General features: G+C 39.1%; 1 pseudogene; it reads left to right on the top strand.

Moving 5' to 3' along the window:
- The first annotated feature begins 33,145 nt into the window (after positions 1-33,145).
- Positions 33,146-71,406, top strand: LOC129401681 (ADP-ribosylation factor 1-like; annotated as a pseudogene).
- Positions 71,407-72,089: the final 683 nt, after the last annotated feature.

The following is a 72,089-nucleotide window of genomic DNA, read 5'->3' as shown; positions in this document are numbered from 1 at the left end:
AATATGGCCTTGTAAAACAGGCTCAGAGATCAATTTTAGAAAACAGAAAATTTATCTAGGCAAAGAATTATTCTGGTCTTAAATGCCCCCCCAAAGCACAAAGATCAGGCCTCAGTATAAAATAAGAATAAGGATAAGATCATTCTTCTTACCCTCCTCCCTTAGTATAACCCTTGCTTTGTTTAGGTTTCATAAAAGATGGAATGATCTCAGAGACCGTCCCAGAAGGAATTCAACTGTCCATTTTGCTACCCACTAGTTTGCACCTACCTTTCCTAAAGTCATACTTTGTTTCTTTTCCTATAAAAACTTTCTTATGATCCCGCAGGTTGATGGTTACTTTGAGAATATGTGTCCACCCTCTTCCAACCTACTGGCTTTTTGCCAATCAAGTTCTTTCTAGACCTGCCACCTTAACTAATTGAGTCTCCAGCAGCAGCTAACTTTTGTGGTTACCTTAGAAGTACTGAGTACAAGCACAGGGAATATCAGCAAGTATTAAATTTTTCCCTTTAATCTTAAATCACAGTTGAGCTAGCATTTGAAAAAACAATTTGAACCCAGAATGAGAAAAAAGTTCTACATAGATAAGTTAGCCCTTGAAAGCAACATTTGCCCTAGGAGCATCTCATTCTTCCTAGCCTGGAATCTAGATTTTAACTGCAACTTGAGCTAGAGAATGGAGACTGGAATAACACTTCAATAACAACACAGAAAGCTTCGGGCAGATAGGAGACTATTTTAAAGTTCAAATGCTAAAGGGGACAAGGCATTGAATTAATCAGAAAATCTAACCCATAGAGACTCACATGTCCCGGCTTGATTGTAGGCTTAGTGTCAAGAAAAGGAAAAATGATTCTCCTTTGAAAATATCTAACTACAACGCTATAATCACACTTCATATGTGCACCCCCAACCAAGAAAAACCAAACATTGCTTTAAAAAATGATCCTATATTGTAAAAATAGATGATTCTTTCAGCATCTGTAAGTAAGTTTTCTCAAGGATGATTCTACCTTCAATTGCAAATCTTTTTTTTTTGTTCCTTTATAAGTATTAGAGAGATGCAAATACAGAGTTTTTGTGGCAAAGACTCTGGGAAAAAAAAAGCAAACTATATCATCAGACCATGGTTGGTGCTGCAATGTTATTCTAATTCTTTTTTCTTTGGGGTTTTTGGACCACACTTGGCTGCCCAGGGCTTACTTCAGTTGGTTCTGTGCTTCAGGGATCACTCTTGGCAGAGTTCAGGGGACCAGATGTGGTACCCAACATAAACAGAGGTTGGCCCAGTGCAAGATTAAATGTCTTAACCCCTTACTGTCACTCTGGCTCAGAACTTTGGCTCAAAGTTTGATTCAGCATGAAGAAACAAGTCACTTGAGAAAACCAGGTCCAAGTACTCAAGAAAGAAACCAGGAGTGGAGACCCTCTGCCCCTTTCCCCCAGTCTCTGGCGACCCAGGGGTCACACCCATAAGCCACTTCCTGCCGGCGCCAGATAATCACATCATAAGCTGTAAAAAACTATGCACGCCGAGGGGCATGTGCACTCTCGGGCTCTCCAGGCAGCTCTGTTTCACCGCCCATGTTCGGTGCTCTGGAACCGCTGTGTATGGGCTGGATCGGGACGGCCGTTGGCCAAGGACAGGTGAAGGAAGAACGAGGACCAAGCTGGTTATTGATTAGTTACCATTTATTCAATCTTCCATCTTTCTCTGTCCCTCATCGGGACCCTGCTTTTGGGGGTGCTAGGAAGTAAGGGCAGCTGAGGCTTAGGTCCAGAGAACAAATGCCCACGAGGAAAATATCATCTAAAGTCAAATGACTCCCAGGTTACAAAAGTCAAACGACTCTCAGGTTACTGTAGCATTTGCTACAGTCTTCCTGTGTCCATACAGAAGAACATGGCTCTGAATAAACTATGCAAAGGACTCAAGGAGAAGAAAAAAACAAAATATTTACGAGTCAACAGAACACAAAGAAAGAAGTTACAAATAAACACAGAGGGATGGGGGCACTGTGATGGGAGTAACCCAATAAACCTAAACTACCTGAGACTACATTATCCTACAATCAGCCACCATCAAGTTCACACAGCTTTTTCTCCCAGAAGGGAGCATAACATAAGGCTCCCATAGCCAGGCCACCGGACTTCATGCCAGGCTGTTTAAGTCGGGGCGCCCCAGAGGGGGGCAGGTAAGACCTCTCCCCACCCCAAGTGACCCAGCCCTGGCAGCTGAAAATCTCCAGAACTGCTTCCATGCTCAAGGCCACTCCCCACACATGCTCAGGTTGAGCCTCATACGTGATTGAACATATTCCTGGATGACGCAACCACATTCACGGCCCATCATAAGACATTCCCGACCCATTCTCCATAAGTCACTGTCATCCCATTGCTCATCGATTTGTTCGAGCAGGCACCAGTAGTAACATCTCTCATTGAGAGACTTATTGTTACTGTTTTTGGCATATCCAATATGCACGGGTAGCTTGCCAGGCTCTGCCTCGCGGGCTTGATACTCCGAGAGGGGCGGAGGAATCGAACTAGGGTCAGCAGCGTGAAAGGCGAACGCTGTGTGGTTCAGAGAGTAGGCAACAACTCATAGAGGGAAATATATTCGCATACATACATATTTTCAGATATATATACAAAAGCTTACATTACTCAACCTTTAACAACATGTTAGTGATATCCTAAAGAATGTCTTAATGGCCCCTGCCAAAATAGAACAATCTTCACACTGTTTCCTATAAGAATATTTTTTGTAAGCATTTTCAGGGGTTCTTCATAACCGACAATACAAAATATATTATTTCAGTTGTGCTTTGGGATAGGGATTGGGACTTAGGATGGAAACCCAAATTTGGGGGTGGGAAGGTGTAATATTGGTGGCATTGTTGTTTGAATATTAAATGTAATCAAATATTGTGAACTATCTTATAAAATACAAAAATTTAAAAATAAAAACCCATTCTTTTGATAGAATTTTATTTCTTAATTCTTGCTTTTCCTTCTGACATGGACTGCATTTGCCATCAAAATAACAGTTTCGGGACTGGAGCAATAGCACAGCGGGTAGAGCGTTTGCCTTGCACGTGGCCAACCCGGGTTCAATTCCAGCATCCCATATGGTCCCCTGAGCACTGCCAGGAGTAATTCCTGAGTGCAGAGCCAGGAGTAACCCCTGTGCATTGCTGGGTGTGACCCAAAAAATTAAAAAAAAAAAGATAACAGTTTCTTGAGTTTTATTATACATTTCCTAATCCTCGAAGATAGTAGGAAATTACCATATGCCCAGGAAAACAATTTTTTTTACTTTTCTTATATAGCTTTAATATAATTTTTTCTATTAAAGTCATCCCTCCTATTATGTCACTATAATCTGGATCCTACCTCAAAGAGGAAAGGAAGCTATGTGACAGACCTCTCATTATGAGTCTGCTTTGTCTAGTTTAGCCCCCATTTCGACTCTGAAAACCTCTTTTTAATAACTTTCTTGTTTACTAAATTTGAAATCTATCTCACAGCAGTAATTATTTCAGTTTTTTTTAAAGCTTAAACATTTTAGAATCAAATACCAAAGATCAGAAAAAGATATTTAAAGTATTCACAAAGAGAAGAGAAATTTCCTACAGGGAACTGAGAATTCATTTCTTTGTCATCAAAAATGCAAACCAGACTTTTTGATCTAGGCCACTCTCCCTGGTGTGAGGTGTGATACCTCACTGTCATTTGTGTTTCCATGATACACAGTGCTGATGAACACTTTTTCATATTAAAAAAAATCATATATTGTGATTTTCTTTGAAGAAGTGTCTGTTCATTTCTTCTCCCCATACTTTGATGGGGTTATTTGTTGTTGTCATTGAGCTTTAGAATGCTTTATTTATCTTGGATATTAGCCCTTCTTCTGATGTATGATGTGAAAATATTTTCTCACAGTCAGTAAGACATCTTTTCATTTCATTCCTCATATTTTTCCATAGTGCAGAAGTTTTTTAGTTTAATGTATAAGTGCTGATGAGGATGCGGTAAAAAACAAAGTCTACTTCACAGCTGGTATGTATACTGCCTTGTTCGCCTTCTTTAAATATAGTTTGGAGATCAAAAATATTAAGAGTAGAGCTTTTATGTGACCCAGGATTTCTTCGCTGGCATCTATTCTCAAGAACACAAGAATCTAAAGAGACATGTGTACAACTCTATTCATCATAGCATTGTTTACAATAGACAAGATCTAGAAACAAGCCAAGTGCCCAATAATAGATGAGTGGATAAAGAAATTGTGGTATGTACACACAACCTAATACTTCTGAGCATTAAGAAAAGTTTGCTGTAACTTGAGAGTGTCATGCTAAGTGAACTGAGTCAAAGAATAAAAGACAAATACTGAAGGATCTAGCTCATAAGCAGATATCAAGAAACAGAGCAAAGGATTAGTGTCCCTGGTGAAAACAAATCCTGAGATATAGTCAATAGAACTGTGAATTGATTTGGTTAGGTGGGGGCTGGAAGCATGGGGTGGTCCTTAGGATAAATGTTGGTATCTTGACACTCTGGATGTGGGGATGGTGTAACAGCCCTGTAAGTATACAGCAATAGTATTAGTATTACTATAGACCATAAAAATTTAATTAAAAAAACAGATTTTGAAGGGAAAAAAATGCAAACTAGAAGCCAGGGAAATCGGTCAAAGAACTGGAGCACAGGCTTTTTATGCTAAAGCACTGGGTTTGATACCTGACACCTCAAGGTCCTCTGAAGCACCATCAGGAGTGACTGTTGAGCACCAAATCAGGAGTAAACCTTGAGCTTGTTCTAGGTGTGGCTCCAAAGCAAACCAAATATTCAAACTACTGGTAAAAAAAAATAGAGAAAGAAAGGACTATCCTCCAGAATTATATAGACAACAAAACTTATCTTTCAATATAGAGTGATCTAAGGAAGAAAAATGATTCTTGAGAAGAAAGAATGAATAAAGAAAATGTTAATTTGTTAGATAAATCCAAACAAGCTTCAACATATATCAATTTTCAAAAATTACTGTCTATTAGAGGGGCAAGATTGTCAAAGAAAAAATATTTATAATCCTGAAAGACAACAGTACATAAATTGAAATTATTGTGATGAGATTTAAACCAGCCAGAAAGAAATTAAGAGCTCTGCTCACAAAATCGGAAAACTCTGTTGAATTGGACTTGATAAGAATGCAAACAGCATTTTCCTTATCTTGCCCTTCCCCAAACAGCTTATAAGTAAGATAAAATGTAGGATAAGTCCTTAACCGGAAATCTGGTTATTTTAGATTGACAAATACTTTATAATATATCTCAGAAAAACAAGCCATAAGGAATTTACTTACTAGTCTGGTCCCCACCACCTGTAACCTGCCTGTTCTTTTCTCTGTTTTTTCCTATTTAAATTGCCTTTTATGAGCATATTGGTAAGATAGTTCTCTAGGCAATGAGTCTGCCATTGATAAACCTGCCTGTCTTTTGCATATTAAACTATTTCACTACCTATGACCTATCTCTTGATTAAAGTTCTCCACAAACAGCAAGCTTCATAGTTACAATATAAAACTGATCTGAGAATATCAAAGTCAAAAGTTATTGATTAACCTCCAAGCACATCAATAAAATAACTATTAAAATTTCTAGTATCACTATATCACTGTCATCGTTGTTCGTAGATTTACCCGAGCAGGCACCAGTAATGTCTCTATTACACTCAGCCCTGAGATTTTAGCAGCCTCTCCTTACTCGTCTTTCCCAGCGAGTTAGGAGATTTTCCCAAAATTTCTAGGGAAGTCACTAAACATAAAGATGTGAACTTAGTAATTCTAAGTAGTTACACATATAAGAGGAAGAAATCGAGAGGGAGAAATAAGAATGCCATTTAAAATGATAATTAGAATTATAAAGAGGGGGTGGAAAGATAGTATAGCAGGGAGGAGCACTTGTTTTGCACGCTGATCCAGGTTCAATACCCGTTATTCTACATGATCTCCTGAGCACTGCCAGGAGTAACCCCTGAGTATTGCCGGGTATGACCCAGAAACAAAACAAACAAAAAAAAAAAAGGTAATTAATTAAATTATAAAGAAATGAGATTTTAAAAATATGCAAAAAAATCTGGACATCAAGTAAAAAAAGATTTTTACAGAAATAAAAATATACTTCCACTAAATGAAAATAATTTAAAATCTCTCTAAATTATAAAAACTGCCATAATTTAAAAAAAAACCACAATCTAAATTATGCCACTTACACAAAAAAAAAAACACCTATCCATGAGAGCTTAGAATATTTTGGTAAGGGTAAGTGAAGAATTTTTGGTTTTTCTTTTTCTTTTTGCAGGGGCGGGGCACATCCAGTGCTCATGGAGCACTCCGGCTCTGTGCTCAAAGGCCATCCCTGGCAGTGCTGGGGGGACCATCTGCAGTGGCTGGATTTAAATTAGTGTCTCAGGTGAAGCCACATCTTAACCAAGAGCTTAAGCTTTGTACTACTTCATCCATCCAAGATTTCTTTTTTTAAATTTTAAAATAAAGTCAGTTGAACTATTTTGCACATGGGGACAGAAAACGGTCTCCTAGATGGAGAAGACTTGCTCTGTTTAAGAAAACAAATAGGAGACACACCAACGAATCTCGGACCCGAGCAGCCTGCAGCAGAGATGGCCCAGGACTTTGCAATAGGCCTTCTCCGCTGGGCTGCTCCAGCCGTTTTTTAAGGGCTTTAAGGGCTCCAGCAGTCGCCAGTTTCTAGAGCCAGCGAGAAGCACCGGGTACTGAGTCACAGTGAAGGCAAATCCCAAGTCTCTAAGGACAGGGGAGGAATGGGCCCTCCTGGTCCCCCCACCCCATGGGACACGGAGATGATGCTACATCTGCCCACTGGCCACTAAAGCTCCTATGTGGCCAGGATCCAGAGACACACAAACAAATCTCAGACCCAAGTAACTTGCTGCAGAGATTTCTTCAGACCCTAGTTATTAAAATCTTAGAATTCCGACATTATATTATAGCCATAACCAGCAATGCAAAACACATTGTCTAGCATTGCATTTTCAGCAGGAATGAGGGGTGGTAAGACTGCTCTTGAAATATCGAAGGTAACTAAAGTAGAGAAAGAATGTTTTGCAAATTGTCTGCCACACATGCAGGGGGAGTGTAGAACGGGGGGAGGGGGTTACGGGAATTTGGGTGGTGGAAACCGTGCACTGGTGAAGGGATAGGTGTTTGATGACTGTATGATCCAAGTTCAAACATGAAATTTCGGGTACTGTACCTCATGGTGAATTAATCCCTGTATCACTGTCATCCTTTTGCTCATCAATTTGCACAAGCAGGCACCAATAACATTTACATTGTGAGACTTGTTGTTACTGTTTTTGGCATATCGAATATGCCACAGGAAGCTTGCCAGGCTCTTCCATGTGCGCGGGATACTCTCGGTAGCTTGCCGGGCTCTCCGAGAGGGACGGAGAAATCGAACCTGGGTCAGCCACATGCAAGGCAAACGCTCTACTCACTGTGCTATCACTCCAGTCCACAGTGAATAAATTTTTTAATTATTTTTTAATTTTTTATTAATACAGTGAATTAATAAAAAATAAAAATTAAAAAAATAAAAAAATAAAACATTAACTCATTCATAGGAAACACAAAAGAACTTAGGTGGGGTGGGGTGGGGAGGACTCACAAAAGAACAAAATAGTTAAACCAAGTCAGAAGAATCATCAGTTCTAAAAAGGAAAAGAACAGAACCATGTCTTTCTACCCTAATTGAAGACAATGTCTTCTTTTTCATTTTGTTTTGGGCAGAGGGTGAGGGAGAGATTCTGCCCCAGCAGCAGTGCTCAGAAGCCTAAGGGCATGGCGGGAGAGTCTCAGCCAGCTGGCTCAGAGATTCGGGAATATGAGCACCTAGAATGAATACCATTCTGGCCCTGACATGCTGAGGATTCCTTGAGCCACTCTGTGGCCTCTCAGTCCATACCCAAAGCAGCTCTGGGTGACAGTGTGGTGCCAGGGATCGAAATGGGTTAAACTGCATGTAAGAAAAGTGGCCTAAAAAAAGAAAAAAAAAAGAAAAAAGAAAAGTGGCCTAAATTCTGTACTACCTCCGTGGTTCTCATTTTTGTCCAACATATTTGCATAATTTAATGTTCTTTATAAGAATCTTCCTCCCAACATCACCAAGTACAAACTTAAAAGTGAACCAATTTAAATAAAATTCACATGGAGATTTTAAAAAAGAAAAATAGCTTTTATGTTTCTTTCCATGAAGCAAACTAAACTCCACAAACAAAATAACACCCAGAAGGCTCAACCAGTAACAAACAGCTTAATATATCCTTAGAAAAGCGTTTAACAACCCCATGACCAGATATAAAAATTTTCACATAAAATATTGACTTTTTTTATCAATTGATTGTATTATTGGGACTTTGTTATCTAGTCAAGTTTAACTATAGAATGGTATCAACAGTCATGACTGTTGATACATTAAAATAAAATATTAAAAAGAAAAAAGTAAGATGAAATTGCTGGGGAAAATATAGCAAACTGGGGAATGAGAGATAGTACATTGAGTAGGAAGCTTGCCTTGTATGCAACTGGCTCGGGTTCAATCTCCTGAACCCAGTGTAGTCTATGAGCATCTCCAGGACTGATTCCTGAACTCAGAGGCAGGAGTAAGCCCTGAGCACCTCTGGGTATGGGCGCTGAACAAACAAACAAACAACAAGCAAAGACAAATAGCAAGTGTCTGGGCATAGAGGATTCCCAAGCTCTCTCCTACTTCAAGCAAAAACACAAACCCATAGAAAGGTTACTCACTTGGTCTTCTCTGAAACTGATATTCTAAACTCCCCTGTCCAAAATGTAGTTACTGAGTAATCTGACTGCTCTCTCCCCCTTATCTACAATCCAGGGGTTCTTGCCTAAGCCTCACTACTCTCAACAATACCAAGACGGGTCCAAACGGACTGGGAAAAGCGAAAAGCGTAGTAAGGGGGTGAAAGATGGTAAATTCCAAATCAAAGGGTTCAACTTTCCAGAAAAAGACCATCACCACTCCCTCCATTTGAATCTAACACTCTGACACTTATAAGAAGGGAATTAAGACTGCCCCCGCCTGGGGCTGGAGCAATAACACAGTGGGTAAGGCATTTGCTTTGCATGCAGCCAACCCGGGTTCGATTCCCAGCATCCTATATGGTCCCCTGAGCACTGCCAGGAGTAATTCTTGAGTGAAGAGCCAGGAGTAATCCCTGTGCATCGCCAGGTGTGACCCAAAAAGGAAAAAAAAAAAACAAGACTGCCCACACCCACCTGAGGCTGTCTATCCCGGACAGCCCCCTTCTCCCTGCTTTCCACGGTGTCTCTTCTCCCCTTTCCTTTCAGTAAATTCACTGGATAGCAGGAGAAAATGGAAGATTGTCTCAGAAGCTCTTTTCTTGCATTTTGCCTCAAGAGATTGTTCTTGCCCCAACATTGATTATTAAAATATTGAGTCAGATGAAGTCATGATCCCCAGCGCCACATACGGTTCCCAGAGCCAGTCAAGAGTGACCCATGAGTGGAGAGCCAGGAGCCAGCCCTGAGCACAGTTCCAAAAATAAACAAACAAAAATGTGAACGTGGCTCACTCTTGATAGAACAGACCATTCAGAAGGAAACTTGAGGAACTTCAGAGGGACTGGCACATTTAAAAAAAAAAATAAAGATGATCAATATCCATATATTTCTAAAATCACTACTGTCATTTGAACTATGGTTATATACTATATATGCTTTTATGTCTAATATACATTATATAATTATACTAAAAAACATATGCACATAGAGTCTAGTGGAGAAACTGCATTAATTACTTTCTAGGAGCTACAGATGAATCTATAGAATCTCACATACAAATAACCTCATTGAACATTATATCACACATTAAATTCACATAAACTTGGGTCATTTCAGAAAGTATTTTTCTAATAAAGTGTCAAGATCCAAAACTGCGATTGCAAAGGACACTAAATGATTTCTAAAATTTGAAACAGGATGTTTCATGAATTTTACACTGCTCTGAGAACAGATCAGATTTTGTTCTTGTATTACAGCATGCACCTGGACAGAAAGAATAGAAGTATTAGCCCCGATAGAAAACCACATTACCTAAATGTTAGTAATTTCAGAGATCTACACAAAACTTTAACAAAAGTATATTCAAAGTTTGAAGAACATTGCAACTGAAATTTATAACCAGTGAGAGTGGGGGTGGAGTAATTATGTTAACAGGAACTTGGTGGGGAAACATGGGAAAGGCAATAAATAGCAATCTGTGTAAGAAAGTTATAGTTTGAAACATTTTTATATTCACATCAGTAAAACATATTTAGTTTTATTTTACAGAAAAAAAATTATAAAAAATAAATGTAGTGAAAAAACTCAAATCTGTTTAATAAAGTGTTTAACAGTACTACTTTGAATAATCATTATACTAAGGATTGTAATGATTACTGTAAGGATAGGCCTCCAAGAACTAAATATTTAGTAGGAATTTTTGTGTATACATACTGTGCCCTAATTTCTTAGAATAGATGAAAATTTTTACTTTGATTCTTTAATTATCTCTGTTCTCCTGTCTGTTATTCTCAGTCCCACACTACTTTGTGGTGTGAAATTGATAATGAGGAAAAAGGCTGATTAAACATGTGGGAGCAGAAGCTGAAATCAAAATCAAGATTTTGGACTATTTTTTGCAAGTAACAGAGTGATGCAAATTGTTAGAGACTTAGGGCTTGTTCTTATTTTAAAGATTTTTAAAATAAATTTCTGTTCATGTTAGAGCCAAAATATAGAACGAAGTTAAAATTCTATGGGTGTCAATAAATAAGCTTTAATCTGGCATGGACTGTTCTATACAATGTGTTAATGGCTCCTGCCAAAATAGAACAATCTTCACACTATTTCCTATATGAACACTTTTTTGTAAGTATGTTCAGAAGTTCTTCATAACAGACAATATGAAATTTATCATTTTTGGTTGTGTTTTGGGACACAGATTGAGGTTTGGGACAGAAACACCCTGAATTTGGTGGTGGGAAGGTGTAATGGTGGTGGGATTGGTGTTTGAATATTAAATGTAATCAAATATTGTAAACTAACATAAAATTTTTAAAAATTTAAATAAGCAATTCCAAATATGTACATGGCAGGGTTATTTTTTAATACAGACATCATTTATGTGCAGTCCCCCTATTTAATCATTAACTATACCCCCAAGATTACATACTTTACAAGCATGCAAGTAGGCCCCTTCTGTAAGATTATTTTGATGATTTGAACTACTATAACAGAATAGCATTGACTGACAGATTATAAACCATAAAAATCTACTTAGCACAGCTTTCATAGCTGGCCAGACTGAGATCAAGCTAGTAGATTTGGTATCTGAGGGGACCCAGATACCTGACGCATCAATGACCATCTTCTCTGTGTCCCCATGTGATTGAAGAAGTAAGGGTGTCTCATCAAAATAGCAACACGGTAATCCATAAAGGATAAACGTTTAGGACTGAATCACCTTTCAAAGCCTCTACTTAATGCTAGAACTTGGTGGGGTAGGATTCAATCATGAATTTGAGGAAGAAGGGGGTGTAAGCATCAGTAACCATTGAAGGATTGTTTCAGAAGCACTATGACAGAAATCGTTTAATGGATTTTTGATTTCAACCTCAAGAGGGTAATGCAGAAAACTGAACATTTAGGCCAAACTTGTGGGGTGAAAATGAGAATGAGAGTTACTGAGACTTAACTGTGAGTCTGAGTGTTTGCTCAGGTTGAAAAGGGAACTAGAAGAAACAGAGGAAAGTTGAATGAAATGTTCATGGAGTTTGGGGAGCAGAGAGAGCACTTAAAGCAAAAACTACTTCGGAAGCTCTGCTGGAGGAAGCAGGAGTTGTGCAATCATGGCAGCTGTGCTTTGAGTAACAATGCAAGTGAGTGTGATCTCACACTCACTAGCACACTAACCTTCTTTTTATTTATTTATATGCTTTAATTGACCGGCAAGCAACCGAGAGTATCAAGCCCCCACGACAGAGCCTGGCAAGCTACCCGTGGCATACTGTATATGCCAAAATCAGTAACAATAAGTCTCACAATGAGAGACGTTACTGGTGCCCACTCAAACAAATCGATGAGCAACGGGATGACATTGACATTGACATTGAATTGAACCACCATGAGATACACAGTTGCAAAGTTGTTCATGATTGGGTTTTGCATTTCAGTCATAAAATGTTCCAATGCCCGTCCCTTCACCAGTGTGCATTTCCTACCACCAATATCCTCAGTTTCCTGCCTCTATGACAGATATTCTCTCTCTCTTTCTCTCTCACCCTTCTCTCTCTTTCTCTCTCTTACTCTCTTCTCTCCCTTCTATCTCTCTCATCTTTTCACACTAATTTTCTTTTTGATTTCTTGATGGGAATGTCTGATAAAAGCTAGTACTTCTTAAGAAGATCATCTGCAAAAGTAAACTTTCCCAATTCCCCTCAACTTTCATAGAAGTACACCTGAAGCTCTCAGAGGTTATTTTTCTCATGAGCATATAGGCAGTTAGAAAAGATTTTTTTTAATACCTCTTGCCATTTGTCTAGAATTTGTGCAAAGGTCCTTTTCCAGGCAGGGCAGGGTTTCCCCATGGGCAGCGCTGGAACAGCCTGATCAGGTGAGAAGATGGGAATGGAGGGGAAGGGGGAGAGGCGGAGGGCTGGGAAGCTGCAAAGAATTTCAAACTCTGTTTTCCCCCACTCCCTCACGTGGGCGTTTCAAATCCCCAGCAGCTCCCTTCCCCCATTTCCGCAATAAGAACAAGGCTCTAAACTGCAACTCATAGCACAGGGCCACATCCTGGACCTAGATATGAACCAGGATGCTAGAAAAAATCGTGGCCTTCCCCAGGCTTCGAACGTACATTCACTGGCCACTGGGTCCAGCTGCCTCCAATCAGTGCTAAAGTTAAGTTAGGGCGACAGCGACGATGCAAAGGGTAAAGTGGCCCTAGCATGGGCCAACCTGGATTTGATCACCAGCACCCCACATGGACCTCCTAGTCTCACCCCACATGGACCTCCTAGTCTCAGGAGTGATCCTTGCATGAAGAGCTAGGAGTACAACCCTGAGGACAACCAGGTGTTACCTTACCCTCCCACTCCCCAAACCCTGCAAAAGAAAGAAAAGCAAGGGAAAAAGGCAAGTGATTACTTTTAAATAGAGGTTCAATAAACATTTGGGGTTTGTTTCCTAGTTTGAAAACATTCCAGGAATATTTTAAGTCCTATGACATAAGCCCTTAGTTTATAAATAATGGATAAATAATAAAGATTGTTATGAAGAATAGAACTTTTTGTAATCTAATAATTCATGATTGGGGGAATAGGGTACATACAGTCATCTGTCCCTGATTCTTGTGATTCCCCCAAAAATATTTTGGCATAACTTAATCAAACATTTATTTAAGAAGGTCAAGGAAGAAATCACCCTGCTGGGACTGAGGTACCATGTTTATTTAAGGGAAAAAGAAAGTGGCCAAAAATCCCCTGAAATGCAGGGGATGGGTGGTCCACAGGGAACATCAATACTGTCTTTGCTTCATTTCTTTGAACAGCTTCAGACTTCCTGTCTTCCCAATGCTTCTCCCACTCTTCTCCCCAAACAGGTTGGAATACCTGGGGTCTGAGTTCCTGACCATATCTGGACATATTCATGAATTGCCATAACTAAATTGTCAAGGAGCCAGTGGGTGTGATTTTAGTGGGTTAAGTATTATAATGATTCTATAATGAGCTAAAGTTAGCTTAGTGGTCACCTGGGAATGATCCTCACTTGCTCTCCTTAATTATAGCAAAGAGAAAAATTCTGCAAGAGGACATAAATATGGGTGGAATTTCCTCTACATGGTGAATTTGACCTTGTAGTCACAACCAGACATTTGGTATAGATACTATGAACCCGCTTTGCTTCTGCCTATCTTTTCTTTTATTCCCATGACCTCTCCCATGCTATTAACCATCTACCTCTATAAAAATTCCAATGCTAAAACAAAATATCAGAAAATAAGTTTCAAACTCAACAAATAGGACATGCCCTGAAAATAATAAGTATTGGAAATCAGAACTCTAAAGAACAGTTTGTTTCCCTTAACTCTATGATGAGTAGTAGTAGGATGCTACAAATTGTTGCTGCTGAAATTACTGAATTGATCAGGTTCTCTAATTCGGTGGCATATAAGCCTGAAGAATAGCACATCCTGGGAATACGCTAAGACCTAGATTAATATTGAATGAACAGCAGAGGATAAACAGGACTTTCTGCACTGTTCTGGCTGAAGACAAACAGAAGCAGTGAGCCAAGAAACAAGCATGAATCAAGTCAATGAATGCATGCATTGTTTACTGCAATACCAACAGGGCTTTTAAAATGTCAAAAGAAAAGTATACTTTAATAAAAATGCATAAAAACTGCACTGAAAATTTAATGTAACACACTCGGTACAAATAATACCCTACATGAATAGAAACTTGAGATTAACTACATGCATCGATAAATTTCAGTGATGAATCACAAGTGACATTTCTCTCCCTTTTTCAAATACGATCAGAGGTCTTTAGGGACCAGATAGTGCATAATCAGGTCAAAATTTTTCACTCACACAATTTAGATATACATAGGATGTATTTTTATGTTTGTCGTTAAGGTTTTTTATAGAATTCTCCATTCTATAGTTAGAGAGAAACTTTTTTTAAATAAACCCCTGAAACTACTTTAAAGATAATGTGACTTTGGTAATCTAAACAATTCCTTCAGGTAACATTCAACCTTCCTCGGGATGAGGAGAGAAGCTCAGCCTCTCATATTTCCTTTGCTTCCCACGGGTATTTCTGAAAGAAGGCATATGTGTATAGATGAGAAGAGAAAAGGCTATGTGTGGAACAGTTAAGCACATTGACCTTGAAAAAATACTCTGTTTTCCCAGGTGATGTTGTCCTGTCCATCTAGCTGCTCGCTATCTTGGTCGGAATTTGTAGTTGGTTTCCTGCTCTTTGTTTGGTCAACAATCCAGTTCATTCATTGTTCAAATCAGTCTGACTTTGGTACTGGCTGGTTTCAAACTCTGAGGTTCCCTGCCAGTCTCTGCTGGAAGATGTTCCCATCACAAATCTCAAGGCTAGTTTAGAGACTCAGCACCCAAACCCTCAGGGAACTGTGGATAGTTATCCCTCTCAGCCTCTGGCTCTCTCCACAGTACTGCAACACCATAGAAATGAAAGTGCAGGAAAAGTTAGAGGTTTCTCTTCATCTCGACTAAGAGCTCCTCGGGAGTCAGAGCCTTGAGCCCTTCCAACCTCACCACGACTCTAGCTACCCTACATTTCAACAAGAAAATAAAGGCTCATCTCTGATAGATGCTGTGCCATTCTCTTCTCTGGTCCTTTCCAGGCCTCCTCCAGACTTGAAAAAGAGGTGAACTTTGATAAACTTTGCCTTTCTTTCCCCTGTACCAGGCACATTATTTTCTTAGAACCTCTCTTCTCTGCCGTGAGATCCTCCAGGATTAGTAAATGCTACAGGGCAAATGAAAGTGTCTGGGAAATTATCTTAAGGGACTACAGTCTCATTTATATAATCCAACTTTTTCTTTAACCTGCTCTTATGGTAGACGTTATGCAGTATTTTGGTTTGTCTTCTTTATCACTCATTACAAAGGATTTTTCATCTTTTCTCAGGCAGAAGACTCTCAGATTAAAATTAGGACAAAGGTCGTGAGCTCTAAAAAGTAAAGAGCACTGCAGCACTGACGACCCTTTGTTCATCGATTTGCTCGAGCAGGCACCAGTAACGTCTCCATTGTGAGACTTGTTGTTACTGTTTTTGGCATATCGAATATGCCACAGGTAGCTTGCCAGGCAATGCTGTGCGGGCGGGATACTCTTGGTAGCTTGCCGGGCTCTCCGAGAGGAACAGGGAAATCGAACCCGGATTGGCCGCGTGCAAGGCAAATGCCTTACTTAATAATTTCCAAAATTATTCTTCTTGGAAAATTAAAACTAAAAAAAATTTTTTTTAAGTCTGGGATGGATGACTTAACCCATGACTATTGCCAAACTTTCAAAGATAAATTTAAGTCTATTCTCAGACTCTTCAGAGAAAACAATTTCTAAGGAGATCCTTCTAAAGTAGGTACTAGAAATAACCAGGAGTCTTAGTTTAAAAAAAAAAGACCCAAAAGTCCTTTGAGCATAAAAAAATCCTAGAAAAAATGCACAAAAGTTTAGGTCCTTGAGTATATAGACTTATGAGTTTAATGTCAAGCCCCATGACATGTAAGAACATTTAAGATATTAGGGATCTTACTGAGGACACCAGAAGAATTTAAGACCAAAATATCCTTGAATATGCTATGGTTCAAAATAGTTCTAACAATTTATGAGTGAGGAGTTTTAAAGATTTACAGTACAGTAGCCAGTTTCGGACAGACTGTTGGGTTAAATCTCTTAAGAAGACTTATTTCCCCCTGACTTTGCATGCTCATAGCCTCTACATGAACTTCCACTGTGAGTGCTAGACTGATATGAGCAAAAACAGTGAAATACTTCTGTGCGTTGCTTCAGAGAACAGACCACGCAGGTATGTGACTTCTCACCTCCTAGCGACATTGATAACTGTGGAGGATCCTGGATAACATCCTAAAGGCAGGAAGAAGGTGAAATACGGATGATCCCACATCCTAGGGTCTGAGTGACATCTCATCTAATTCTTTAGTCAAGACCATGATCGAGGAGAATCTGGGAATGCCAAAATAGGAGAACTGTTCTCACTCCACCCTCATTGTAGATTTGTCATTAATACAAACAAATATATTTTTGAGGCCAACATTATCTGACACTAAAACCAGACAATGTCAATGTAAGAGAAAGCTATAAATCAAAATTTCCAATAAACAGAAACTGTCAATGAAATATTGACATGTCAATCAGCACACTGCATCAAAAACATCATGCATTATGATAATGGAGTGATACACCATTAGAGCTTACACCTGGATCCTTGCTCTGGGGACCACATGCAATGCCAGGGCCCAGAATCAGCCTGGCAGCATGGAAAACAAGCACCCGACAAGACATCCTATCTCTCTGGCTCCATTTTGACACATTTAAGTCAATCAATGTTGATTTATGTGATATAAATAAAAGATAATAATCATGATAATATCATAGATGTCATAAATGCCTTTTATAATATCTAGCACCCATCTATAAAAATATCAATAAAATGGGGATAGAAGGAACATATCTCAGCATAATAAAGACCCCCTATAATAAATCTGTAATCAACATCCTATTCGATGTTGAAAAGCCAAAAGTTCTTCCATTAACAACAGAATTTAAATAAGGCAACCTCCACATTCACCACTTCTATCTAATATTTATTCAAATATTAAGGCAAAATGACATCATTTGCTCATGCTATTCATATATATTGTATAAACATATATGAAGAGTCTGGCAAGCTTCCCGTGGCGTATTTGATATGCCAAATACAGTAACAATAACAGGTCTCACTCGCCTGACCCTGAGGAGCAGGGTCTCAATCACTGGGAAAAACGAGTAAGGAGAGGGTGTTAAAATCTCAGGGTTGGGACAAATGAAGACATTACTGACGCCCGATCAAGTAAATGGATGAAAACAGGATGACAGTGATAGAGTGATACAGTGATATATATTGTGTACATATATATATGTATATATATATTATCCCAAGGATTTTATTACAAAGTTATATAGTTAATGGGTACAGAAAAGTGGTTATAAAATCAATCAATAAAAATGTACTCTGTTTCTACACAGAAATAACAGGAAGAAACTTAAAAATAAATCTATTTATAACTCCTCCCTGTTTAAATGCCTGCGAATAAATTTTAATTAAAAATATAATGAAAAAATCATTTAAAAATCTGAAAGACACTAAAAAAAAAGAAGATATTATACATACATGTACTGGGAACAGCGGTATTGATGTAGTAAAAAAAATTTCCTCAAAATTCATATAGATATTTAGTGTACTTCAAATAAAAATATCAATGATCTTTATAAAAATAAAACTGACTAGAAATGACTCGGGTTTATAGGAATCATAAAATGCCTAGAATAGCTATGATAATCATAAATAAGATAAAGAAAATAAAGACATAATTTTATCTGACTGCAAACTACACCACATGACAATAATTAAAACTGTATTATATTTGAATAAATATTGATACATGGGTCAATGCTATAAAGATAGTGAAAAGAGGGCCTATTGAATGGGAGAAGATATATATAGATTCAAACACATCATGTATTTCATGAGCTAATGCCCACAGGGTGTAAATTTGACCAGCCATACCAAAAAGGAACTCTTGTGCAGCATTGGAGAATATAATTCTTTTCAACCAATTTTAAAAATACTTTGTTACCCAACAATCCCACTTTTAGGTTCTTCTTAGGTGAGTATTTAAAAAGTAATACAAAAAATTGTATCTACCCCAAAATGTATTGCCGTGTTATTTATAATAGCTAAAATATGTAAATAACAAAGTGCGCATCCATAGATAATTGGATAAAAAAGTGTGGTACATTTGTACAATAGAAAACTATTGTCATAAAATAGACTTAAATTTTCTATTTGCAGTAAAATTTAAAGACATAGAATGACTGGACTCATTTGTTGGATATTTAAAAAAAAAAAAGATAGTATGAAACTAACATCCAAGAACAGTAGAAACGAGGGTTGAACCAATTGTTGACCATTGAAGGCCTGCCTCAAGGACTTGGGGAGAGGGTGGGGAAGAGAGCAGCTGACAGCGGAGATAGAGAAGAAACAATTATGGCAATGGTGGTTGGAAGGAATTGCTCTGGACGGGAGATGGGTGGGAGATTTGTGCTGAAAGTGGGTAAAGGACCAAACATGATGGTCTCTCAGTATCTGATTGCAAACCATAATGCCCAAAAGGAGCGAGAGAGAGAGAGAGAGAGAGAGAGAGAGAGAGAGAGAGAGAGAGAGAGAGAAGGACCTGCCATAGAGTATAGAGGCAGGCTGGGCAGGGGAGGGGGTGGCAGAAGGGATAAAGGGGATGCTGGCGGTGGGAAGTGTACACTAGTGGAAGGATGGGTGTTGGAACATTGTATGACTGAATCCCGATCACAAAAGCTTTGTTACTGAAACTCATGGTGATTCAATTTTTTTAAATTATTTTAAATAAAGAAAGAAAATCATGTGAAGCCAAATAAAACTGAGAAGGAAAAAAAGCAAGAATCATATGATTTTACTTATATGTGCAACCTAAAGATATATGATTGATGATTCAACAAAACAAACAAAAGCACAAACCAGTGGGTATGGATAATGAAAACAGAGGGTAACTGAGTGTAGGGGGACTTACATGGATTGATATGGATTTATAATAGGGGGTCTTATTATTCTGAGATGTGTTCCTTCTATCCCCATTTTATTGCTATTTTTCATAGCTGGGTGGAGAAATTCTGGAAAAATACTATATGAAAAATAAATAAATACAATTTGTAAGAGAAAAAGAAATACCACTCGAGCTGGGGAAACAATGCAAGTGGTATCTGATGCTGAGCAGATGAGGAGTCCTGAATTCAGTACTGAGCACTGTGTGACTCCTGAGCTTCATCCGCCGCAACCCTATGGGAGCCTGAGTCCCAACACACCAAGCAGCATTGCATTGGGAAGGTCAAGTCCCAACCCTCAGGGCTACACGATATGCTTGAGCATTACTGACAGTGGTCCCCTTAGGGCTATGTACAGTGTGATCCCTTCAGACTTTTAAATTTAGTTTTCATTAAAATACTTTTATTTACAAAGTTATTTATGTATTTTAGTACAAGGAATTTCACCATTGCACCAATATATATTGCATGTTTAAATAAATAAACATAAATATGAAAATCTGTCTTCACATAAGCACTCTAAATTTTAGAGTTTAACAAATACTTTTTCGTAATTTTATGCTTCTGTCTCTTGACATCTAATGAAGTTTTGTTTTTTTTTAAATAGCCATCATTTTACTGACATTGCCATTATAGATAGACAGGTTTCTAACTTTGTGGCAAATGTGATAAGCATGAGTGTGAACAAGCATCGGTTTTAGAGATGACTGAAGTAAATTGAAATATTTGTCCTGAGAAAGGAAGAGAATGTAGGTAGAAAAGTAGACAGAGAGATCAATATATCTACCTCTAAATATATATATATTAGAGATAGAAAAAATTTTATTCCATCTGAATCCAAGGAGCAATACTAAGATGAAGGAAAATGTTAACAGAGCATATGGCACCTATCGGGTGGAAATTCAATGGCATAATCATAACTAGAATTATTCAATATGGGCCAGGTGACCATTTAGCATTAGGCAAAATTATCAGGTTAGTAATTTAAAGACATAAAAAGTGTTTCTAAAACCCTGAGCTTTTATATAACCTAGAGTCTTCATAGCTGAGAGCCACATAAATTCAAGTCCCTGATAAAAGATAGAGTGCTGGCAAGAAATTTTGCCATAGCCATATTTAATGGTAATTGTTAAGTTATTAAGTAAGAAAATGTACAAATTGGCTATTTACCATGCAGTCAAAGTTTAAATGAGAGTTTATGAGAAAATTGGTGGAAGTAAGGCCGTAGAAGTTAAGCTAAAACACATGGCAAAGAATATTTCAAAGACTAAAAAGAAATTGAAGACCGCTGCTTTCCTGGTTAGGTAAAACAAAAGAGGAAAGCCTTGCCTATAGGGATTCTAAAATAAGAAACCCAAAAAGGTAAGGGACAAACCTGAAAGTGTTCTTGCTAAACTTTAAAATGATGTCGTTTTGAAGATTAGACTATTTTAGTGAGTCTCAAGCCACCTCAACTTGGTACTGATTCTTTCCTTCTTTAGCATTCTCCCAAACACATGGTAAGTAAAAGTAGATAGGACAGATTACAAACTGATAACCATTTAGAGCAATTAATTAATACTAGTCTATAGATGTTAGAAAGAAATGTAGGCAGAAAGGATGAGGACAATTTGAAGGTTGCCAAAGGGAAACAGTCTCGGGAGTAATTTTTGCCAAAGTGTTTTGATTCACAAGCCAGTAATTATCAGGGGAAAGGCTGGGGAAGCATAAAATCAAACCAATGAGAAGTGGGTCTCCAGCACCTCCTGGAACATCACTGGGGGGAGGGAAGTCTCTAGACAGCCAGTGGGTACTTACCGTCAGCTGCTATGTCAGCTTATGCTCTAAGCTCTTGGTATACAGCTGTGCTCCAAACCTATTACAACAGACCCAAATATTCTCCTTTTGTAGTTAATGAAAATAGAACCAAAGCCCAAAGAAATTACCTATTCCAACCCTAGCAACAAATAACTGGTTTCTGACATTTTAAATGCCAAAGCTCGTGATCTTTCCACCACCTCCCACTAGCAAAATGTGCTCAGGCATAAGCAGATAGAGATATGTGACAAGTGATGCCAGAGACTGGAGCCAGGTGGCAAAAATAAATCAAGCAAGAATGGATAAAAACAAAGAGACAGATGGGGAAAGTGATTGGGGAACCCACGGGGAAGGCTGGGGGTATCTAAGAGCCACAGCCGGGCAGTCCATTTGAATTAAGCCAGAAACCTAGAAGTCAGAAAGCTATCAGACACAGAGGAAGGTGGAGGAGTGGAATAGAAAGAGTATACCCAAATCAACGCCAAAGTGTTCCTACACATTGTGTCTTCTTATTCTGTCTTTACTTCATCCTTCTCTTTAGAGGTTTACATCTTCCAAACCAAGAGGACAAGAAAATTTAGCTTCTTTATTCTAACCTTGTCAACACGACAACCACGATTGTGAGACAATGAAAATCAGACTGCATCAAGGGAAGAACCAAAATGAATGTTTTAGGGATGTTTTAGAAAGGAGGCACCACCCAGTTTCACATTCTCCAAGCTTTTCAGAATTCATTTTGCTAAGGAATCCATAAATTTCCTCACTGTGAGCAAGCTAATCAATACGATCTAAATCTAAATGAGAACAAAAAGAAAAGGAGACAAAATGTGTAAAAGAAGAAAGTCTTCCATCTTACAGGCTACAGCTTGCTTCCAGCTTAACAATTTTTTTATCAACCGGAAGCCCTTTTTGTATTTGGACAAAAGCCCTAGCTTAGTAATTTTCCAAGTGAAAACATGAGAAAAATGTCTTAAAATTAAACAAGTCAAAGGATGCCTATTAAGATGTTCCTCAAGAATATAGTAATTATCACAAATATAATATACTATAATTATGTTCTCAGAAATAGGTCTATTCAAAGAAGTCATTCATATATGTGATTATGCATGACAACTAAATGAAGTAGGCATTAGCAAGGTTTATCAATATGCAAAAGCTATTCTGCCAGGCTATTCTGCTACAATTTATCAAATGGAATGAAACATCCTAAAAGAAACAGATTTCTCTTATTTCTCTAACACTTAGCAAACATCACTATTCCATAGGTAAGAAATAGACTCTTCATTTACTGTACTACATTGCTCCTAAGTTACTAGAAATTGTTTTTGCTTGTCTGGGATATTCAGATATATTATATTCTCAGACATGTAAATTACATGCTCCTTGCCTTTCTCAAGGTCAAATTAATTCTTATGAATACACTTAGCTGCACAAGTAAATACAAATATATCCATGCTCTGACACACACATATGCATTTTCTCTCACTTTCTCTGTTTCACTCCAAAGCAGCATCTTTTAGTAGCTACCTATTATAATCTAATGGCATATGATTGAAATTGGAAGCTACCATTAAATAAGGCCTCTTATATATGTCATTCTAAGCTTTAGGATAAGTAATGTGCATATTGTGCAGCCATTTCCTCAACAACTTTTCACAAATGGCTCTGTCAAAATATCACAGGTAACTTCCATAATTGAATGTTATTTACAACAGAATGGAAAGGGACTGAGTAGCCATTACAGTGTTTGAGATTTGTGATTTTTGCCCTACAAATCTTCTGTTTCCTATAGTAAATCATTTCCTAGTCTGTCCTACATTTACCCAGCAGTCTTTCTAGGTTTGGGTACAACTAGTGAGGGTTGTTTTTTGGTTGTTGTTTTTTTTATGTTTGTTTGTTTGAGCTCACTTCATATTTAAAAGCAAAGGGAAGAAAAAAAATGGAGCCCGAAGTCATTCACATCCATGTTCCACTCAGTGTATTTCACTCAGTATTTGTCAATGTCAAAAGACTAAGTATGTATTCATCATCATCATCATCATCATCATCATCATCCTGTTGATTGTTGAATTTCTGGAGCAGCCTCAGGAACGTCTCCATTTGTCCAAGCCCTGATATTTTAGAAGCCTCTCTCTACTCGTCCTTCCAGTGATGCCATACTGGAGGCTCTTTCAGGTCAGAGGAATGAGACCCAGCTTGTTATTGGTTTTGACATATTAATACACCATAGGGACCTTGCCAGGCTCTCCCATGTGGGCAAGAAACTCCCAGTAATTTGCCAGGCTCTCCCAGGGGGAGAAGTGAGCTATAAGATATATAGAAAATATGTATTATTTTTCTATCTGTAAATATGTAAAGAAAAATATGTATTATTCTTTTAAAGAATTTCTTCAAAAGATAAGAGACAGTATATATATGCATGTGTGTATATATGTACATATATTTATATGCATGCTCAAATACACAGAACTGATTAAAAGATGTTCTCTAAAAAATGCCTCTAAGTTGCATACTAAAAATGGATTCTATATATATTTAGGGTGCTACAGCGAGTTGAGTGCTTGTCTTACAAACAGTTGACCTGGATTTTATTTGATCCCCAACATCTTATATGGTCTCTGAGCTCAGAACCAGAGGGGAAACTGGAGACACTGGTGGTGGGAAATGTACACTGTGGAGGGATGGGTGTTGGAACATTGTATACTGAAACCTGGTGATAAACAGCTTTGTAACTGTATGTCTCACAGTCATTCAATTAAAAAAAAAAAAAAACAAGGAATAGGTCCTACAGGCCACTGTTTTTGACCCCCAAACCAAAACCAGAAAAAAATCCTAAGTATTCCAGTCATCTATAGATTCTATCTGAAATTTACATCCTAGTTACTCTAATAATTATTATAAAAACTGAAACATTAAAAAGAGAGAATGAAATTCAGCTGTTTATTAATGTGGGAAAAGAGAAAGAGATACATATCAAAAACCAATTATAATGGCTTTTATGTTTTCTGGTTACCATTGAGTTCAGCAGAATCAGTCCAAATATAAGTTGGTATTGTCCAAATTCCATGCTTTATCAGAGAAAGCATGAAATATTTTAACTACATAATGACATAAAAGTCTTTAGTCCCAGACATACTATGTCACTCAAGAACCAACCGGGGAAGTAGAAAACATCACGAGCTATTTAAAACAGAAGGAATTTAATGCAAATAACTTGTGATCTACTTGTTGAAATTGCTGAGAAGTCAAAAAGAAGCTAAGGAGACCAACCCAAGGAAAACAGTAGGAAAACACAGATACTTGTAAACTCTAGTCGAAGAGGGGAGGTAACTGGAGTTGAGGAACCTAAGGCATTTGATGGAAACTGTCACCAAGCAGAAGACTCAGCCGGCACCAAAGATGCCAATTATGCCAGAATGCATAAGGAAACATGCCCTAGCTTTTTCCTCCTCCTGTCCTGTAACAGAATGACCACAATGTGCAAGGGTTGGTTTCTCTGTGATACAAATATGAGGGAGCTGGTGTGATAGTTACTGTATACTTTCATCTCTGCCTACTGGTCATTTCCCACCTATGAAATTTCTGTGTTCTATTTTGCTGTTGCAAAATCCTCTTCTAAATCTTAGCACTGCACTGTAGCAATGTCGTTCATTGATTTGTTCGAGTGGGCACCAGTAACGTCTCCATTGTGAGACTTGTTGTTACTGTTTTTAGTATATTGAATACGCCACAGGGAGCTTGCCAGGCTCTGCCATGCAGGCGGGATACTCTCGGTAACTTACCAGACTCTCCAAGAGGGTCAGAGGAATCGAGCCTGGGTCAGCCACGTGCAAGGCAAACGCCTTACCCACTGTGCTATCCTCCAGTCCACTGCTCATCATAAGAATGAGGACTTTGGTAATGTAAATGCGAAATCTGGGTAAAGCTAAGATCTAAATGAAAGATAAAGGGAATGTATAATAATAAAATTCAAGTGTAAGGATGCTGAAAACTGATACATTTCTGACTACCAGCAATGGTTTTGGAGGAAAAAAAAAATAGGAAGGCATACCTAACATCACAGAGGTCCAAGAAAATCTTACAGGAAGTTTAATCACATGATCTATAGAAAACCTACCTTGGTTTTATAACATGCACTGGTTCATCCCACATTAGGATATTCATTTGGATTGACTAGCTCAATCACCCTACCGGTTACCCTAGCCTTGCTTACAGTCATATTTCTTTGGTCCATGACTTCATCAGAACAAGATAAATAACTGCCAGGGCTAATGACTGCTGCTGATATGGAATCTTTTCTACTGGTGGTAAATCACAGTGAGGCGAATTGATTCTAAGGTATGTTTGAAGCAATCAGATGTGGTTTGAAGCCTCCTCCTTCCCCACTGAGCAGACCCTTCCCATCTCAGAGCCATTGTCTTTTCAGAACAGCAGGGAGCAAACATTGCCATTATTTGACACCGGGAAGCCAGCCCTCATGCATAGTACTGCACCTGGGAGTTCTAAGCCATCAGTGGCCATGAAGTATCCTCCGACAGCTTTCTTACTGGGAATGGCCAAACTGCAACTGGTGAAATTATGTTCTAACTCCCTCTATCACTTCTGTGGTTTTAAAATGCATTTGATCTTTTCTTTTTTTAAAAAAAAAAAAAAAAGGAGGGGAAATTAAGTGGTGTGGCTGTGCACCACTAATTAGCCACTGCATTTCTTCCCAGGAGGGCAGAGCTGAGAGGAGTCTCAGTAAATTAGCACAGTCCTAAAACATTACTTGGCCTTAATCCAATAAACCAAAAAGCAATGTTCAGTCCCTTAGAAATAGTTAACCCTCATTTCTCCAAAATTCTTAAAAATGAGAAGAGGTTGGGACAAATCAAAATTTCTCTTAAATGTTCTAAGATACCACCAGTAGCTACCACCTATTGTTTTTGTTTTGTTTTGGTGAGGTCACATCCGGTTGTGCTCAGGGCTTACTCTTAGCTTTGTACTCAAGGACAAATTCTGGCTCTGTACTCAGAGACCACTTTTGGTGAGGTTCTGGAGCCACATGTGGAGCCAAAGATCAAACCTAGCCAGGTCACATGCAAAGTAAGCATCTTACCAGCTATATGTATTACCTCTCCACTCCCATCCCTCTTTCATTAAAGACATTTCAATGTGAAGTGGCTGAGCACTCCAGGTGTGATCCCTGAGCACAGAACCAAGAGTAAGCCCTGAGCACTGCCAGATGTGAGACAAAAGCAAACAAAAAAAATTAAGGACAAGATTAATGACTCCCAAATGAAAATTCTGATAGTCTCTTGTGCTGTGGAGAATGAAGAATTTCTTAGAGTGTTATTTAAAACACAAAATGAAAGTTACCCTTGAAAACAAATGTGCTGGAGCGATAGCACAGCGGGTAGGGCGTTTGCTTTGCACGCGGCCAACCCAGGTTCAATTCCCAGCATCTCATATGGTTCACCGAGCACCGTCAGGAGTAATTCCTGAGTGCATGAGCTGGGAGTAATCCTTAAGCATTGCCAGGTGTGACCCAAAAAGCAAAAAAATAAAAATGTTTCCATAAAGAATTATGCTAAAATATTCATAGCAGTATTATTTATGATAGCTGGAAACTGGAAATAACCCAGTCATCAATAAGCAAAAAGAAACAAAATTAGGAAATCTACACAATGTACTCAACAATTAAAGAGAGTGGAAAATACATTATCTATGTAGTTATGTAATTAGAACATACAATACGAAAAAAAGAAACTCATTGTACTGAGTGAAATAAGTCAGAGGCAGAATACACACTGTACTTTTCTTAGACTTATATTACATTTTAGAAAATTGCAAATTCATCTAGAGTGACAAAAATAGATTAGTGTCTGCCTGGGGTCAGGAAGAGAACCACAAAGGGGCAGAGAAATCCTTTTGACATTATGTAAATGTTCTGCATCATAATTATAAGCTATAATCTCAATCTCTATGTATATTTATTTATATATTTATATGAACTCACCAGGATTTATATACCCACGCCTCTATACCAGGCCTCTGACCCAAACCCTGTTACCTCCCATCTATCTCTTCTCACTCCACCTCTCAATTTCTTTCCTTCCCTATCCTCCTCATTTCTGTGATCGAGAATCAAAGGTAACCTAGATATCCCACATTTGATACCATGCCTTTCCTCATCCTATTTTTTTTATATACCACAGTTAAGTGAGAGCATCTGGTATTTGTCCTTCTTTGGACTCACTTCACTTAACATGATATCCTTCAGTTTCATCTAAGTTGCAGCAAATAGAATGATTTTATCATTGTTCACAGCAGCATAGTCTTCTGTAATATATATGCACCATACTTTCATTATCCATTCTTCTGTCATTGGGCACATAGGTTGATTTCATATAAATACTGTGCTGAGTACTGTTTAACATGCAGAATATGTTTTAGTTCGATCATGCATATTGGATATGCCAAAAACAGTAGCAATAAGTCTCTCAATGAAAGACGTTACTGGTGCCCGCTCGAACAAATCGATGAGCAACGGGATGACAGTGACAGTAACAGTGATAGTGAAGCCCCATTTGTTTATTTTTTGCTTCTGTTCCCTTAGAACAGTGGTTCTGAATAAAAGCAAGAGTCACTTCTGCAAGGGCAAAAGAACCAAGCAGCAGCTCTGGCCAGCACCCTCTCCTTTGACCACTGTATTAGCACAGCAACTGTGATGCCTCCCCGAAGCACAGAAAAGGAATCCTGAGTGCCTCCAACAGCTGAACCTGGCAACAAAGTGGAGCTGTAAAAGGCCACAGTTCAGCAACTCTTTTGACATGCGATAGTTTCCCAAATATTCAGACACTCGGAACTAGAGTGGCAGCCACAATCACCATTTCACTTTGGACTAGTTTCCATGAATCTTTCAAAAGTCCAAAACTCATGTTTGAAAACAGTCACTGTTTCAACTCAATTACAGACTTCTTATTCAGCTCAACAGGGTATCCATATTAGACATTCAAATAAATTAACTTCCGTATTCTAGGTAAAAATAAATAAATAAACCACGTGGCCAGAGAGATAGCACAGTAGGTAAGATGCTTGCCTTGCACACAGCCGACCCGTTCAATCCCTGGCATCCCATATGGTTCTTCAAGCACCTCCAGATGCAGTTCTTGAGGGCAGGACCAGGAGTAACCCGTGAACATCAACAGGTATGGCACAAAAAGTAAAAAAAAAAAAAAAATAGACCGAAAGAAAGTCCAATGTAGAAGTGTCCTGAAACTTCCCTCCAATAAGTTGAAGAGAAATATGGTTTTTAAACTGCCTTTAAAAGAGAATCGCCTAGGGGCTGGAGAGGTAGCACAGGTTCCATGGCTATTGTGTGGTACGTGGCCTTTGGAGTTTGATCCCGGTACAGTTTATGTGCCTGAGCACAGCCAGGAATGATCCCTGAGCACAGAGCCAGGAAGCCCTGAGTAACAAGTGACCCCAAAACCAAAAATAAAAGTGAACAGCCTATTTTTAGGGCAGAAATAATGAGAGCTGACTTTTGCATCTTCGTAGTCTTGAAAAAAATTGAATTCGTTACTCAACTATTTATAAACTGAGATAAAACTTCTAGATTTTTGCCCCTAAACTATCCAGAGTTCTGTTCTCCTAAGAGGAAAATCTTGTACGTGCTTTATTTCTTAAGCAGCACCAGGATATTGTAGATGATATACGGCAGCTTGAAAAGAGTAAGATGCTTTGTATTAGGGAGCATCTTTCTGCAGAATGTACTGTCATCTGTGGCTTGTTCTCTAATCATCCTGTTTGTCTTAGTGATAACTGTCTCCTTCACTGCTTTCAAATGTAAAACCAACATGACAGAAATAACAATGGATTTGAAACAGTCTATTGGATGCGGATGCAGGAGCCCATTTTAAAAGTTTAGCAATTTATCCTGTGAGTTTAAATAAAAATTATTTCAACACTGACGTAGCTTCTTCTTGCAAGATGAGGATCACTGTTCTATACTATCAAATGATTAGTAAAATGAGTGTTAAAAATCATTAATTTTCTGTGAGGGATAAAGGTGAAGAGATTGAATTACATACACCACCAGCATCAAAATATGAAAAGTGATAGGTAATGAATTTGAATACGATACATTCCTCCAGCTTTACAGATAATTGTAGAAGAAGGAAAGGTTTAATTAGAAATCCAACAAATATCCACCTAAATATACGAACATATCAGTATATCAGAGAGAAATAATATAAAAGAATGTCAAATAAAAATTATTTGACAGGGACATAAAAATTATGCTTTAAAAATATTGGAATATTTGACTATTCATCTTCTCCTGAAATAGGCCTAGTATAATAATGTTCATCAGAGCTTTTCATACAAAAATAATTAATGGTGCATTATAATGAGAATAAAACCTGAAATAATACCCTTTAAACAAAGGCTCTTTTTTTTCTTTAAGTTGCCTTTTATAAAAAGCAAATTATATTTTTCATTAAGAATTCTAAGATCTTTAACAATTTAGAGGCCAACCTAAGAATTTATACAGCATCAGCAGCTCTTTAGTACAAACATAAAAGTAAACAAAAAATCTAATAGCAAAGTGGTACAAATTTAAGTGGAAAAATATACAATCAAACAAATAAAAAAAGTCTCAAAATATTAATTTATAGTATGCAAAGACTGGCAAAGCATGTGTTTAGCTGGCTGGCGGTTAACCTGAATGATGATCATGTCTTTTGCTTCCTGCAAAAACCAAGGAAGCAGCTAAGTTCCACAGTTTCTTCCAGTTCTCGAAAGAATTGAAAAATGCCAAGCACACAGAAATGTATTATCATCAAGTTATAACTTGGGACCTTGGGTTGCTGGACTTTCCCGCACCAGATACAGGCCAGAGATGGCCAGTGTGGGACAGATCCCTTCCTGCTCAGTGAATTATGGCTTCTGTTGTATGTGTTCATTGTCATGAATTTACCAGCAGATTCAATCTTACGAGAGCTAGCTGCTACCTTTACGTGGACCGGCTTCACATTATGACTCAAGCCAAGTGTATAGAATTACAATATAGTTTTATTGGAGGAGTTCATGTGACAGCTATACAAGCATAAAATTTGATTAGCAATAAAGGGTGGAGGGAGAAATGTGAGCTAGTTTAAATAGAATCTTTGGGAGACGGGCTAGCTGGCACTGAGATTCCAGCAGTGGTCCAGAGAAGTTCCTGTGTGGCTGGTCATTCACAGGTAAACATGAGCCTGGTCTTGAGGGAGGTTCTCAGCAGTCCTTGCTGGAGAAGGCATTAGGACGGACCGTGGGTATGGAGTCCAGAAGATGTCTCAAACTGAGCCTTCGGCCGTGGTCAAATATGTTTCATATTTTGAAATGTATGTTATCAAAACATCTGTTCATGTTCATTTACATGAGGCTGTCCTAACAACCAGGTCTGTAGCTGTCCTTGCCCTTCTATGTTGGCGTGTGTGGCTGGAACACGCCACTCTCTGGCTGTCCCCGTACTCCCCTCAGTGGGCTACCTTTCCTTCTCAGTGGCCTTTTCCTTTTCATCAGCGGATGCCGTAGCGACAAAAGGCACATGGTTGATCTGTCTGCCAGGATCCTCACAGTATCTGTCCATCTATCGGTGAAGTTCACCCGGGGTGGTGTGGATGATCCCCTCCCAGAGGCTTCTCTCTGCTGTCCAAAGGAGAAGGACGCAGGATCTGAACAAACTGGTTCTGACTCTGTGAGGTCCAGTTTGCTCCGTGAAAGTAAAACGTATCTCTAAACCACAGAATCTGAAAAAGCGAGAAGAGCAAATTTATCCATGTTTGCTGACATCAATCTCACTGGTAAGTCAAAACATTCATAGCTCCAGCCCATGAGTTAGACAAAGGGAAAGGAATGCCATCTTTATGTAGTACTAGATTAATCCGTTACTAAGTAAATAAAATTTAAAAAATAAGATCTATGCTATGCATTATGTATTTCATGGAGACTATTTCATTAACAAGCAATGTACATAAAAATAAACCTGCTTAGGGAAAAATTTATACCTTACTATCACTTAATTACCAACGGGTCTATATTCAACTATAGTACTATAGTTTCACTAGGCACATGCAATGAGATTTTCTAATTAAAAACCTCCCAGGTAACCTGATGTTCAGCAGATTTCATTAGCATTTTTATCCTTTTCCCCCTCATTTAAAGTAATATAACCTATCGTTGTGCTTAAGTCAAAAATAGCAAGCTTATCTGTCCGTAGGTCTCTTTTGCACAGACACCATTGGGCACAATTGCATGGCAGTTTGTCTCAGAGAACTTCCCCTGGTAGAATTCTATTAGAGGGAGCCATGGCTTTGTACAGATCAGAATACTTAAAATACCTGCAACAGTATAATTGAAGAGTTTAGAGGCAGAAGTCTGATTTACGGGATTTCAAACTCACTTCTGGCAGATGACTTGTCTTCTGTGACAGTTTCATGTACGCAAAATGGAGAGCGAAATGAGGAAAAAACAACAAAAACTAAGAAGTGTTGAGCACAGCATCTGGCCCATTATAAAGAGTAATTTTATTGTTACTCTTGTTATACTTAACTGGTGCAGTTCCCAGGATAAGGATTAGGAAAATACTCTTGAGATTTCCATCCAGGTAACTACTACTAAAAGAATCTAAAATAAAAACAAAAGGTGTTTTATCATAGGTCTCTTTCTCCGTAGACTGACTGGCACCCCTGCCTTTAAGAGCAAGACTTGAGCAGTCGTGTCTTCTCTGATTGATTCACCTACGTTTTTCGTTGTCCTTCCTGACTGTTCTGTGTCTTGAGGGGCTGATATACAGATTCCATCACAAGTGCTCCTTTTCCTCTGGTTTCTGGTTGGAGATAGTCAGTGTAGGCAGCAACAGGAAATCTGAGTCAGAGAAGATGGAGTAGGAATGGTTTCCCTCAACAGACAGCTGCCTGAGAGCACGGTTCTGGTAGACTCTCCCAAAGATACCAGGAAAGACTCGCTCCACAGGCCCAGCCTCTGTGCTTCATTAAGGACTCTCTCAGCATAGGGTAGGGTGTATGGGGTGTTCCTTCTCTGGTACTTGGGCTGTTTAAAAACTCAGTTCCCTGAAGCCAGACCTATAGTACGGTGGGAAAAGCACTTGCCTTGCACGAGACCAACTCAGGTTTTGTCAGCACTTTAAATGGTCCCCTGAGAAATTAGGAGTGATTGCTGAGCACAGAGCCAGGAGTAAGCCCTATGCACTGCTGGATGTGTCCCCCCTCAAAAAAAAAAATAGCCTGTGGGCCGAAGAGATGGTTCAGTGGCAGTGCTGTGCCTGCCTTAGATGTGTGAGGCTGTTAGTTCGATCCCTGGTGCCACTAAGAGGCGCCATCTGTGATCCTGGCAGTGCAGATCTCATACCCGGCAGCTCTGCATTGAAGATCCCTGGTGTTTCAGGAAATTTCCAGCTTCATTGTAGCCAGGTGGGTGTGAGTTCTGGCATAAAGGGTACAATTCGCAGTGAGCACCCCAACTATGAAAGTGTGCAAGCCCTGGGAACAGGAGTGAGAGCCCCCAGCAAGCACACCCATGCTCAAGGACTTTAGCAACCCCCAGCAGACCACAGTCAGAATGTGCACCAGCATCACAACTAAAGTAATACAATTCATGTACTCCATGAGTACAATTAGAACTGGGCAACTGGCACCAGCTAGTCTGTGTAAGAACCATGTTCAGTACAACAGCACAACAGGAGGAATGAAAAGAAGGAAAAATAATTCTCTCATTGAATTTATTATAGCTTCATCCAAATATGTCTGTCTCCTACTTAGGCATAATTGGCATGCCGCTGCTGCTCATAGAAGGTATGTTCCCCCACACAAGAGCTCAGGTGCAGGGCTGGAACGATAGCACAGCGGGTAGAGCATTTGCCTTGCACGCGGCCAACCCGGCTTCAATTCCTGGCATTCCATATGGTCCCCCAAGCACCGCCAAAAGTGATTCCTGAGTGGAGAGCCAGGAGTAACCCCTGTGCACCACTGGGTGTGCCCACCTAACCAAAAAAAAAAAAAAAAAGAACTCAGGTTCATTTTTTTGCTAAGCTCTTCCTAACTTCCCAACTAAGTACCACATGCAAAAGAAAAATACTGGGGCTATAATTTAAAATATGTGTTCAACAGTCTTTCTTTTCAAAGACTTGAATCTTCATACATAGTTATGTCTATAAACTATAAATCATAATGTAGTATAATAAATGTGGTCTATCTATGATCAAAGTATATTAAGATTTATAGTCTAACTTGTTTATGGGAATAGAGAGAAGATAGGAAGAATAAAAAAGCAAGAAACAATCATAAAATCTTACCTCAAGGACAGAATTATGAGCAACTGGAATTTCAGGCATAGTAGAGAACATTTAAAAAAAAGATGATGACCTGAGGACACACAGCATGTTTCGTCAAAGCGGTCATTCGAAGTCAGCATAACTCAGTGCTAGGATGGAGACCAGGCGGGCGGGAGCCATGAGGCAGTGCTCTGTGACTGGAGACCAGCCAGGTTTTAAAGGACATTAGTGCAGTCTGTGCAAAAGAATTCATGCTGTACAATGACCCAATCCAAACAGAAAATTAGGCTGATAAGTCTAGCCAAAAAAAAAGAAAGAAAGAAAGAAAGAAAAGAAGGCCAAAACTCAATGGATTTTATTTATTCATTTATTTATTTATATTCGGTGTGGAGGGTCACACCTAGAGATGCTCAGGCATTACTCCTGGCTCTGAATTCAGGAATTACTCCTAGCAAGTTCTGGGGACCATATGGGATGCCAGGAATTAAACCAGGATGGACGTGTGCAGGGCAAACGCCCTACCTGCTGTGCTATTGATCCATTACCAGTCAATGAATTACAAGAAAATAGAGAAAATATTATTCATCTAAACCAGACTGGAAATGGCTACTGGAGTTGGAAAGCAAAGAGAACACTAAACAAACATGTTAGGGAAAGAATAATCTTTAGGTCTTTTGAATAAGCAAGTGGAGGAAATTTGACTATCAATTCAGGATTACTTAAACCATGTCTCAAATAATGACTCTTTCAACACTGATACAGAAATTGGGGTAGGGGTGAGGGTCAGAGAAACAGTAGAGCACAGGCCTGGCATGCAGCCTACCTGGGCTGGATCCCCAGCACCCTATAGATCCCCTGAGCTCCTCCAGGAGTGATCCCTGAGCACAGAGCAAGATATAATTCCTGAGCATAACCAGTGTGGCCCAAAAGCAAAAAATAAGAAACAAAACCAGAAAGAAAGAAAGAAAGAAAGAAAGAAAGAAAGAAAGAAAGAAAGAAAGAAAGAAAGGAAGGAAGGAAGGAAGGAAGGAAGGAAGGAAGGAAGGAAGGAAGGAAGGAAGGAAGGAAGGAAGGAAGGAAGGAAGGAAGGAAGGAAGGAAGGAAGGAAGGAAGGAAGGAAAAAGAATTAGAGGGAGGGAGCAAACCAAGCAAGGGTAGATGCGTTTCTTTGGGAGAGGGGGGAACCCTTTTGCTGTCTGTGTATAATAATATTTTTTTAAGTTTCGTTTAAGCACCATGAGTTAGAATTATGTTACTAATAAAGCTTCAGGCATGCAACACTAAACCCACCATCAGTGTCAGCATCCCTTCACCAGTGTCTCCAGATGCCCTCCCATCCACTTTCTCCCGCCCCAGCCCCTCACCCATTGCTCAACAGGCATTCTTTCATGTTTCATGATATCTCACATATGAAGGAGACCTTTGTTTCTATTTTTTGTTTTTTAAATAGTTTTCGTGTGTTTGGGGTGGGGGGCGCCATATTCCATATTGCTCAAGGATTAGCCCTGACTCTGTGCTCAGAGATCATTCCTGGTGGGCTCAGAGGACCATATGTGGTGCCAGAGATTAAACCTGGGTCAGCCTTGTGTAGGGATGTGCCTTACCAGCTACCACTTTATCTTTTTAACCAGCTATCTCTGACCTTCTCCTTCTGATTGACTTCAGCCAGCATGATACCCTCTTATGCCGTCCATGTAACAGTGGATTGAATGATTTGTCTTTTTTAAAGCAGAGTAGTATTCCATTGTTGATATAAACCACATTTTTTTAATCCAGTCTCCTGTTCTTGAGCAGTTGGGTTGTTTCCAGATCTGGCTATTATTAATAATGCTGAAATGAAAAAAAATAACTATGTGGACAGGCCAGGGGTGCAGTATATGGGTAGAAACAAACCTTGAATGAGTCAGACCTGAGCATGATCCTGGACATCATATGCCTGCAAGGTGAGGGTCCTCCAGGAATATTTCAGCACCACTGGGGTTGCCCAGGTTGTCCCTGGTACTGCAGAACCAGAGCAGTGCTGAATCCTTGGACCATGATATTCAGTCATCAGGCTGATAGGCTAAATACCACCAGGAGTGGCCCCCAAGCCTCTGAGAACCACTTGGGAGCTCACCCCCTCAAAAACAAATGGCAATTCTGTTTTAAAAGGAAATAATCCCACCGCTTAGAAAACTATATCAAAATAGCATGAGGCGAATAAAATTACTGATGCCTTTTAAATATAAGAAATTTAAGAGGTCAGAAAGATAGTTCAGCATGTAGGCATTTGCCTTGCATGTGGCCAACACAGGTTTGATCCCCATACCACATATGGTCCCCTGAGCCTCAATAGGAGCGATCCCTGTGCTCAGAGCAAGAGTATGCCCTTATTATTCCTTGCTCTAGTTGTGGCTCAAAAAAAAAAAAAAGAAGAAGGGAGAAAGGAAAAGAATTTTTCAAAGTACATGCTCCAAAATTTTCCAGTGATTTGCTCTTCTTTCAGCTCCTCCTCCCTTTATTACCAACCATAACTAGCATGGCTCCACGCCATCACATTACACCCATCTGTAACCTGTCTCTGCCTTCTCAGCCTATGTTGACATTTACTGATAGAGACCATTGCGGTGCTTGAAATACAGTAAGGACACTTAATAATCAGATTTTAGTATCATAAAGGCTTTGGTGGAATGCCAAAATTATGACACCACTTCTATGCTTCAACACTCAATTCCAAAATAATAGGAAATGTGTTAATTTTTTTCCTCATCAAGAGTTCCAGTCATTGGTATTTTTTTAATCTGCAAGGATGTTTCCTCCTACTCATCACAAAAAAATAGTTATATTAGACAGATATTTTACTGAAGTACAATCAAGCTTTTGAGAACAGCATCACCTGTGACAGCGATGTATTAACTCAAAATCTAGTATTTTGTCCGGTTAGCTCATTAGCAAAATTCTTTCCAGCTGAAACTGTCAGATTTTAGAGTTTCTATACATTATAATTACTGTTTTTTTCACTCATATTAATTGTTAAGAAATATCATTATATTTTTGAAGCGGACATGGACACAACCACATGCACTTGAATAAAGACGGTTAGTGTGTGCCCATACACACACATCCAATCCCACACAATCCAATATAATAAATATGTAAGTTTGTCTTGGATCTTACACAAAAATATCCAAAGCTTTACCACCAGATGTCAGAAAGTTTTTATCACAATAATTATCAATTTTCAAATGCAATGTATCTCTCCTTTATTCTATCAGAGCCAATTTTGTCCTATGCATAATGAATGTATTCGTTTCTAAGTCGGCATGGTTTACTAGATCTGTAAAGAGTCTTTAAAAGGAAAAAATAACCACTCTCACCAACAAAATATGCTAAGATCTTCTTGTTCTTTTAGTGAAATGAAACCTGCTTGCCATGAGTTTTGTTTTAGTTATCAAACTCAGATTCTTCACATGCAAGGCAAGTACAGTTACTTGCTATAAAATTCTTGCACAATGTTATTTTGCTATTTGCCATTATAGCACTGTAGCACTGTCCTCTTGTTGTTCATCGATTTGCTCGAGCAGGCAATTTTCCATTATAAAAGAATTAAACATTCTGTCTTTGTGAAATCCTACTAAACGAAATGCAATCTAGTGCAAATTCAGTGAACCTTGATTCACATGAAAAGGAAAGGCAAGAGTCGGAGAACAGACTGTCAGCCCAGTGAGAGACATAAATATTTTCCTAAGGCCTCTACAATGAAAATGGTGCAATCTTGCCATAACATGGGCCAGGTACATAAACAAAAATGCATAAAGATTCCAAAACATGCATGTTTTAATGTTATATTTGTTAAAAGTAGATCCACAAACTAAGTGGGAAGATGGGGCATTTTAATAAATGGTGCAGGGATAATTTAATATCTATATGAAAGCAACAAGTTAAATTAATTTTTCTAGCAGTAAATACCCGTGAAAATTTAAAAATAATAACAAATGTAGATGCTAAATAATGAAATTACACAGCACAAACATTTGTAACTTTCTTTAAAACTTAAACTTGAGGAAAACTCTTCCCACTCAAAATCTTAAAACTATAAGGAAAAGAATACATTTGACTATATAACTATTAAAAATTCATGGCAAATTCATAGGCAATTTAAAATATCTATTTTTAAATTCTCTTCTTAAAACAGGTGAGGCATATAAACAAATAGATTTTAGAAAAGGTAATACACATGGTATTCATATGCTTAAGACTCAAATTTATCAAACTCTGAATTAAAAGGATATCTTATAGTAAGAAAAATACCAGTAAATATTACACAAACACACTGCATTCTACTTATAAAATTGGCATAAATGAAATTCTTGACCAGATTTTTTTTTTTTTGCTTTTTGGGTCACACCTGGCGACGCACTGGGGTCATTCCTGGATCTGCACTCAGGAATTACTCCTGGCAGTGCTCACGGGACCATATGGGATGCTGGAAATCGAACCCGGGTTGGCTGAGTGCAAGGCGAACGCCCTACCCGCTGTGCTATCACTCCAGCCCCCTTGACCAGATATTTTTTAAGGCCACATGAAAATAGGTATGTGATATATTTCTATATATAGATAGATATGTACATTAAAATACATATAAAGAGATAAATATTAAGAATATGAAATATTGCAAACCCCTTGAAGGGTATCAGAAAATGTAATTGGTATTTGATATTTATGTCATAAAATATTATATTTATTTATTTATATGGTATGGTATTTATACCATAAATGCCAACTGGCATTCAGTGAAATTGCATTAGGTTTAATTTGTCCCTTTTCTAGAAATTTACCTCAAAGATAAAATTATCAACTATTCATAAATGTATATGGGTGAGTATTTGTTTGATTTTAAGAGCTTAGAAAACCAGAAATGACCAAAATAGAATGGATTGAATTAATTTTGAGGAATTTTTAATAGAACAATGTACATCTTGGTTTGGGGTTTTTTTTTTTCAAGAATATTTTCTCAAATGGGATCTCCAGGATAGATTTTTAAGTAAAAATAACAAATTGGAAAAACAATATGTTAAATAAACTATATTACCAGCTATCTAAGAAAGGAAGAATAGTTGTATATATACATGCACACACACTGGGAAATTAAATTATTAAACACGTTTTATTGCTTAACTATGATGAGAAGAAACATTGGGAAGAATGATATAAAATGAAGGGGCACTAAATTCTCAAGAGTAATTTAGATGTTCTATTATTCCAGAAATCAAGAAAATTATTGAAATTTACTGGAATAATGTCAAAAGGTCTTAAGAAACATCTTTAAAAAGGCTTGCACTGTATAAAGATGAGACATATGGAACATCAATTAAGAATAATAACACCAGTGGATTGAAATGAATCACTTAAGCTGCAAATCCAGGAATTTGCTATGATGACTGAAAAATTGATCCTATTTGGAAGATGTTAAGATAAGAAACAAATGAGGAAGGAAGGAAGGAAGGAAGGAAGAAATGAGGTGAAATCCAGATCAAGAAAAGACACCTGCACTCTGCAGTCTATGTTCATTGCAGCATTATTCACAATAGCCAAGATGTGGAGAAAAAAATCTAAATGTCCACCAAAAATAAGTGAATAAAGAGAATGTGGTGTGTTCTTACAGTGGACTGTTACTTAATTTTTTATAAAAAGGAAATCCTCCAATGAGCTGTAAAATGAATGAACCTGGATAATATTTTGATAAGTAATATAACCAGTCACAGAAGAACAAATACTAAATGTTTCTTGTAACAATTAGAAGAGTGTAAGATAGTCAAACATGGGGCTGGAGAGATATTTCAGTTGGAGATGCTGCTTGCTTAGCATGTGGCCAATAAGGTTCAATCCTTGGCATCCCATATGGTCCCCTGCGTCACGCTGGTAATTATTCCTGAGCACAGAACGAGGGTGTGACCCCAAAACAAAAAAAAATAAATGAAATGAAATTGTCAAACTCATAGAAACAGAGTAGAATGGTGGTTTCAAGAACTTAGGGTCAGAAGTGGGGAGTCTTCATTCAATAGAATCCAAGTTTCATATATACCAGAAAATAAATTTGTTCTAGAGGTCTAAATATGTATTGTGCCCTTGAGTTAAATTACTAATATTGTGCATATTTTGCACATAAATGTTTGTCAAAGTATATAGAATGATTAAACTTTTGTTTCATGATTTAGAAAGAGAGACAAGGGCTAAGAGAAAGCAGAAGAGGATGGAGCACGTTTTCCATTCTTTAAGTCCTAAGTTTGATGCTCAGCACCTCGTGGGCCCTTATCTACCCCCAAGTGTAGGCCTGGGAACATCCAGAGCTTCCAGCAAGCAACATTATGAGCACGTTGCTGGACCCTCGCACCTAACTATGAGGCCCACATAGCTGAGCAAGTATCACCAGTGGTATACTTAGCCCCTGTACCCCTAACCACTATGGGCTTCTTACCAACACAAATTTGTCATCAATTATAATCAAAACAGTGAAATGAGTGACACATAAAGACTGGTAGCTCCAGATCAGTTCATTTGTGTGTGTGTGTGTGTGTGCACACGCGCTTCTTTGGGGGCCCCACAGGCAGTGCTCAAGGTTTACTCCTCTATCTCCATTCAGGCATCTCTCTTGTCTGGGATAAGACCAAATGTGGTGTGATGGATCAAACCCAGGTCTGCTAGGCAAGTTCCCTACCTGCTGTATGATCTCTCCGACCCCTTAGGTCTTTTGATTTTTACATGCAATACAAATCCGTCACAGATTCTTCAATGGAAAACTGATCTCATTTCAGAAGCAATTGCATAAAGAAAAAACCTAGCATAGATTAATTCTCCAATGATAAGCAGTAATAACTGACTGCTGGATTTTTATATAGATGTCGTTGACCTTTGAAGAGGTCAATAATATAAGAATAATGGAGTCTCCAAAAGACAATGGAGGCAGAAGCAATAATACGGTGGGTAGAGAACCCGCAGCCAACCTGGGTCCAATACCCCAACACCACATATGGTCCCTGGAGCCTTGCCAGAAGTGATCCCTGAGTGCAGCACTAGGAGTTAGCCCTGAGCATCCGAGTGTAGCCCAAAGCAAAAATAAAAGAAAGTGAACTCCAAAAGTCTCTACTAAAGGTAACAAGCCTTAAATGTTTCAGAGACCAGAGAGATATAGTACAGCGGGTAGGGTGTTTACCTTGCGTGTGGCCAGCCTCATTAAATCTCTAGCGTGCCATATGGTCCCTGGAGCCCTCCAGGAGTGATCCCTGAACCCAGAGCCAAGAATAATCCCTGACTGCTACAGTACGTGGCCCAAAGAAAAACCCAAAATTCCACTTTAGAATAAATCTGAATTCCAACATTTTGACAGGGTTATAGCATAGATATTATTTCTGATAGATGTATGTGTGCCCTTTTTTTCATAGAACTAAAAAAAACCCTTTTTTTCATAAAACCATAAAATCAATTCAATAATAATGTGTCTAAATGTGGCCATCTGTCATCTGCAGCTCAGTGGTAAGCTCCTCTGGGACCTGTCAGGTTTGGCTGCATGCTCCCAGAACGTTCTTTAAAGCTGTTCGTTGTACAGGTCACCATAGTAAAATTCTCAAAGTCCCCTGATGTCAACAAGCAAATAGCAGAGTGCATTACAGGGTAAACAGGAGTTTTCCTCTAATTAAGAGGAAGATCATGATATGTCAGTTTAAAGTTCATCAAACATAGTCCTATAAAGATATATGAGCTTCGCATGATAATAGGATCTATATCTGAATAAAGAAGACAAAATTCAAGATAGTTTATATCTTTCAAAGTAAGACACTATAAAGAAACTCATTGCAAAACCATTAGTTCACTATAAATATATAAAATGGAAGAATGTATAAAATACATTGTATTTTATAAGTCTAGGACTGTACTAAAATTTTTGAGCCTTCTACACAGGTATTTATGTATAAAAATATTCACTACCTTAACTCAAAATTTTACTGAGTTTGGGGCTGGAGCAATAGCATAGCGGGTAGGGCGCTTGCCTTGCACGCGGCCGACCCAGGCTGACCCAGGTTCGAATCCCAGCATCCCATATGGTCCCCTGAGCACCGCCAGGGGTAATTCCTGAGTGTAGAACCAGGAGTAACCCCTGTGCATTGCTGGGTGTGACCCAAAAAGCAAAAAAAAAAAAAAAATTTTACTGAGTTTGATGCATTTTTAGTTTGCATCAAAAATTTTACATATTGATATTGGTGATTTATTTCAGTCCTGGGTAAGTTTGTGTCTAAAAAAAGTATTTGGAAAGAGTTTATAATATATGCTATGAAAATTCTCTTCAATTTTAAATATTATATTCTGAAGTAAGTTGAAATATTCTGAGGTTTTATTAATGACAAATTCCTGTTAATTTCATGGATAAATGGAATGTGGGGTGAATGGGGATGTAGCTCAGTGGTAGAACACTTGACTAGAATGTGTGAACTTTTAGGTTCAATCCTGGGACTGTAAGCAAAAATAGTGCCAAGGAAAGTGGAGAAACTTGAAGAAAACAGAACAAGTATCCATCATAGTCACAATGGTCTGAATATAATAAAAAAAAATTTAAACATTAAAAGTACTTTGGAGAAAATGTAAAAAATGATTACATACATCTAGAAGAAACTATATTCACTATAATAAAATAGACATTTGCTTCATCTTTAATATTATGTTGCCAGGATAAGCTACTTTACTCATAAACTATAAATCATACATTTCACCTTATCTAATAACAATAAAATTAGTGACATCAAAAAATGACCTAATACATGGAGGAGGGGAAGAAGTTCTGTAAAGCAAAGAAGCATAAACATTCAAGTGATAACCAACAGGAGGAAGATTATTACTTATAGACAAAAACAGGCAACAGTATAATAAGCATTTAACAAAGCATTTGGCACACAATACATGTTTATTATATTTTTAACTGAAATACAAACAGGCAATGGGCAGACATATTGTTGAACATACCAATTTAGCACTATGGCACTGTCATCGATGTTGTTCATTGATTTGCTCGAGCGGGCACCAGTAATGTCTCCATTGTGAGACTTGTTACTGTTTTTGGCATATTGAATACACCACAGGTAGCTTGCCAGGTGTGGGCGAGATACTCTCAGTAGCTTGCCAGGCTCTCCAAGGGGGGCAGAGGAATTGAACCCGGGTCGGCCGCGTGCAAGGTAAACACTCTACCCACTGTGCTATCTAAATTAAAACAAAATTAGTCTGGAGCATCTTGTAGTGCCAGAATAATAAAAATTACTCCAAATCACATACTCATAAATATGCACACGTGCGCATGCACATACACACACACACACACACACATACACAAACAATGATGGAATGACAAAGGATTAATACCTAAGGTATGTATACTTTAATTTAAAAAAAAAACAAAGGACTACCATATGATTCAGCATGTCCACTCCTTGTCCTCTATCCTAAGAAAAGAACAAAAAACACTAATTCAAAATAAAATACACACACCTATGAACATTGCAGTGCTATTTACTATGGCTACAATCTGGAAACAACCCAAGTGCCCAAAACACTGTGGATAAAGAAGTTGGAGTACACACACACACACACACACACACACACACACACACACACACACACACACACCGTAAGCGAAATAATTCAAGAGAAACACAGATGACAATCTCAAAAAAAAAATTGAGAGAATAGGCAAGGTTATAAGAAAATAAACCCATGACACTGACAAAAGAACTGAGGTTTCTGGGGCCTCAGCTAAGTACAGTGCTTGCACATGGCTGATGGGGGTTCTATCTTCGACATTCCACATTGAGTGCAGAGCCAGGAGTAAGAGCCAGGAGCTGAGCACCACTGGACGTGGCCTCAAAACTAAGCAAACCAAAAAGAGCTAACATTTTCTAAGGAAGTAAGAAGGGGCTTTGAAAGGGAAGACCTTTCTAAACAAAGAAAAAGATTATTGGCATTCGCAGTTATGGCGTAGCAACACTGGATTCCTACAATATATAAATAGTTACACTCTTTTACACTAATTTATATCAATAAATTAATAATTGAGAAGAAAACTCAGTGACATTTCCAAACAGAAGAGGAATGTTCTTTAGGAAATGTATTTATTTCTTAGGACTTCCTGTTCCTTGGAATTTTAAAGGATTAGTCAGTGATTTGAATCTGAATTCTTTGTCTCCAAAGATCAATACTTTATTTTTAATGTGGAATATTTATGAGTTAATTATATTGCTTCCTGGAATCTTGTATATGCAAGGTCAACCTTTCACTACACAAGCCAGCATTACTTAAATTTTAAATAGGATACAAATGCTCTGAGTACAAATTGAGTAAAGGGAGAGTTGAGCAAATTTTATCTACCTTTGTCAAATAATAAGTATTGTGTAAAATAGGTTAAAAATGCAAATATAGTAGCAAGCAACCAGCAGCACCTGATCGCTGATGCCATCTACGAGGCTGTGACTTTCAGACATCCCAGCTTGGACGTCCTCAGGGCCTGGTCTCACCAGTGGTGCTGCTTACACAGCTGCCAGTTCATCTCCCCCATCATATACCATTAGAACCACAAATTATCCTCTTCTTCAGAACCAACTAGAACAGTTCAACCACCTAACAATATTAGGCCAGCAGATCATTAGCCCCAAGTTCAATCAACATTCTCCCCGAAACACAAAAGCAACGTTGAGCACAAGAATCCAAACTGCAAAGGTCACAATGGTAAAGCGTGTAGAAACCCACCAGGCTTACTGAGTGAAGAAGCTAGCCCAGGTGACTCAATAATGAGCTCCATAACTTCACTGATACAGAATTTAGAATGGAACTCTTATGGATGCATAAGGAGCTCAAAGAAACAATGGACCACAAGTGCAAACAAGTGGAAGCAAAGATTAAACTAACAAGCTTCTGCACCTCAAAATAAACAGTGACCAAGATACAAAGACAGCCCAAAGAATTGGAAAAACTGTTTACCCAATACCCATCTGTTAAGGGGTTAATATCAAAGATACACAAGGCACTGGTATAACTTTACAAGAAAAATCACCCAACCCCATTAAAAAATGGTAAGAAGAAATGAACAGAAATTTCCTCAAAGAAGAAATTAGTATGTCCAAAAGATGCATGAAAAAATCAAAACAACAGTGAGATATTATTTCATGCCACAAAGACTGGCACATATACAAATGAACAAGAACAACTGGTGCTGGCATAGATGTGGGGAGAAAGGGACTCTCCTTCATTGTTGGCAGAAATACCAGCTGGTCCAGCCTTTCTGAAGAACAATACTGGTGCTCCTCAAAAAGCTAGAAACTGAACTTCCATATGACCCAGCAATTTAATACCTGGGGGGGGGGGGGGGCAAAAACACAATGCAGAAATGCCATCTGCACTTCTATGTGTATCACAGCACTATTCACAATAACTGGGATCTGGAATCAACCCACTTGCCCAAAAACAGATGACTGGAAAAAGAAACTATGACAAATCTACACAATGGAATACTATGCAGCTATCAGGGAAAATGAAATCATGAAATTTCCTTAGAAATGCTTGGACATGTAGAGTATCAGCCCGAATGAAATAAGTCAGAAGAGAGGGATGTACATCGAATAATTGCATTCCTTTGTGAGATGTAAAATAAACATAACATGAGACCAATACCCAAGGACAGTGGTCACGAGGGCCAAGAGGACTGGTCCACAGTTGGAAGCCTGCTTCAAGTGCTTGAGGAAAAGACTTGGGATAGAGAAGGAACCACTACAACAAAGATAGTTGAAAATGATTGCTCTGGATAAGAAATGCATACTGAAAGGTATGTAAAGGAACAAACATGATAACCCCTCTGTATCTGAATTGCAAATCATAATGCCCAAAAGGAGAGGGAGAGAGAAAGAGAGAGAGAGAAGAAGAAGAGAGACAGAGAGAGAGAGAAAGAAGGAAAGTACCTGCCATAGAGGCAGGCTGGGGGAGAAGGGCAGATGGGAGGGAAGCTGGAGTCACTGGTGGTAGGAAATATACACTAGTGGAGGGATGGGTGATGGAACATTGTATGACTGAAATCGAGTCATGAACATCTTTTTTTTTTTTTGCTTTTTGGGTCACACCTGGCAATGTACAGGGGTTACTCCTGGCTCTGCACTCAGGAATTACTCCTGGCCGTGCTTAGGGGACCATATGGGATGCTGGGATTTGAACCCAGGTCGGCCGCGTGCAAGGCAAACGCCCTACCCGCTGTGCTATCGCTCCAGCCCCAAATCATGAACATCTTTGCACCTGTGTATCTCACAGGACCAAATAAAAATTTTTAAGGGAAAAAAAGAGTTAAAATGCAAATATAAAAATACTAAAGGATAAGAGCACAGTTCCATATGCAGAGGGGAGTGGTAAGTTATGACCTTCCTTCTGGAGAAGACAATATGAGAATGGATTCAACATCAGGGTGAATTATTTAGTACCTTTTATATAAAAGAAGCTTAATGTTCTGAAAGATAAAGCTTCCATGTTTTTATGCGTTATCTGTATTTTATTAAAATTTCATTGTTATACATGAGCTTTTCAAAGACAAATATGGTCTAATACCTAACACATATGATAACAGAAAGTTTGGTAGAGATAATTGGATATTAATGCCAATGTGGATAAGGTCAAACTTATTTATCACTAATGGCGATATAAATGGGTACAATGCTTCTGGAAAGTTATTTGGCAACGTAGACAAAGAGAAAGAAAAATACTCAGTTCTAATGACTCAGTGATACTGCTGCTGGGAATTTTTCCTAAGAAATTGCATTAACAGCATAAAAGCTATCAGTACAAAACTTTCTATTCTATACATTTTAACTCATCCATAATATGACAATAAATCTAGATGATGAACAATTAGGTATTCATAAGTGAACTCATGCCGATATTAAAAGTATTAATTTTAAAGTCTTAGTAGCTCTTTGGAAAACATGCTCATTTTGTAATATGACATCAAGTGAATATGATCAATAAAAATGCTACTATACTAAGTAGAAAAATAAATATAAACATGCACAAATAATGAAAGGGAAGACACCAAAGTAAAAATGTTCTACTTTATTTTTCAGTTGTGAGCATCGTTTTAATTTTCTCTTTAAATTTTTATGTTACTTTAATTTGAAAACAATGATTCTTGTGTAACAGACGGTATACCTATAGTATTAACATTATCATCATTTATTTATACCTCTGTCATCACTGAGAATTTATAACATAAATTCATCTATTAATTTATAGCAGAAATTCTATCTGGTATTAGATATTAACTCATTGTTGTTTTGATTTGCAGCCGCCTGATGATTTGTGATATTGACTGTTTTTGCCTGGACCTGCTAACCTTTTTAAGTCTTCTTTGAAAAAAATGGTTGTTGAATTCCTCTGTCCATTCTTTTATTATATTTGTTTTGGCTGTTGTTGTGTGTTATATGAGTTCTTTTTGTACTTTAAATATGATGTAACTGTTATTGCATGATTTGAAAATAATTTCTCCATCCATAAGTAGACTTTTAATTTTATTATTTTTCTTGATGTGCAGCATTTGTAATAAAAGTCTATTTTGTGCCTTTCATCAAAAGGATAAACCCTAGCAACTGTTTGTAAGAATGTGAAAACTGAAAAACTCTTGTGAACTGTTGATAAAAATATGAATGAGTATGACATTTTCTGTAAACTGTATTAGTTGCTCAAAAAATTAAAACTAGAACTATTACATGACACAGTGATCTCAGTTCTGGATATAGAGTCAAGGTTTGAAATAGGATATTGACAAAATGATCTACACTCCCATGTTTATTTCAGTAATATCTACAACGATCAAAAACATAAGGATAGGACTCACAAAAAAAAAACTCAAGTTTTGGTTTTCTTTTTTTTCCAGATTTTGGCTATTGTAAACAGTGCTGCAATGAACATACAAATGCAGATGTCATTTCTGCTATACCTTTTTGCCTCTCCAGAGTGCCCAAAAGCAGATGACTGGTTAAAGAAACTTTGGTACATCTCCACAATGGAATAATATGCAGCTGTTAGAAAAGATCACTTGTATCACTTGTCTTCCCGTTGATCTTCGATTTGCTCGAGCTGGTGCCAGTAACATCTCCATTTGTCCCTGTCGAGTGCTAGTGTAGCTCAATGATATCTGCTCGCTCCAGGAACAGGAAGAGCCTCAAACCGCTCATTCAGGGTTTTAAAGAAGAAGTCTGACCATCTCGTCGGTGGGCGGCCACAAGGTCTTTTGACATCCCATGGAATTCAGTCAGTAACAGCTCTAGTCCAGCTGAATACATTACGTGTCTGGCCCATCTGATTTCTGATCCCTTGGCAAATGAGACAGCGTCCCTGAGCTGTGGATTCCTTCTCTCACTTGAGTGAGATGTGATACTCCTAGCATAGCTCTTTCGATTCCTCTTTGGGATACCCAAATAGTGTTCTCATCCTATTTGTGTAGGGCCCATGTCTCTGAGGCGTAAGTTAGCGCAGGAAGAACGGTGGAATCAAAAAGATGTGCCCAGAGTCAGAGGTCCTTCGTCCTCTTAACCACTTCTTTGATGCTCTTGAAGGTGTTCCACGCTGCTCTCTTCTTCCTGCACAGTTCCGGCGACAAGTCATTCATCATGTTGAGTTCTCGACCCAGGTACACATAGCTGCTGCATTCGGAGATGTTCTTTCCATTGAGAGCAAATGGAGCATCAGGGACCAGTTTGTTTTTCATGAGCATCATCTTGTTGAGGTTCAGCTGCAATCCAACCTTTCCATACTCATGGTCGAAGTCAGCCAGCATTTGTGCCAGTTGGCTAATGTTTGGCATTATGAGAACGATGTCATCAGCGAAGCGGAGGTGGTATAGTTGCCAACCATCTATCTTCACTCCCATTCCTTCCCATTCCAGTCATCGCATGGCATTTTCGAGGGTGGCACTGAAGAGTTTCAGTGAAATGGTATTGCCCTGCCAAACCCCTCTCTTTATATCAATGATCACTTCCTTGTAGAATGGTGAGATCCTGGTGGTGAATCTGTAACACAGCTCACAGAGGATCTTAATGTATTGAGTTTGAACGCCCTGTTTGGCTAGGGCTCCGATGACCACTTCTGTCTCAACTGAATCAAAGGCCTTCTTTAAGTCGATGAACGTTAGACAGAGCGGCATCTTGAACTCTCACAAAACTTCCATGAGTTTGGTCACTGTGTGGATATGGTTGATCATGCTGAATCCTTTTCAGAACTCGGCTTGCTCGCATGGTTGTCCTTCATCTAGTGTTCTACCTATTCTATTCAGGATGACACGAGTGAACAACTTGTAGACGACAGACAGCAGGCAGATTGGGCGATAGTTGCCCACATTGTGGATGTCACCCTTCTTGTATAACAGAACAGTCCTACTGGTTTTCCACTGGGAAGGAACCTTGCATTCAGACAGGTAGCATGTGAAGAGCTGAGCCAATGTATTGATGAGTACTGGCGGCAGATTCTTCAAGTGTGCGGGTCTGACCTTGTCTGAACCGGGTGCTGTACATGTCTTTACTGACGAAAAGGCATGTAGGATTTTGGAAGGGAGGACGTGGGAACGACATATTTATGCGCTGCGGAATTTGGTATATGGGCAGGTGGGCGTGGCTGTCAAAGAAATCCCGGAAGAGAGTAGCAGACCATAGAGATGCTTCTGGACCCCAAAGTCACCATCCAGTTAGAAATTTAATTCTAGCTGTATCGAGCTGTCTAAACTCTTAAAATTTCTGGAGCTTGCTGAGACATTTGCAGCCGCAGAACATCTCATACTCTATACAAGGTCTTTGTGGCTCCAGGTGATACAACAATCTTCACACACTTTCCTCTAAAGAAATGTTCTTGGATCGTCTAGAGTGGATTATTCATAACAAACAATACAAAATAAATTATTTAGGTCCTGCTTTGGGGACAGGCTTTGGGGATCGTGGTGGAATAATTTGAAAAATGGTGATGGTCAACACCTTTATTGCAAACCACAACACCTAATCAGAGAGAGAGAACAAAAGGGAATACCCTGCCATAGTGGCAGGGTGGGGTGGGGGGAGACGGGACTGGGGAGGGGGGGAGGGATGTTGGGTTTACTGGTGGTGGAGAATGGGCACTGGTGAAGGGATGGGTTATCGAACTTTGTATGGGGGAAACATGAGCACAAAGATGTATAGATCTGTAACTGTACCCTCACGATGACTCTCTAATTAAAAATAAACTAATAAAAAAAATTTTTTTAATAAATAAATAAAAATACAAACAAACAACAAAAAAAGAAAAATGGTGATGGGTAGGTGTGATGGTGGTTGAATTGGTTTTGGAATGTTGAATGTAATCAGTTATTGTGGACAATTTTATAAAAATAAAATTAAATTTAAAAAAAAGAAATGTAAGGTTAAAGATGATGTATTACACTTGCAACGGAATACAGTTCAACCATGGGGAAAAAAAGAAATATTGCTGTTTTAAACAAGGATGGATCTTGAAGGCATTAGAGAAATATGTGTGAAATAAGTCAGATGAGAAAGACCAATATTAAATTGATCTTATTTATGTACAGAATTAAAAAAAAATCAAATATATAAAAATAAAGATCAGAAATTTATTTTCCAGAAACCAGGGGAAAAGAATGTATGAGCGATCTAGAAAAGATATTCGTGAACAGTACAAACTCCAGTCTGAAAATAAATAAGTTCTAAAGATCATGTGTAATATTGAGATTATAGTTAAAATTACTATGTAAAAAGTACTATACTAAAGTACCTGGAAGTTTCTGAAAGTCTAGATCCTAAATATTCTCACCACAAAAATAAGAAATGGGGGGCTGGAGCGATAGCACAGCGGGTAGGGCGTTTGCCTTGCACGCGGCCGACCCGGGTTCGAATCCCAGCATCCCATATGGTCCCCTGAGCACGGCCAGGGGTGATTCCTGAGTGCAGAGCCAGGAGTAACCCCTGTGTATCGCCAGGTGTTACCCAAAAAGCAAAAAAAAATAAATAAATAAGAAATGGTAAATTATGGGATATAATAGTGATCGTAGTCTATGTACATTAGTAACCATATTTCAACACATAAATATATCAAACCACATATCATATCTTAAACTTACACAGTGTTTCCTACCAAGTATATTTCAATATAATTATAATTGCAAATTTTGATCATGTGGAACTTACCCATATGTGTTAAGGGAGTTAACTGTTAATAATATAGAAATGAGAATATTGAACAAATATTTCTTAATTTTTGTATTTAGGCCACACCTGGCTATACTTAGGGCTTCCTCCTTGCTCTGTAATCAGGGGTCACTCATGGTGAGCTCGGGTAATCACAGGGGTTGCTGGGGATAGAATCCTGGGTCGGCTGTTTGCAAGGAAAGTGCTTTACCCACTGTACTATACGTCTAGTGGCCTCAACAAGTATTTTTTTTTTTGTTAAAAGAATATTGCTCAAGATAAATAATATACCCTAAAGTTTTTATGATAATTGAAATTAAAAAAATAATTCTTATTTGTGGTAATGTTAGGATTTCTTGTTTTAATTGTAAAAGTTTCTTAAGCTTCTATTTAATTTGCTAGTTAGAAGCAAATTATCCTAGCAAAATATACTCCTATAGCAAAGAACAAAAACTTAATAATGTGATTTTTCACTGGAATTTTACACAGAACTTCAACAACTTTTTTTTTTTGCTTTTTGGGTCACACCCAGCGATGCTCAGGGATTACTCCTGGCTCTGCACTCAGGAATTACTCCTGGCGGTGCTTGGGGGACCATATAGGATGCCGGGGATTGAACCCCGGTCGGCCGCATGCAAGGCAAACGCCCTACCAGCTGTGCTATCGCTCCGGCCCCAGAACTTCAACAACTTTTAAAACTATCATCATATAACTTGGTTTAGAAATTATTATTTACATTATAATAGATATATTATAGCTACTATTATAAATAATAGAAATTATTATTTCTATTAATCAATATTTTAAAATATACAATCAAAGCAAAAATAATAAATTCAGGTATTCACAACACTTTATGTATTTTTAAAAAATCAAATTTGCTGAACAAAAAAAAGAAAAACCGGTCAATAATATAGAACACAAATAACAAAAAATAGGGTTAATTATTATAGATCAAAATCTCTTCCCTTAATTAAAAACTACAACTTATTTAAATGTAGAATCATTATCAAAGTTAACATTATACAAGACCACACAAAAAATAAAGAATGCTAATAGACAACATTCTCTGCTCACAATGCAATAATATTTTAATAATAAAACAAAAATATACTTATTGAATGACTACTTTTTGAGTGACTTTGCATAGGTTTTTGCCTTTCAAAGTCTTAACTGTATCAATTATAAAATTAAAATAACTTAATAGACCATCTAAGGAGTTTTATGTCTTAAAGCATTATACAGATATAAAATACTACCTGAAAAAAATCTTCTTCTAGACACATGAGAAGCAACTTAATTTGGTAGCTCTCAAGATTGGAATAACTTGACCTATATGGTACTTTTGTGGCTATTTAATTTAAATTCAGTTTTTCAATACTATCTTTCACTAAAGATTTCATTAACAATATTTGCTTGGTGGCTACCATCTTGGACATGAAAATATTTTCATCATTCCAAACAGTTATGTTGTATAGTACTGAGATGATACTGGGGAAATCAACCAATTATCTAGAAATTCATGAGAATTATCAAAGTTTTACTTCTGCAAATGAATAAGGCCCTTCTAGTGAGAGTCTGAGATGAATTTTTCCCACTTCACTTCCTAATTATACTAAAAGATCATCCTCTTAATAATATATTCTAATACATTAAGGTGCTAATTGAATATGATGAGTAAACTGTGCATACTAATTACCACTAATAAGTTTAATGCTGTCTGCTTAAGTCTGTAACAGCTACTCACCTACACAGTGGTTCAAGTCAACTTGATATCCCTCTTTCTTCATTAGGAAAATGTGTTTTATTAAGTTGATTTCATTAGAGTTGAGCCCACAGGATTTACACCAGGGGTAGTCATTTGAACATTCAAAAGCATAGCAAATGTGAACTCTGAACAAATTGCTCTTTCAGCAGAAAATTCAGCCTCATTTTTTGTAGTGGCACATAGAGCATTCTATTATGGTAAAACTGGAATCAATGAAGACTACTTGTATGGTTATTATATTTAACCATTTAATCAGTGTAATTGAAAGCCTAATACTACCTTCTAATCTTGTGATTCCTGACAGTCATTTATCCTCTCCAGACTTCTGATTGCCCTTCTCTGTTACAGGGAAAGGAAGGGAGTGATGAGAAAATGACAGACCAAACAAGTATATGTTCCGCTTTTTTGAGTTAAGAAAATTTTGTTTATAAAATGTTGGATATTACATCTTTGTCACTCTTGCCACAAAATCTGAAAACATAATTTGACATGACAGAGGTGACAACTAACACCATAATAGTTACTGTGCTGCAACATGTTACCAAATCAACATGTATGTCTTAAATTTTAACGTAAATTAAAATTTAGTGTAAATTTTAATTTGCATTAAAATGTCAAATGAAATTTTATCTCTAAAAATCAGGGTATGCTGGCAACAGAATACAGTGGGTAGGGCACTTGTGTTGCATGTGACTGACCCAGATTTAATCCCTGGTACCACAGATCTCCTGAGCACTGCAAGGAGTGATCCCTGAGCACAGATTCGGTAGAAATCTCTGAGTACCACCAGGTGCACCCCATAAAAGAAAATAACTAGGATGCTTATTAAAGGAGCCAGACCCTAGGACCAACTTGTATCCAGCTTGTCTTGTTAGTGACATCATCTATGCTGCAGCCTGAGACCTCAGGTTCCATTATAGCAGAAGCCCATCTCGTATCCATGCTCAATAGACTAAAGGAGACCCAACGATGGCTTAGTAGCTTAAAGCACTTGCTTTTCCAAAACAAACCTGAGTCCAAATTCCAGTGCCACCACATGTGTAAGGTAAATAAGATGAGAAGGGCAAGTGGCTAGAAACACTAAGGGAAAATGTGATGCTTTCCTCTTAGCTCAAGGGTCTTGCATTTGTTGAAAATGGTCTTGTCTAAGTGGGAGTGGGGAAAAGCTTTTTTAAAAAAGGAAAGGAGAGCATGTGGTACCGCGAGCAGGTCAATCTATACCCAAAGAGCAAGTTCATCCGCAGCCTAATAAAGGCTTCCTGATACCCTAAAATTGTTACTATGCCTCTGGCTAGACCCTACAACTTGAGACCAAGTTCCCAGAGAAATTAAATGGCCAAAAGTTAGGTATGTGGGAGCCATGCCCACAAACCTCTTCCAGCTCAGCTATACAAGTTCATTTATCAGTCTTGCTTCAGAGACCCATAAATAAATCTTAAAAGAAATCAAAAGCTGAGGCTGGAGTGATAGTACAGTGGGGAGGGTATTTGCCTTGCATGCGGCCAACCTGGGTTCTATTCCCAGCATCTCATATGGTCCCCTGAGCATCACCAAGTGCATGAGCTAGGAATAACCCCTGTGCACTGCCAGGTGTTACCCAAAAAAGAAAAAAAGAAAAGAAATCAAAAGATGCAGTTAATCTTGGACCTATACAAGGCTAAGCACACCAGGGTAAATCAGAGAGGGCAGGTCAGCCTGGTGCTCACCCAAGCAGAGTCCCTGACAACTACTTGCTTCCATAATCCAAAATCTCTGTCATGTACCTGACCAGACTCCACCATCTTGGAATGGCCTCATCAAAGCATAATCAACTTAAAATTCGGGTATGAGTGTTTTGTAACTAAAATCTCCAAGTTTTCTCAGGGGGAGATGGGCTACCTCCATTCACCTCCCTGTACTTCTGGAAGCCTCAGCAGTCATATCTATGCCCCAAAATTGCCACAATTTAAAAAGCTTCTTCACCTTACCTTCCCAATAAAAATACTGAACACCCTGAACAAACATGATGTCATCTTAGTATCTGTAATGCAAACCATAATGCACAAAGAGAGAGAAAGAAGAAAAGTGCCTGCCATAGAGGCATGCTTGGTGGGGGAGGAGAGAATTGTTGGGAGATGGTGAGAGGGAAACAAGGGGCATTGGTGGTGGGAAGTGTACACTGGTGGAGGAATGGATGTTGGATCATTGTATAACTAAACCCAATCATCAACAGCTTTGTAATGGTCTATCTCATGGATATTCAAGAAAACATTTTTAAATAAAAATAAATAAATAAATAAAAAGGCCTTATCCGTCCCAACTATTGTCTACATTTAATTCCTTTACATTATGGCTGGAAGTCATTTTTCAGCTGAGAAGCTCTGCCACCTTTTCCTCCTCTACTCTCTCAAATTGTTTGAACAAAAATGTTAAATTTAATCCACAACTGAATAGAATTTCTAAGCCCTAGTCATGTGATATTCTGAAAAAAATGTATTGGCAATTAGATTAGGAAAGGCTACAATTTAGATGTAGTGATTCTAGATATGTACTCTGGAAAAAAATCTTAACAGGCAGTCTTAAAAGACAATTCAAATCATTTTTTAGCAAAATGGAAAAGCAAAGTAAAGTTCAACTACCCGTGAACATAAGTTGTAGTATGTTGAAGAAATACTATACAACATTAGCAGCAATATAATATTAGCAAGGGTGAATGTCATAGCTAAGTATGAAAAATAGGTCACAATGAGAACACACACAATTATTCAATTTTTAGAATAGTTCAAAAGAAAGTTCCAAATTATTTAGGGCATATCCTTGTCAGATTTAGAGGCCCACAATTATCTTTAGACAGAAAGGAGGAAGATGACATCAGAGTTATTTATGTAAGTTTTAACAGTAAAAATATTGTATGAAATTGAATGGCATGTATCAAAAAGGCTGGAAATAACCAGTGTTGTCTGAGATGTGGTGAAAAAGGAACTCTTATTCACTGTTAGTAGTAATGTGATCTTCAACCTCTATAGAAAACAGTGTGGAAAATTTCTCAAAAATGAAAGAATGGAGCTTCCATATAATCTAGCAATTCCATTTCTTGGTATCTGCCCCCAAAACACAAAAATAGTAATTCAGAAAAACGTGTATACTTATGTTCATGACAGTGCTGAGTGCAATAGCCAAGATACGGAAACAACCCAAAAGTCCAAATACAGATGAATATGTCAGTCACACCCACAATGACTTTTGGTATTTATAAACAAGGGAATATTATACTGCTGTAAGAAAATATGAGATCATGCAATTCACTGCAACAAGGATAGAAATAAAAGGTATCATGCTTAAAAAATAAGTCAGAGGGAGATGGGAGAATACCAAAGGATCTCACTCATCTGTGGAATATAGAGAAACAAAGCAAGGGACTAGGTAGTATCAAATAAAAATCAACTGTTGAACCTACATTATAGAACTGAGAATACCAGATAAGGGAGGGAACATCTAAGGGGAATGGTCAGGGGGGCTGGAGGCAAGATAAGGACAGTGTAGAGTCTTGATCTCTGATGGCGAGATGAGCAAGCAGGGTACCTATACATTATACATATTAACACTATGATGAACATGTAGCCTAAACTGTAATCATTAAAATATTTAAAGGGGGATTGTTCTAATAAACAGGGTACTAAAATATTTTTAATAGTGTCACATTACTATCTTGCTGAAATCAGGAGGATCTTGGAAAATGTAAGCAGATCACTGTCATTAAAAATGAAGCAATTTTTTCTAGTAAAATTTTACTCTCCCCATGTTCACAGTATGTCAAAAATTCAAGTCTGAAATATATGTGTAATAAGTACAAAATAAAAGTTCGAAGTAGGGGCTGGATCGATAGTACAGCGGGTAGGGTGTTAGCCTTGCATATGGCAAACCTGGGTTCAATTCCCAGCATCCCAAATGATCTCTCTAACACCACCAGAAGTAATTCCTGAGTGCAAAGCCAGGAGTAACCCCTGTGCATAGCTGAGTGTAAACCCCCCCAAAAAAAAATGCCAAAAAAATAAATAAACAAATAGGTTTTTTTTAAAAAGGTCAAAGTAACAAAATAGTGTTCACATGGCATGGTCATAAGCTGCCAATTACGGTCATAAAACTACCAGATTTTTATACTTCTTAGCATAACATGCCACACACAAACAGGACCGCCTACCTATATTATTTCCTAAGTTGTGCATTTGGGTGTGGGGGTTGAAAGGAAGGGTTTTGAGTAGTAGGTCTAGTCACACCTGACAGCTTCAGGGGCTACTCCTGGCTCTAGCTTCAGGGTTCATTCACGGTGGTGCTCAGAGGACATAAGCAATGACAGAAAGTGAACTAAGGTCAACTGCATGCAAGGTAGGCATCTCACCACCTGTTCTATCTCGCCAGCACCCACCCCTTGTTGTGCACAGATGTGGATAAAGACTTACAGATAGTTTGTGATGCCATTTTATTAGAATCTCCTGTCCCCACACCAGGCTGCCTTCACTGGGGCCCCCTCGGAGGGGGGTGGGTTGAGTTTCCCTCCCCACCCCGAGCAAAGCCCCAGCAGCCGAAGCCTCCAGAACCCAGCCACAGCCATGCCCAAGGCCACTCTCGACAAGCTCAGATGAACCTCACGCATGAAGGAACCTACAGGAATCCAGGTATGCGGGACCTGTGGCTGAGATCTCCAAGCCTGCTTGGATTAGGACAGGGCCTCCTCCACCCAGATCCCCAGTTTTACAGTAGTTTGTCAGTCACACCCACAAACTTCCCCCAGCGCCATGTAATCTTATCAATGGACAAGACCCAACAACTATAAAACAAGCTCCTAGAAGAGAGCAACACAGAATCTCCTCCCCCCACACCTGTTTGTCTTCATCTGAGCCCCTCAAAGGGGGGGAGGGTTGAGTTTTCCTCCCTGCCCCAAGCAGAGCCCCAGCAGCCGAAAATCTCCAGAACCCAGCCACAGCCATGCCCAAGGCCCCTCTCCACATGCTCAGACGAGCCTCACACATGAAGGAACTGACAGAGGAACCCAGGTATGTGGGACCCATGGCTGAGATCTTCAAGCCTGCTCAGATCAGGACTGGGCCTCCTCCACCCAGATCCCCCATTTTCCAGTAGCTAGGCAGTCACCCAGAAACTGCCTTCAGCGCTGTGTAATTTCATCAACAGCCAAGATCCAGAGACTATGAAACAAAGCTCCTAGAAGAGAGTGATGCAGTTTTTCCTGGAACACCTGAAAGGGTGATTAGAGGCTGCCCCAAAAGCCTCCATTCCTCTTGAAGAGCCTGGCAAGTTACCGAGGGTATTCCGCCCACACAGCAGAGCCTGGCAAGCTCTGCTTGGCATATTCAATATGCCAAAAGCAGTAACAATAATAGGCTTCATTCCCCTGACCCTGAAAGAGCCTCCAATATGGCAGTGTTGGGAAGGACAAGTGAGGAGAGGCTGATGAAAGCATACAACAGGGACGAATGGAGATGTTACTGGCACCCGCTCGAGCAAATCGATGATCAATGGGACAACAGGTAATACAGGTGAAATTTTAAGTATTCTTTTCTGAATGGTTAAAATATGTCTCAGAGTTCTATCAAACATACTAAAGCATCTAATTTTAATATAAGAACACAACTGTAGCACTGTAGCTCTGTCATTTCATTGTTCATCGATTTGCTCAAGCAGGCACCAGTAACGTCTCCATTGTGAGACTTGTTGATTACTGTTTGAATATGCCATGGGTAGCTTGCCAAGCTCTGCCATGTGGGCGGGATACTCTCAGTAGCTTGCCAGCTTTCCAAGGGGACAAAGGAATCGAACCTGGGACAGCCGCATGCAAGGCAAACGCCCTATCCGTTGTGCTATTGCTCCAGCCCAAGAACACAACATAGAATGTAAACATTTACTAGAAAAACAAGAGCTGGTGACTTTCAGCTAAAAGTCTTTTTTTTTAGCCAGCCCTTCACTCAAGGCCCAGCAGGTGTGAATAAATATCTTTGTGTTTCTAAGAACTTTTGTTCACTTGACCACTGTCCCAGTATTACAATAGAGTTCCATAAAGCATGAATAGATAATTGCAGCTGAGGGAGGATTGTACACCAGGATTAGGGAAGAATCAAAAGTAGAAGGCCTTCTGTAGTTCCAAGTTGGTGGGTTTTGTAATCTCAACAAGATGGCTAAAATTTCACTCCAGTTCATATCATTTCAAGTACAAAGACTTTTATCATTTAAAGTATAACAACTGCCTGGTGTTATTGGGTCTATTTTCCATCTATGGGAAAGAACTCTGGAGTAGCTGAAAGCTATTGTTTTTACACATTTAGAAAAAATAAAGAAAAGGGGAAAATGTGACGAGAGGAATACATAAAATTAGGTACAAATGGGATAAAGAGGGAAAGAGCCAAATGAAGATATTTCTTATCCATAGAGCATAATGGAAAAAATGTACAAGAAACAAAATGTATTAAGAGCTCACTAAGAAGGAGTTGAACTAATGAAATAAATAGATGAAATACTTTTTAAAAATTTTTAAAAGGATTTATTTCCATTCAGAAATAGCTAGACATAAATAGTATGCCTTAATTCACATGACCTATATGCCTGGCTTAACTAAAGACAGTTTTAATAAGGTGTCATCGGGGCTGGAGTGATAGCACAGTGGGTAGGGCATTTGCCTTGCACGCACCTGACCCAGATTCAATTCCCAGAATCCCATATGGTCTCCTGAGCACGGCCAGAAGTAATTCCTGAGTTCATGAGCCAGGAGTAACCCCTATGCATCGCCAGATGTGACCCAAAAAATAAAAATGAAAAAGAAGGTATCATAAAGCTGAGTTGCCACATTAAAAAAAAATTTTTTTCAAATTTATGGGTGGGGAATTGGTTTTTTGGGTTTTTTTTAATATTTTTTAAAGTATACCTCTTTTTTACAAGAAGCACTGACATTGGTCACCTGAAAAAAAAGGCAACGTTTCATGAAGATAATGCAGACAAATAGAAATGCCCCCCAAATGATCAGTCTTCTACTATCCCCAAAAGTCTGACCACCAGACTCTACAGGACAAAGTAGAACATAGTGACGGAAGTGGACAGCAGAAACTGCTGATTTCCTTCCCTGCTTTCTGCCCTCTCTAGCACAACTCAATGTTCTTTTTCCATGCATTCGTCTGCTCTCTCTTAGCTGGCTTCTGCTTGTTCACAGTTTCTAGATGATTTTCTCCTCGAATTTCACACTATTGTCTTTCATACGTCAAGCCCCAGTATAAAACTACTACCAAATTACCAATTTTCTGTCTACAAAATCATCAAACTTCCATTGTTTCGCATTTACCACCAGGGAGCCCCATAAGGTTCTGGCCAGATAATCAACTTATTACCTACCATTAAATCACCTCTGTTGGTCAAATCACTGTGGATGAGAGCAATGCTACATACATAACAGAGTGTATTAGCCCTATGGATGATCAACTCTCTGAACAGTATTTTGGATAAGACTTGGCCTGCCTAGTGGAATAAATGCTGCCCAGTATATCTTTTATCGCACAATTTCACAACCTGTTCTTTTCTGGGATTCATAAAACTTCAATTTGCTTTTAGGCACATTTCTAGACATATTTTATTGTTCTTGCTTTTTGGGTCACACCTGGCAATGCACAGGGCTTACTCCTGGCTCTGCACTCAGGAATTACTCCTGGCAGTGCTCAGGGGACCATATGGAAGACTGGGAATTGAACCCAGGTTGGTTGCGTGCAAAGCAAATACCCTTACCCGCTCTGCTATCACTCTAGCCCCAAAAGCTTCTGTCCCTCTCCAAGAGTCTGGCAAGCTACCGAGAGTATCCCGGCCCCATGGCAGAGCCTGGCGAGTTACCTGTGGCATACACGATATGCCAAAAAACAGCAACAACAATGGTCCTCATTCCCCTGACCCTGAATGAGCCCCCAATACACCATAAGGCTACACTAGCACTCAAAAGGGACAAATGTAGATGTTACTGGCGCCCGCTCGAGCAAATCAATGAACAATGGCATGACAGTGATACAGTGATTTTTTTGTTTTAATATAATAACAAATTTGATGAGCTTTCATATTGTGTACTATACTAGATATTGGGCAGCGAGGGATGGGAAATAGTTAACGAGATTCAAGGTATTTTTTTGTTTTTTTTTTGTTTTGCTTTTTGGGTCACACCCGGTGATGCACAGGGGTTACTCCTGGCTTTGCACTCAGGAATTACTCCTGGCAGTGCTCGGGGACCATATGGGATGCTGGAAATCAAACCTAGGCCGGCTGCGTGAAAGGCAAATGCCTTACCCTCTGTGCTATAGCTCCAGCCTCCTCTAGTTTTTTAAAAAACAAGAAAAGGACCAAAGGTAGATGACAGTATCAGTGATTGGGAACGTGGTCACATGTTGAAGTCCGACAGACTGGGGTCAAATTCTGGCTTCCAGATCTCTTAGTTGCAGATTTGGGACTAAAGTTGCTAAAGTTTCTGAACTTCATTATCATTTCTCTTTATTTGTTTTGTTTTGGGGGCCACACCTACCTGTGCTCAGGGCTTACTCTTTGCTGAGGGGCTCAGAGATCACTGCTAGCAAGGCTTGGGAGACCCTGAGGCCTGCCAGGGACCAAATCCAGGTTGGCTGCATGCAAGGGAAACTCCTTACTCACTGTGCTCTGACTCCAGCCCCACTTCATTGTCATTTCTGTCAAGCACATAAAACAAGAGGCCTACTAGAGGGATCCGCAAGATCGCTTTTCAATCAGTGCTGGTGATGACGTGGTGAGGGGATGAAGCTCCATGTGCTGTTAGTGGGAATGTCTGGTCCAGACCCTAATTAAAATGCAGGCTTTCAAATGACTGAGCAATTCTACTTCATTACATCACCTCAGCGGCCCAAAAGAACTATTCCAAAAAGACACAGCATTCTAACTGTTACTGCAACATTAGTCATAGTAGCCAAAATCTGTGTGGTGGGGGAGTTCCCAAAGGAAGATGAGCACTGTAGCACTGTAGCACTGTTATCCCTTTGTTTATCGATTTGCTCGAGTGGGCACCAGTAATGTCTCCATTGTGAGACTTGTTACCGTTTTTGGCATATTGAATACACCACGGGTAGCTTGCCAGGCTCTGCTGTGCGGGAAAGATATTCTCGGTAGCTTGCCGGGCTCTCCAAGAGAGATGAAGGAATCGAACCCCGGCCAGCCGCGTGCAAGGTAATGCCCTACCCGCTATGCTATCATTCCACTCCCCAAAAGAAGATGCACAGGTAAATAAATTAAATATACATATAATAGAACACTACTCAGCTATAAGAAAAGATAAAGTCATGTAATTGTCTGCAGTATGAATGGAACTAGACGGTATCATGCTGAGTGAGATTAATTAGAGAGAAAGAACAAATACAAAATGATAGTGGAATATAAAGTAACATAGAAGGGAATAACAATTGTATAATGGTCATAGATCCTGGAATTGAACTATGCAACAGAGTTTGCCAAGAGTGAGGTTGAGAGAGTGAGTAGGAACCCTGACACAAGGACGAAGACAACTGATGGTGGGTGTGATATTGGAACGTTGTATGGCTGTTATTAACTTTTATTTATTGTTGTTTTGCTTTATGTGGAGCCATACCTGGCAAATACTACTGGCTTTGTGTTCAGAGATCACTCCTCGTGGTGCCTGGTAGACCATAGGCAGTTCTGAGATTCAAACTGAGTTAGCTGCTAGCAAGGCAAGTGATTAAATGCCAGTGCTATCCCTCTGGTCCTGGGAATTCTATTATTGACAATATGTTAATCACAATGCCTAAATGCAATTTTAAAGACAAAGATCACTGTATCACTGTTATCCCATTCTTCGATTTACTTGAGCAGGCACCAGTAATGTCTCTATTCCTTCCAGCCCTGAGATTTTAGCAGCCCCTCCTTACTCGTCTTTCCCAACGATTGGAGGCTCTTTCAGGGCCAGGGGAATGAGACCTATCATTACTGTTTTTGGCATATCAGATATTCCACAGTTAGCTTGCCAGGCTTTGCCCGTGTGGGTGGGATACTCTTGTTAGCTTGCTGGGCTCTCGGAGAGGCATATATATTTTATATATGTATCACTTGTATCACTGTTGATCTTCGATTAACTCGAGTGGAAAGTAACGTCTCCATTCACCCCTGTTGCATGCTAGTGTAGCCCAATGGTATCTGTTCGCTCCAGGAGCATGAAAAGCCTAAAACCATTCATTCAGAGTTTTGACAAAGAAATCTGAACATCTCATAGGTGGGCAGCCATGCAGTTTTTGACGTCCCGTGGAATCCAGTCAGTAACAGCTTTAGTCCAGTGGTTGTCTAAAAATCACATTACGTGTCTGGTCCATCTGATTTCTGGTGCCTTGGCAAACGAGACAGCGTCCCTGACTCTTGATCATCGACAGAGGTCAGAACTCAGATTCCTTCTCTCTCTTAAGTGAAATGTGATATTCCAAGCATAGCTCTTTCTATTCCTCTTTGGGATACCCGAATAGTGTTCTCGTTCTGTTTTGGTAGGACCCAGGTATCCGAGACATAATATATATATTTGATTTTTTATACATTTTATATATTTTTATATATTTATATATTATTTATAGCTTTATATTATATATAAATTATATATATAAAGACAAAGATATATTTTTAAATGTATAAATAAACACAATATATGATATCTGATTGTTATGTTGTGGAGCGACCAGATATTATTGGGCTACACTAGCATGTGACAGGGACAAATGGAGACGTTCCTGGCACTTGCTCGAGCAAATCCAAGATCAATGGGATGAAAAGTGAAAAATTGATACATAAACATACACACACACACACACACACACACACACGGGTACATATTCACAAACATGACTTGGCACTTGCCATTGTGGGAAGGTGATGTGTTGGAATATCATATGAACCCAGAATTTTTTTTCATTCTATTTTATAATAAATAAGAAAGTCTTAGCTGTGGGTCATGTCCAGAGGCATAGTGCGAAATGTCTCAAAAAACTCAAAAACTCACTCTTTTATTTTAGACAATAGTTCTGCGATGTGTTATCTACAGCCGATACCCACTGAACTCCAATCAATGAGTGAAGTTACAGTCAAGCTAACACCTCTTCATAGCATGAAGCCTATTCAAGAGGTGACTTGATAATCTCTTCTACAATAATTATAGGGTCACTCAGAACAAATTCTTCGAACTGTACTTGGACCTGTGACAGAAAAGGCAGTACTAAGTATTTCATTTTTCCCTCTATATTTTCTGGCCCTTTTGGAGTCAGGTTAAACATATGTTATAGTTTGAAAGAATTAAACTTGAGCAAAAATGACATCTTCCATTTATAGGCTGAAATAGCAAAAAAGTTCGTGTATTTTTTTCCTGCCTTGGTGACTGGCAATAATCCAATGGGAATAAATCTTTTTGGGGCTAAGCCACAGCAATTTCATGTTTAATTTGTTACCCAAGGAATAATCTTGCTTCTGCTGACGATTACAGAGCAGCATTGAGCACTATAAAAAATTACTCAACTGATCCAAATAAAGATTTTCTTTGAATTCCAGAAAAGAAGAGATTATAAATCTTTTTGTCACCTCACCCAAGAATACCAATCTCAATTCCGTATCTAACTCTTCAGTTCCAGAAGGTACCAAAATTGGAGCTGACAGGACAATATAACAAGGTCAGAAGGAAGACAGAAGACTGTCCCAGCTTCCACCGAACATCAAGGTTGCTAACCAACAAAAATGATATTATTACAAGTCCTTGAAGTCAAAGTAATGGTCCACTACTAAGTCTACTTGGGATAGTTTCTTTTTGTTTATTCTCCCCTCTATTTAGGTACCATGGTTACAGTACTCTTAATATGGGTGTTTTTGGTGGTCAGAGTTACCACCTCATTCCATCCAGTCCACCTCTTCCTCGACTCCACATATTCATACCTCCCACAGTTTGTAATCTCAGTTTGGCAATCCAAGGCCAGGAGTTTATCATAATTAGGTATGATACTTTCACTTCTTTTGTTTCTGTTTCTTTCATAGTTGCCTTCAAAATTTGTTTTCCTTTTTCTGATTTATTTGACTTAGCAGGATACCCCACATTTCATCTAACTTACAGCAAACTGCAAGATTTCATCTTTTTTATTCCACTGGAATAGTACACAATGAAATAGCATTCTGTTGTGTATATATTTCAGTCACTTTTGTCTTCAGAAGTCCCATAACAGCTAAAAATTATAGAACTGTCACAATTCTAATCTCTTTATAAATAAAATTACATTTAATGTTCATAAAATTCCTGTATGATTTTTCAAGATTACGATGCCCAGACATTGTTCTGGTTTGAGGAAGATAAACTGGTCCCCAGTGAAGTCAGAATCTTATTATTTAATATCCTGACCATGAACAGATTCCTGAATGTGACTGGGATAATTTAGTAACATTGACATACTCAGTGCAGAACCTCAGTTACAGTAAACACCTAACAAATGCTTCTTGTGATCTTGATTATATAAGAATGGAACCAGTCATCCTTGAATTCCCCAGAGAGATATTAGTATTATTCTGCTACTTGGACCCTATAGTCTGTGCTCAACTAAATTTAATAAATATTATTCCAAAGGTAAGAACAAAGCCTCCAGTCAGGTTGGAGGAAAAATCATCCAAGTATGACTAAAAGTGCCCATAAATTTGTGCTATGTTCTATTTAGGCAATTGTTGGCTAACGTGCTTTTGTGTTCCCATCACTAACACAAATAATCAGCATTCATAATTGCTATACTGAGGCTGTTGTTATCTAACAGACTAGCTAGCCATATGGATGTGAGAAGTGTTTCCTACAGAGGACTTCCTGGTGTCCTGGGTAATGAACAACTGACCTTAATTCAATAGGGATGACACAAAAAGTTAGCTTATATTTATTTCACTCTATAACTGGAACATGCATATCAAATATGCCACAGGGAGCTTGCCAAGCTCTTCCGTGTAGGCGGGATGCTCTCAGAAGCTTGCCGGGAAATATGTATTTCCCTTTATGATGATGCATCACAGCCGCGTGGTCCAGGAATATGTTCATCCCTGCGTGAGGCTTGGCCTGTGATTGTGGAAAGTGACCTGGAGCATGATGGTGATGGGGTAGTGGAGGTTGGCTGCCGGGGCTGGGTCCCTTGGGCTTGGGAGGGCTCTTACCTGCTCACCAGTGGAGCACCCTTGGTCCAGAGTACAGTGGATTGGTTATGGAGGCCTCATTTTATGCTCCCTTCCAGGAGAAGCAGCCGTGAGCTCTGGAGGGTGGCCCATCGTCCATCAATTTTAATCTTTTCTACTGTTGATGGATGGAGTGATCGTCCACCAAAAGATTAAGATTAAAATTACGGAATGACAGTGACAGAACTGGAACATGCAAGTTGTCAATCTTACAATATAAATGAAGTTGGGAAGGAAGATCAAGCCACACATGTCTATTTAGCGTGATTTTTATAACTTAGATGTGTCTTATAAACCACAGCAAATAAATACACAAATTCAATTCTGGATATGGGATTACTTAAAAGAGCATGTCTGGATGTACCACAGATTATCCTGTGCTATTTTAGAAATATGTTAGAAATATTTCACAGACAATTATTTTTGATACTTTTAATATCAAAAATTATTTTTGATACCTTTAATTTTTTTGATAAAAAGTTCACATATACTTTTTAGTATTACTTACAGAGGTAGAATTAATATCTAACTGTAACACAAGAAACTAGTCCAAGTTCTAAAATAATAACTGGCAAGACTTGGGCGGAGCGATAGTACTAAGGTGACCTAGGTTCGATTTTCAGCATCCCATATGGAGCACTGAGCACCACCAGGAGTAAATCCTGAGTGCAGAGTCAGGAGTAACCCTTCAGCATCGCCAGGTGTGACCCAAAAAGCAGAAAAATAAAATAAATTAAATTAAATAACTGACAAGACTTATATATTTGTCCATCCGGCCATTCTGTTACAATTTAAATAGATTATTGACTTTCAATATAAGAATCTCACAAACTATATGTTATGCATAAATCCCCTCCTTATAAGTAAAAAAATATATCTTAGTTTTCAAGTGTAAAATCTATAGCTTTAGTTTTTCATTTCAAAAGAAAGGAAAGAAAGGCAGGTTATGGTGGCAAGAGGGGAGGTTTCTGGGCTACATCCAGGGGTGCCCAGGATAGCACCTGATAATAATGGTGGTTGTTCCCAGCAGTGCTCATGGGACAGTGCTGTGCCAGGCATGGAACCCCAGCATCCTGCAACCTACCCCTACCCCGCTGAACTCTCGCTGGTCCCTTTATTTACTTTTTTTTTTAATTTTTTTTGTTTTTTTGTAGTGAGTCACAGTGAGGGTACAGTTACAGATTCACACCTTTTCGTGCTTATTTTTCCCTCATGCAGTATTCAGGAGCCCATCCCTCCACCAGTTTCCATTCTCCACTACCAATGAACCCAGTATCCCTCCCACCCCCCGATCCCATCCCCCCCCCCGCTCCACCCCACCTCTGTGGCGGGGCATTCCAGTTTGTTCTCTCTCTCTCCTTTTGTGTGTTGTGGTTTGCAGTAGGGGCACTGAGTGGCCATCGTGTTCAGTCTCTAATCTACTTTCAACACGCATCTCCCTCCCTGCACAGGCTCTCCAATCACATTTTACTTGGTGTTCCCGTCTCTATCTGGGATGACTTTCCCTCAACATGTGAGGCCAGCTTCCAAGCGATGGAGCCAACCTTCTGATATTATATACTACTATTCTTGGGTATTAGTCTCCTACTCTGTTGTTTTATATTCCACAGATGAGTGCAATCTTTCTATGCCTGTCCCTCTCTTTTCTGGCTCATTTCACTTAGCATGATACTGTCCATGTTAATCCACTTATAAGCAAAGTTCATGACTTCATCTTTTCTAACAGCTGCATAGTATTCCATTATATAGATGTACCAAAGTTTCTTTAACCAGTCATCTGTTCTCGAGCACTCGGGTTTTTCCAGATTCTGGCTATTGTAAACAGTGCCGCAACGAACATATAAGTGCAGATGTCATTTCGACTATATTTTTTTGTTTCTCCGGGATATATTCCCAGAAGTGGTATCGCTGGATCAAATGGAAGCTCAATTTGTAATTTTTTTGAGAATCATCCATATTGTTTTCCAAAGAGGCTAGGTCCCTTTATTTACTTATTTTTTTTTTTTGAGGGGAAGGGGATAACACTAGATCGTGGTTTGGGTGCTACTCTCAACTCTGTGCTCAAGGTTGTGGCAATGATTTTAATGCATTTTATCCTTGATTTTATCTTAAACCTTTCTTTATTGTAATTTACATGTTTCTTTATTTCCTTACAATTAATTTCCCAGGGCCTCTCAACTGATCATTGGCCAACTGGTGGTTCAGTGCAAGGGCCCAAGGATGCCATGTTGCAGTATGTATAAGAGATGCTGGGGTCCTCCAGGCAGAATCCAGGGATGCATGTGGTGCCGTGAATCAAATGCAGGTATCTTCCCTAGTAGCATGGAAGGCAAAGTGAGGTTCTTGTCTTACATGTCACTGACCCAGTTTGATCCCCCAGTAATCCATGCAGTCCCCCACGCACCATCAGGAATAATCCCTAAACACAGAGCCAGGCCTAAGCCCTGAGCCCTGTTAGGTGTGGCCCCAAAACCTAATAAAGACAATTTTTTTAATCATTGATTGAAATAAAGGAGAGTTAGAACCCAGGTTACTACCCAATTAAGCTCCAATGAGTAAATTTATACTGATTTTACTCTATGAACTAGATAACTAGTAGAAAACAGTTGATTATAAGAGTTTGTCTTTATAGTAGTAATAAAACTAAAAATTTTAAAGAAACATGTTTAAGTATGATTTTATAAAGATCAAGATATTAAGGCATTTATACAATGATCATTGACTACCAATATTCTAAGAGAGAACCAGGGAGTATGTGTGTCCACAAGTACACAGTATGGTCTATAATGAGACTTGCTAAGGGATTTAAACCTGAAACTGACCTAATTTCTAGATCTAACTATCCCTGTACTGCAAAGCAGGGGACAGAGGAAAGAGCAATAGCACAGACATGTGATTAGCAAACACCAGACTTCTAAACATTCTAAGAAACAAATAAATTAATTCCTTCCAAAAAAAAGAAAACAAGCAGAAAAGGAAAGATGGAGAGCCAAAGTGACAAAGTGATAGGACAACAGGTAGGGCATTTGTTTTCTACACATCTTATCTGGGTTCAATACATGGCACCCCAGATGGCCTCAGAGCCTGCCAGGAGTGATCCCTGAGTCAGAGCAAGAGTAAGTCATAAGCACCTCTGGTTATGGCAGAAAGAGAGAAAAAGAAAGAAAAAGAAAAGAAAAAGAAAGAGAGAAAGAAAGAAAGAAAGAAAGAAAGAAAGAAAGAAAGAAAGAAAGAAAGAAAGAAAGAAAGAAAGAAAGAAAGAAAGAAAGAAAGAAAGAAAGAAAGAAAGAAAGAAAGAAAGAAAGAGAGAAAGAGAGAAAGAAAGAAAGAGAGAAAGGAAGAAAGAGAAAGGAAGGAAGGAAGGAAGGAAGGAAGGAAGGAAGGAAGGAAGGAAGGAAGGAAGGAAGGAAGGAAGGAAGGAAGGAAGGAAGAGAACCAAAAAGATTACAACTAAGAATTTCTGTAGCTTATCTCAAGCTGGAAACATTATGCTCATTTCTCAGAAAAGAGCAGCATACTGGCAGTGTTCAGGAATCACATCTGGCAGTGCTTGGGCAGCCACGAGGTGTCAGAGGCCAAACCCAGGGTTTCTGTATGCAAAGCAGGAACCCCAACCCTTTGAACTACATCCCCAGCTCCTGCTATCTGTTCTCAGCAGTTAAAGTAGAAAACCTGATAGCATCTGATTCATCGTCACACGGAAAGAATTTTTTCCACTGCGGAAGGAAGCCATACCTACAGTACAGGCTAAATGATGTCAATAACTATTTCCCAAAGAGCTTAAATGTGTCCCAGAAAGCTCAAGAGCATTTATAGACAAATAAATTCCAGCACACATGGTAAAATTCTGGTTCATTAAAAGATAGATTGCATTTGGGGTGTGATGTGGGAATGATGTGCACGAGAAATCATTATTAGCAAAGATTATTCTAAGAGCCAGCTTGTGGGAGGGAAATTAACGCTGGCTCCGAGCAGCAGCCACTCTGCGGCTGTCCAGGGCAAGATGTTTCCCTGGTCGGTATTGCTCCCACCAATCTACACCGACGGGGAGTATTTTTGCCAGCCTCTTCAAGGGCCTTTTTGGCAAGAAGGAAATGCGCATGCTCGTGCTTATTTGTCAAATCGCATTACTAGTTTTCTAATCGGGATTCTGTGTAAGTTTTAAGAGAGGATTACCCTACTAATATGCCACAATGTGCATGACTTACAACAGAATTTATATCAGAACCCCAAAGTTAAGACATTAACAGGGCTATGCTCCCTCTGCACCTCTATTGAAGGATTCCTTTCACCTCCTTCAGTTTCTGAAAGTGCCGGATATTTTTTCGAGTGTGCAGAATAACTTTGAGGTGCCTCTGTCTTCCCCAGCTAAGCCCAAAGACCCCTCATGCTATTCCTTTATGACCACACAAATGTCTCTTACCCATCCAGTGCTTAGCCACTGAAAACCACTCATCCGTCCTCTCTCTCTTAAAGTGTTGCTTTATTTTGATGATATTTTAAGCATTCAGCACTTTAGAACCTTTCCCAGTGATTGCTGGAGAAACCTTAGCTTCTGAGAATCCTGATTATTCTTCACTTTCTTATATAGAACAATGTTTTTGATGTTCTGGCTTTTCTGAAGATTTTTTTTCCTTACCATGGTTTAAAGCAATGTTATCATGACCATGACACCCTTTGATATAATTTTCTGTTTGTTTTTGGTTGTTTGTTTCAGGGCCACACCCAGTGATATCAGGAGTTTATCTTGGCTCTGCATTCAGGAATCATTCCTGGCAGTGTATGGGGATGTCAGGGATCAAACCTGGGTCAGCCACGTGGAAGGTAAATGCCTTACCCACTGTGTTATTGCTCTGTCCCCACTTTGATGTAATTTTTATCATATAGTTACAATCGTGGCCTGATATATTTTTAACAAATTACAAAAAGATCATCTGCCTGGATGCCGCAGGGCAGACCACGATGGTGGTCTGTACAAGCCGGAGCTGGGTGAGGCTCTGGCCGCCTTTCCTAGGACAGGTTTCGACGTGGAGCTGTGCCATACAGGACCAATGTGGGCGGCTGGCACGTCGGTGGCCAGGACAAGACCCAGCCTCTGCAGCACCCCTACTTCAAGAACACACAAGCTCTGGTCTTTGCGGTGGGCAGTAGTGACCTAGAGCGCGCCAAGGAGGCGCGTGAAGACCCCGTGGGAATGTGGGCTGAAGACGAGCCCAGGGTTGCAGCCCGGCTCAGGTTTGCACCTAACGAGCAGCAGCTCCCGGAGGCCACCAACGCGGCTGAGATCGTGGACCAGCGTGGGCCCGCAGCACGCCCTGCGCCCCGGGAGCTGGTGCATTCAGGCCTCCTGTGCCACCAGCACGGGTGGCCGCTGGGAGGGCCTGGGCTGGCTGTCCAGTCAGCTCCGGAGCCAGAAGGGAGCCAGCACTCCGCCCTTTCCCTCCCCCACCCACTCGCTTTTCCTCTGCTGTGGTCGGCAGGCGCGCGCCCTGCGCTGTGAGTGCCAGAAGCGGGCTCCGTGGTTGGTCACGGTGCGCTTCACCGCGCTGTAAATGTGCACAGCCGCCTGCAACCGGGTTTGTATTTAATGCGAATCATTTCTGTTTCCAGTGAGGCGGTTTCTGGTACTCCTATGTGACATTCCTCAGCCTTTTTTTTTTTTCTTTTGTAAAAAACTGTTGTTGTGCCTGAATTTCAAATCTGCAAAATCCGCAGGCCGGGAGAGACCAAGTCCACACACGACAATGCAAAAGCAAAGGAACTTTATTACTAACTCCAGCCGTTGCTAGCTCATGCCAGGGTCCAGGTCTCATCCAACACAGTAGAGTCTTGACAAAGACCCCGACTCCAAATCACATGCAGTTTATACAGGGTTGAGGTGAAGAGTGGTTTGTATCCTGGTCTATTTTTAGCATTGGCCTTATTATAACAGGGGTCAGCAAGTAGACAATGGTTATAACCGTTTCTAAGGAGAGGACAGTGGCCCCTCATGACCGGTCAGACCCAACTGCCCAATTCCTTATCTCAGCAAATTGCTCAACTGGGAGTTTACCAGAAACCGCAAGTCCTGCTTTGGGGAGACAGAAACTGAGGCCGAGTTAGGACTTAAGGTTGGCTGCAGCGTGTCATGGCATCAGTGTGGCCCTCGCACTGTTGTTAAGGGGAGTTTAGGCTCCCGCCAGCCCCAGGAGTTTCTGTGCCAGGCAGGCTCTGGCCCACCTCCTCTGGGCTTCAA

This window comes from Sorex araneus, chromosome 2 (assembly GCF_027595985.1).
Source record: "Sorex araneus isolate mSorAra2 chromosome 2, mSorAra2.pri, whole genome shotgun sequence".
NCBI lineage: Eukaryota > Metazoa > Chordata > Mammalia > Eulipotyphla > Soricidae > Sorex > Sorex araneus.
The sequence above is the reverse complement of the archived record's forward strand: the minus strand, read 5'-3'. Positions and strand labels throughout refer to the sequence as shown.